General features: G+C 45.5%; 6 protein-coding genes across 7 annotated transcripts in view; 5 read left to right on the top strand and 1 right to left on the bottom strand.

Annotated features, from left to right (window-relative positions):
- LOC311318716 (sodium/potassium/calcium exchanger 3) overlaps positions 1-16125 on the top strand; it is a gene marked incomplete at both ends in the record, with an annotated part of 16275 nt that extends 150 nt beyond the window's left edge. The window contains 16 exons of the mRNA XM_084450132.1: positions 2572-2679; positions 7667-7743; positions 8006-8080; positions 8427-8511; positions 8954-9057; positions 9258-9332; positions 9521-9546; positions 9702-9755; positions 9845-9987; positions 10285-10451; positions 10683-10929; positions 11598-11764; positions 14024-14138; positions 15535-15647; positions 15741-15806; positions 16015-16125. Coding sequence (XP_084306258.1) covers positions 2572-2679; positions 7667-7743; positions 8006-8080; positions 8427-8511; positions 8954-9057; positions 9258-9332; positions 9521-9546; positions 9702-9755; positions 9845-9987; positions 10285-10451; positions 10683-10929; positions 11598-11764; positions 14024-14138; positions 15535-15647; positions 15741-15806; positions 16015-16125 — 1733 coding nt within the window. The remainder of the gene's footprint in view (positions 1-2571; positions 2680-7666; positions 7744-8005; positions 8081-8426; positions 8512-8953; positions 9058-9257; positions 9333-9520; positions 9547-9701; positions 9756-9844; positions 9988-10284; positions 10452-10682; positions 10930-11597; positions 11765-14023; positions 14139-15534; positions 15648-15740; positions 15807-16014) is intronic.
- Positions 16126-21185: 5060 nt separating this feature from the next.
- chrm1b (cholinergic receptor, muscarinic 1b) lies at positions 21186-22691 on the top strand (the record flags this gene model as incomplete). Its single annotated transcript, XM_084450254.1, has 1 exon — positions 21186-22691. The coding sequence occupies one exon, from the start codon at positions 21186-21188 to the stop codon at positions 22689-22691; it is 1506 nt and encodes a 501-aa protein (XP_084306380.1).
- A 587-nt stretch (positions 22692-23278) lies between these two features.
- LOC311318378 (zinc finger protein ubi-d4-like) lies at positions 23279-32947 on the bottom strand. Its single transcript, XM_084449699.1, has 11 exons — positions 32912-32947; positions 32083-32243; positions 31635-31742; positions 29710-29888; positions 29488-29580; positions 29259-29343; positions 27291-27428; positions 26955-27086; positions 25866-25978; positions 25576-25657; positions 23279-25313 (listed from the first exon to the last, which is right to left on the bottom strand). Exons 1-11 carry the CDS (start codon positions 32941-32943, stop codon positions 25231-25233), a joined length of 1206 nt encoding a protein of 401 aa, XP_084305825.1. The 5' UTR covers positions 32944-32947; the 3' UTR covers positions 23279-25230.
- Positions 32948-33836: 889 nt separating this feature from the next.
- ccdc61 (coiled-coil domain containing 61) lies at positions 33837-38541 on the top strand. Its single transcript, XM_084450482.1, has 13 exons — positions 33837-33996; positions 34418-34598; positions 34695-34777; positions 34852-35012; positions 35181-35333; positions 35434-35632; positions 35902-35984; positions 36112-36332; positions 36477-36555; positions 36691-36894; positions 36996-37029; positions 37112-37175; positions 38178-38541. The coding sequence occupies exons 2-13, from the start codon at positions 34451-34453 to the stop codon at positions 38270-38272; spliced, it is 1524 nt and encodes a 507-aa protein (XP_084306608.1). The 5' UTR covers positions 33837-33996; positions 34418-34450; the 3' UTR covers positions 38273-38541.
- A 4095-nt stretch (positions 38542-42636) lies between these two features.
- On the top strand, positions 42637-44991 carry LOC311318259 (succinate dehydrogenase [ubiquinone] cytochrome b small subunit B, mitochondrial-like). The gene is made up of 4 exons (XM_084449536.1): positions 42637-42974; positions 43438-43554; positions 43791-43941; positions 44121-44991. The coding sequence occupies exons 1-4, from the start codon at positions 42929-42931 to the stop codon at positions 44284-44286; spliced, it is 480 nt and encodes a 159-aa protein (XP_084305662.1). The 5' UTR covers positions 42637-42928; the 3' UTR covers positions 44287-44991.
- A 3590-nt stretch (positions 44992-48581) lies between these two features.
- LOC311318191 (carotenoid-cleaving dioxygenase, mitochondrial-like) lies at positions 48582-59137 on the top strand. Of its 2 annotated transcripts, none has more exons than XM_084449443.1 (12): positions 48582-48715; positions 50918-51045; positions 51316-51527; positions 52351-52466; positions 52682-52784; positions 53184-53312; positions 53427-53587; positions 54983-55150; positions 55430-55567; positions 56017-56199; positions 56418-56528; positions 58431-59137. In XM_084449443.1, exons 2-12 carry the CDS (start codon positions 50918-50920, stop codon positions 58545-58547), a joined length of 1566 nt encoding a protein of 521 aa, XP_084305569.1. In that variant the 5' UTR covers positions 48582-48715; the 3' UTR covers positions 58548-59137. The 2 variants fall into 2 exon arrangements, with proteins under 2 accessions (XP_084305569.1, XP_084305568.1); XM_084449442.1 differs by having other exon boundaries at positions 50918-51125.
- Positions 59138-70006: the final 10869 nt, after the last annotated feature.

The following is a 70006-nucleotide window of genomic DNA, read 5'->3' as shown; positions in this document are numbered from 1 at the left end:
TTGCTTCAAGTAGCCTAGCCTATATTTGTGTGTCTTTTGGGGGTAAATATTTGTTGAACATTAGGCATGTACCCAAGATGGAATTTGGGCACCGTCACATAGGCTATTAATTATTCACACCTGAGTAAAATAGCTTTATTCACGTTTTGAGACATGCCCTTTTGATATCACTGCTCATACATATTGTAATAATAATCATAATCATAATAATAATAATACAATTATCAATTATAATATGACATCAGAGCACAACTGTGTGTGTGTGGGGGGGGGGGGGTAACTGTATTTGATATGAGATAATCAATTAAGAATATGTATGACGTGACACACACTGGAGGATATCTTCATGTCCATCTCCATATCCCCATATTTTGAGCAGCTGTGGTCTGACACCTGCGTCACATTGTCCTAGACCTAGGTTACCCTCAGCACCTGCCTGCACCTGCCTGACATCCTCTCTGAACCTCTGATAAGAGACTAGAGACACCCTCTCCACTCTCCACCCCTCAACCCATTACTCTGGAGGAGAGATCAGTATCCATTATTATAGTAGAATAAAGACAAATGAAAAAAGGATGAATATTAACCATCAGCCAAGAAATGAGTCTAACAAATGAAAGATTGCCTTTTTATAAAGATTAGAGGATATTAATTTCCAGTATGAATACTGTATCGCCTGTGATAAGACAGCAGTAGACTGGTAAATGTCTTACCACGTGTTGAGTCAGTATCCAGTACTCCATTAGTCTTTCACTACCTCAGGATTCATCCCACCCATCCATCCCATCTCCTCTTCACTGCGGCATGTGTTTAAAGCAAGTGATCAGGTTCAATCCCTCGATCCGACAAATATGGGGGCTTGTCTGTGTGTGTGTTTTGACTTTACTATACGTTGTGGGGACACAATGTCCCCACAAGTATACTGTAGTTAAACAAGAACATGGGACTTCTGTGGGGACATTGGAATGTCCCCTCAAGTTTAGGGCTAATTTTAGGGTCAAAGCTTAGGGTTTAGGGCTTGGGTTACAATTGTGGTTAGGGTTAGGGGTCAAAGGTTATATTTAGGGTTAGGTTTAGGTTTTGGGGGATTTGGGTGAGGGGTAAATGGTTAGGCTTTAGGGCTAGGGTTAAGTTTAGGCAGTACCCACAACATATAGTAAAGTGTGTGCATGTGTGTGTGTGTGTGTGTGTGTGTGTGTGCATTTGCGTGTGCATTTGCGTGTGTGCTTGTGTTCGTGTGTGGGTCAGTGACGTAAAGGTCATTCAGTACAACGCTGACTACCCGCTCGAAAAATTGAATATTTTTTCATAATCACAAGTATATATATCCATGTGTAGACTGGCATAAATATAACCACCCAGAAAAAAAACCACATAATTTTATTTTGTAATAACACATTTTTTAAGAAACACTTGGCGTTACACTCAATGACATACGTCATTGACCTGTGTGTGTGTGTTGTATTGGTCTTCTTGTGCCAGATAGATGGTGTCTCAGATAGTCACTCGCTTGCTGATGGATGTTTGACTACAGCGTTCGAGCACCAGACAGCTCTCACTGAGGAGGACAGGGATGTTCCCAGGTGATCAGACAGGGATGTGGAGGGGAAGAAAACGGGATGTTCCCAAGATCTACTGTTCCCTACTTCTCCTCATCCTCTTCCCAAACCTCCTCTTTCTTCAACTTCTTCTACACCATCTCCCCCACCCACACCTCCACTTCAACACCTCCTCTTCCTCCTCCTTCTCCTCCTCCTCTTACTCTCAGAGAGACATGACCTAGGCCGGCGAAGCCTGGTCTTCCTCTTGGTAGGAGAGTGTTACGTGTCGACAGCGGCGGCGCCGCCATCTGTGACAGGGGTCCATTTGAAATTCATATTACCCAGGCTCCTCTTGACGCCTCTGCATGAAAGCCTCCGTGTCGGCGCTTCTCTCAGCCCAGGCTGACGACGCTCTCATGAAACAAGTCGATTGGATCATAAAATGAACATCAACAAAGGGGGATGGTGCCTGCTGGTGCTGTGTTTCACCAGGAGACTTGTGTAGAGCAGAGCAATGGCCACCCGCACTGGATGACCCCCCCCCCCACCCCCCCAGGGAAGAGAGATCTCAATGGGTGGTAGCCACTATCTCTCCCCTGTGATGCGATAAGACGTATCAGTGGACGTACAACGTTGGCGCTGTCCTTATTCAGCGGTGCAAAGCTGAAGGCCATAAAGAGATTGGCCATCAAGGGAGAGAGCTGTGGAACAGCGATTTACACTGTAAAGAGATTTCCCCCGGTGATATGAATGGCTCACGACAGCACGCTCATAAACGATCACATGATCTCCCCCTCTGACCCCTCTCTTGTTTTCCTACTGGCGTCGCCACGACAAGGTGTGTCCAAATATGTCCCCGTCCAAGGTCCAGTCTGCATTGTAGCAATTAACTTCTTAAACGCCGCGTTCTCCGACGTCATATTTTCCCCCTGATCCAGTCTCTTGACCACGTTTATCAATCCGAGCGCAATTTAAAAAAAAAAAAAAAGATGAGAGCGTTGAAATGCTGTTGGGTTGTGTGTTCAAACAGAGAGCGGATCCTCTGGGTCACAGCCAGGTGACCAGGCCGGGGTCGTGCTGCGTTCCAGGCGCAGGCTGCTGCAGGAGGACAACCAGACCCTGGATCAGCCCAGAGCAGGTGAGTCAGCCCCAGCAACCCCCCCCCCCCCCCCCCCCTAGCCTCTCACCTTCGCCTGCCCTCTGCTCCTCCCTGGCTCAGCTACGACCGGCCTCCCTTTTCTGTCCACGTCCTCTGGCGCCGCACGTCCCCACGCGGCGCTGTCATGAGGGAACAACGCCGGCGCCGTGATGCTGCACCACTAGTCGCCGCCGCCGACCCTCTGCGTCTGCCCCAGCGTTTCTGGAGGTTATTTGTGCCACCGTGCATGACCGACGTATTTTCTAAAGTATTCGGGAGACTCTGGGGGGGTTTGGTAGCATCTGAGTGAGTGAGTGGATGTTAGGGAGCGTGTGTGTGTTTATGCGAGTGTGTGCGTTCAGGAGTAGGCGGCGGAGGATGGGGGCTGAGTGCGCTGGCGAACCCCGCCTCTCCCCTGCGGGTGAACGGAAAGGTCGCATGGGCCGGGCCGCTCTGGCTGTCAGGAATCTGCGCTCTGTAAACCGCGCGTCTGAAACTTGGCCGGCCGGCCCGGGGGAAAGGTTCTGTCTAGAGTGGCTGGAGCGCCGTGCCAGACTTGCGCAATGGAAGAGTGGAGGAGAGAGATAAACAGCGGCTAAACGCGGCAGAGAGGTCTGCGGGGGGGCGGAGACAGACGGGCGGCCGGAGCGTCACGCCAAGGCAGGATGTCCCTGCGTCACATACATACACTACCTTTTCTTAGCAGCGGGAAGAGCTATGAAGTGTACCTGTGTGTGCACTGTGTACACGGGTACATGTACATCACAGCCGGACCCACTGAACGGCGGCCGTGGAGCGAGGCTGGTGGATTTGTGGCGGCAGGTAGCAGAAGATAAGCCTGATCCACAGTGAAAGCTCGGGGGCGCTTTTCTTGCTCCGCCCGGCTCCCTCGTCTCTGTCCCACAGTGTTGCATAATTTGTAGTGCGATCAAACGCCTTGCCTTAACGAATATCACCTTGGGGATATCACAAGAGTGGTTAAAGTAACCCCCCCCCGTCATCTCCCGTGTTCCCTCTCTCTCTTTCTCTCTCTCCCTCTCTCTCTCTCTCTCTCTCTCTCTCTCCTTCCCTCCACTGCTTAACAAGACGGAGACGGCGGTGTCTGCCCGCACTCCGCAAGCCTTTGAGGCCAGTGTTGCTAAGCAACTGAATGCTAAATTTTGAAACCCAGATAATTCTGTCTTTCAAGCATTCAAAGTGCAGAGCAGGAACGAATGACCACGTCGAGAGGGAAGGAGCTAAAAATAGACTCGGGGGGAGGGGGGGGGGGGGAGGGGGGGGGACAAGCCAATGCATTCTCATAAGTGTAAATTTATGATCACTCTGTTTGTTTTGCAGTCATTTTGTTTGTTTTGGCAACAGTTAGTCAAAGATTATTTTTCCATAGAGATATTTGTGTGGTTCGGTGAGAGCACTGTCAAGAAAAGGCTGGCAGAAGCCCCAATTATATTTACTTTTGAAAGTCCCATCGTTCTGTCAGGGGAGTAATTTATTACAGCTGTCACATAAAGCAAACGGCCATCACAGTGGCCCTGGGAGTTGCTGTGTGTTTGTCTGAAGTCTTTGGGAATTGTAGAAGCATATTCTTGGCTTTGAGTCGCTCTACTCCACGCTCTCTCTCTCTCTGGAAGCCATGTCTTGTATCTGTTATGGGGATCATAGGTCGGGAGCCAGGGGATGATATCAGGAGCTCGCTAATAAATCACAACGCTGTGTGTGGCTTATTTACTATGTAAACGTCCAAGCTGTTCTCATCAGCATCTCAGATAAGGTATGGGTATTTTTTTCCACCTGTCTTATCAACTTTCAAACTGTGCGTCTGGACATGGCTTGAACGCGTCTCATGGACACAGTTCAAGCCATGTCCTATAGACAACAAAAAAACAGCGTCTGTGAGATCTGTGTCTGAAAAGCCGACCCTGAGACTGAGGCCTTGAGATGATTGATGATGCCATATGATGAACGGTTCAACTTGATTGAACGGTTGAAGTGGATTGATAACTCTTACACCAGGTCCTCTATGATATTTTGGTAGCTGCTTAAGCAAGAGCTTTACTATTCATCTGACAGAAGAAGACAGATATCACTCCATTATTGATTTTCCATAACACATCGCATCCCACATTGTGATTCCTAATTAAAATTGCAAGCTCGTCGAGGTGGCCTCAATCTGTGGTAGCGGAGCTTTTTCTGCTAGTGTATGAAACTGCTTTACTCAGTGTTTCGCTCAATACCTTAGCTTGACTCCAGGACCCCCGCGGGCTTTACAATCAATAACATCTCTCCTCCCCTGGGTCTGTCATTCAGCCACTCACAGTCCCCTGCAGCACACTGGCTCACATGGATCTCTCCTCGCTCACAGTGTTAGTAGGTTCATTTAGATGGGGTTTCTCTAGTAAGCAGGATTTATATGACATTACACACACACACACACACACACACACGTGCGCGCCTGCACACAGACACATGCAGATTACACCACAAAGACATTTTCACCCCCCTCCAGATATTTGATTGGATCAGCGGATAATTTTAATAAGATCAAGGCAGAGAGGCGGAGTGTGAATAAAGAGTATCTTGTGTGTCAGAGATGTTACATGGCTGAAGAAATGGGGATCTCTGGGTAATAATAACAGGCACGCAGCAGAGCATAGCGCTGCTGTGACAGTGAGCGTCAGTCTGGGGAAAGCCTGTCGTGCCAGAGGAGCAACATGAAGGCTACAGGCCCTCTCCCTCCCCTGGGACAAGGAAGGGGGGGAGCTACTCACCAGCCTGGTGGACACACAAGTGCTCACCGCTGGGGGGCTCACACCGGAGCCGCTCTGATCAAGATATTTGCTCAGTTTCTGAGAGCTGATTACACGCTGTACAGATATGCTAATCAGCTCCAAATCTGGTGTTAGTCAGTCAGCACACAGCCCCCTCGCTCCGCGTACGATCCGTGGCGGAGAAACAGAGGGATGGGCATCCTCACAAAGAGAATTCCTGGCCAACACCCTCCTTTATCCTTCTCTCTCTCTCTCTCTCTCTCTCTCTCTCTCTCTCTCTCCCTCTCTCCCTCTCTCTCAGACCTCTCCTGAGGGTTGGCAGGGAAAAATAAATATTTTTAGACATTGCGCTCCGGAGCTGCCTGTCATTTCTCTCTCTCTCTTTTTTCATATTTCATAAACCCTGGGAACACGCCTCCCCCCCCTCCCCCCTTTCTCACCGTTCATCCCCCCTCCCCCTTTCTCACCGCTTTAGCCGTCGCCATTGGCTCCCCGCCGCCGCCCGTCAACAGGCCGCCGCCCCCGGGGAGAGGGTCTCCATGGCAACTGCTTTCACCGAAGCAACTCGTCAAAACGTTCATGGGAGCCCGCGTGTCGCAGCTCTGGATTTACATAGACAGTTTAGACTGGGGGCCTTTGTTTAAGGGGACTGGATGTCCCAGGGACCTGGGGAAGGTTCCAGATCTGGGCGGGGGTGGGAGGAAGGGGGGGGGGGGGTGTCAGAGCTGAGCTATATGATGCAAAAGGAAAAGAAGCAAAAGAAAAATAACACCACAGCGGTAACTGTAGCCCAGATGTCCTCCTCACACCGGCCTGTCTGAGATATGATGCAGATGTGGAGTCACCTTCCCTAGATAAGATTCACACCCCTTTTTCTCTCTGACAGCATGTTTGTGTGCTAAGCTGCAGTGTGTTAGTGTGAAACTCTTGCCCCACTGCAACAGCTGGGCCGAGCGGAAAATAAGCTCCTTCCTACTCCGTCCTCTTTGAGAATGCTCGACAACAAGAGACAGACAGACGGCCAGACAGACGGCCAGACAGACGGCCAGACAGACGGCCAGACAGACAGACAGACAGACAGACGGCCAGACAGACAGACGGGGACCAGCACCGATACTCTGTCAGTCATCTACTGGGGTTTTGGGAAGAGAGCCTCACACACACAAACTGAAACACACACTGAAACACACGCTCACAGAGCACCGAGGAACCCGACCGAGCACGCCGGCGTCCCGCTGCACTCCTGCAGGCCATATGGCCCCCCGCCCCCCCACCTCCCCGTTTCCCACTGCAGAGTCAGGGATCAAAATCTAATATCCCGGACCACATCACAGGCGTGCCCTTAATCCCCCGCCAGGACGTTAAGAATGGCATGACGTCACCGACTCGCAACGCACGGCGCACGTCACGTAGCAGGCATTCCACGGAACGCGTTCTACAGCGTAGCGTAGCTGCCGTGTGACATTGTGTAGCATTCCAGATTCCGGGTTCATGCGTCGTGATTGGCAGCGGAGTGCAGCGGCGGCTATTTTACGTCCGTCTGTGTCGGTGTACTAGCGCCGGTGTACTAGTGTCTGTACTAGCGCCGGTGTACTAGTGTCTGTACTAGCGCCGGTGTACTACCGCCCACAGCCCCACTACCGCCTCCCTGCAGCAGGTTCTATTAATAGCTTTGGACTCCCCAGTCGTTAAAGTTCCATTTATCCCCCGGCTTTTTGAGAGCGGATTCATGCCGACCTTCGCTCTCCCCGGGCCGCCTGTACACCCCGGGGGGGGGATCTCAGCTCTCATTATGGCGCTCATTCACACCTGAGGAGCGATAGCAAGCAGCAGCTGGTCCGTATCGCACACCTCCATGACCCGGCCCGGCCCAGGGGACCGGCGTCTGCCTGGGGGGGGGGGGGGGGGTAGAGGGGGCGCAGGTGTCAGGCAGCAGACAGGAGCCACTCAATCCAGGATCATAGCCTCCAGAACGTGTGTGTGGACAGACATCCACGGGCAGGTTAGAATCCGGTTAGAATCATGACACCTCCCGACTCCTCCAGGATCAGGGCTTAAATCGGAAAGAAGACACGTCATGTGTCTACTTCCTCCCCAATAGTCGTTTGCATTTCGCCTGAAATGATCTGGTGGAGAGGAGCAGAGCGCACAGGCTCACATTCCACATGCTTAAGACTTGATTATGAACTAGTTTGTTACAATCTACCCCCCTTCCACAGCCATTCATGAGTTTCCAGAAGACATCTTTACCAAGGAGGAGCGGCGAGGAGGGGCCGTGCTGCTACATGTGCTGTGTGTGAGTACACCCGCCCCGTGTGTGTTGTGTTTTTACTGCTGCCAAATTAACTGACCCGCTGGGGGACAAATAAAGGTTTACTACTACTACTATTACTACAGTACTAGTCAGCGATACCTTCTCCATGCCAGACATACAGTTTATTCTAATCACATCCCCAATCAACAGTTATAACACAGTTATAACACAGTTATAGTCTGTTTGTTCTCACATACTTTGCCTCTATTTCTATCTCCTGTCTGTCTCCCACTCCTCTTTCCAGGCTGTCTACATGTTCTACGCTCTTGCTATTGTCTGTGATGACTACTTTGTCCCTTCCCTTGAGAAAATATCTGAGGTGAGAAAAACAACACCTATCATATCTACACGCTGGCAGGAATCCTTTGCTGCTTTTTGGAACACTTAAATCTAGTTTTCCTCAGCTGTCAGCTGAACAATCCTTCTGTTACCGTTGTATGTGCACTTGAATTTGATGTGTTTTCTACTGGATGTGGTTATTTGTATGCAGGGGTGCCTCTAGACATTTTGGGCCCTATGAAAGAATATAATATTGGGCCCCCCAAACCTAGACCTTATGATAGTAATAATAATGACAATAATAATAACAATGATGATAATAATAATAATGTTATGTTATAATGTTATTATGCTAACCCGCCTCACCCCCTCCGTCTCTCCGCCAGAACCTACAGCTCAGCGAGGACGTTGCCGGGGCGACCTTTATGGCGGCGGGCAGCTCTGCACCAGAGCTCTTCACCTCTCTGATTGGTCAGTGACCAACCACAGCCGAGCTCTTGAACCCAAAACACGTGGTATGGCGTCTTAAGTTGGGATCCTAGAAGCTGCAGCGCAGCGACGGCCTGGAAAATAGACGCAAGGTCCATCCGTGTGTGACCGACCGTCGCCTTCAGAGCGGCAGTTGCATTTCGTGTGCTTTCGCCGGTTCAATGCAATGGGATTAAAATTTGTTCTCATTCATCTATCTGTACGTCGTGTGCTTTGGGCTTTAGAAATCAGAGCGGCAGTAAAACTGCTGATTCAGTGTCCCATCATTTACAGTAGTACAGTATGTACTGAATCTTCAGTCCCTCCTCATACCCATGCAATGCCATAAATATCCATCAGATGTCAGCATAGGCTAGAATAATGGTGTTCTATGGTGAGTTATGATCAGCACATTAATAATTACCCCCCCCCCCCTTTGTCTCAGGTGTGTTCATCACGAAAGGGGACGTGGGAGTCGGTACCATCATAGGTTCAGCTGTCTTCAACATCCTGGTCATCATCGGGGTGTGTGGGATCTTTGCTGGCCAGGTACAGAACTCTCTTGATTGGCTGTGAGTAACATGCCGTTTCTTTTCTATGGATGTGTTCATCTCTCGTCTTCTGTCCCTCCCTCTCTCTCTCCCTCTCTCTCTCTCTCCCCATCTCTCTCTCCCCCTCTCTCTCTCTCTCTCCCTCTCTCCCTCTCTCTCTCTCTCTCTCTCTCTCTCTCCCTCCATCCCTCCCTGCAGACGGTGGTCCTGACATGGTGGTCTCTCTTCAGAGACTCTCTGTACTACATCCTGTCTGTGCTGGCTCTCATACTGGTGAGTCATCCCGCTCCTGTCTGTGTCTCAGTCCCACCAACCAAACGCATGTAGTAAAGCGGCAAATATAGTACTCCCTCTAGATTAAGATTATAGTACCCCCTCTAGATTAAGATTATAGTACTCCTTCTAGATTAAGATGTTGTATCTATCGAGTTACGTTAACTGTGATAACTCTCTTTCTGTAGGTCATTTATGATGCCAAAGTTGTGTGGTGAGTCGACTTATAAAACATGCATGTCTGTTGTGCATATAGTTTTAGGGAAAGTTAAAGTTCTTGCAGTATATAAATTATGTATGTATGAATTAATTATTTTATTTATATGTTGCCAGATTCCTCAGATCTTCTGTGTGTTTCTGTGCTTGTAGGTGGGAGTCCCTACTCCTCATATCGATGTACGTGGTCTACATCCTGATCATGAAGTGAGTTCGCTGACTCCTCTCCCCTGTCGGTGTGTCGGGAGGCCTTTCTGTATCATATGTTATTAAAAGTAATTGGCATCGTTTTTCAGATTCAACTCACAGATTTTGGGGTGCGTGGAGCGTCGGCTCGCGGGCCCCGGTCAGTGTTGCCTGGCTCCTGAGGGCCACAGAGACGAGGAGGTGGGCGAGGATGGGCCCACCTGCAACACCTCCATGGTGCTGCTCAGGAAAGGTCTGTGTTCTGACCCCTGTCACTGCTGCGGTCTGCAAGATGGCGCTCACTGTGCATAGCGTAGCTGTCCGGTGAAAACCACTTATCTCCAAAATGGCAAGTTTTCAGAACGTTGAAAAGAACATTCCAATGTCTATGTTTTTGAACATAGTGGTTCAAATAAGTGGTTTTCACCCAGCGACTCTAGACTGCTTTGATGCATAGACTGTAATGTGTACACACACAGCGCTGTGTATGTATGTGTGTGTTGCCTCCACTATAGATAGATCGCTCAGCCCGTCCACTCCCTCTCTGCAGACCAAACCCAGAGTCAGGAGTCTCCTCCGGTGGTGATGGTGGACGAGCTGCTCATCCTGAACCCCCACCAGCTGTCCTTCTCCGAGGCCGGCCTGCGCATCATGATCACCCCCCACTTTTCCCCCCGGACTCGGCTCACTATGGCCGGACGCGTGCTGATCAGCGAGGTGACCGCACACCCTGACCATGATTAACACACCCTGACCATGATTAACACACTGGTCCTGTCGCACTCAAGTTCTACACAAAAATAAGAACAGATGTCTGATCTCTCTTTTTCACTCTTTCTCTCTTTCACTTTTTCTCTCTCTCTCTTTCTCTCTTTCTTTCTCTTTCACTCTCTCTCTCCCTCTCTCTCTCTCTCTCTCTCTTTCCATATCTCTCCCTCCCCCTCACAGAGACAGAGGTTGATCAGGAGTCCTAGGAGCCAGCTGGATGGAGAGGCCAGCCCAGGGATAGGGGGCACCCCTCTGAAGGGGCCCGGCTCAGGGGGCCTGGAGAACGGGGGGAGCGTGGAGCGGCAGCCCCTCGAAGGGGCCGGGGTGGGGGAGGGAGACGCGGGGGAGAAGCCCGGAGCGGAGGGCTGTCGTTCTGGGGAGGAGGAGGAAGATGACGACAGGCTGTTCAGGCCTTTTCTCTGGCCAGGTGAGGAAGGCCCTCCCTGCAGTCAAGTCGGTAAACCAGACTCATCCCGAAAATGTTTTGACGTTTTCACTATGAGTCTGGACTTTCAGCTGCCCAGAGCGATTTGAGTAGGCAGGAGTACTTGCTTTGACAGACAAACTCCTTCAGCCAATCAGCATAACAAACTTTTGTCAAATCCAGTTGGAAGGACGGCGAAATGTATTTTCCGCTGAGAAACTCCGCTAGTGAATACTCTTGTTTTTCTTAAATTTTTGCTATTGAGTCTATTTCTACAATAACTTCACTTATGGCTGTGTTTATTCTTCTAACATTAACGTTACCGCTCATTGCTTCGGGAGCTGCCATTACTGTTCTACTACTAGCGTACTCCTGTATTTTGCGTCATCATCTACGGGGACCAATCAGGGATTGGGGGCAGAACAGCAGTTAAAATGCAATCTCCTGATTGGTACCCCCGTCTGGTTTACCACCAGTCAGCCTGGCTCCTGCTGGTTTATACGTCATATTGCCAAACTGCAGCACGACGTGCTCCACTCTGTGTGTTAGTACTGGAACGGCGCTAGCTGTGTGGCGGGTGTGTGTGAGTGACAGTGTGACTCGTGTGTGTGTGTGTGTGTGTGTGTGTGTGTGTGTGTGTGTGTGTGTGCGTGCGTGCGTGCTTGTGCCAGGTGGGTACTGTGCCCGTGCCAGGTGGCTGATCTCCTGGCCCCTGAGCCTGCTGCTCTACTGCACCGTGCCCAACTGCCTGAGACCTCGCTGGAGCCGCTGGTTCATGGTCACCTTCGCCGCCTCCACACTCTGGATCGCCATTTTCTCCTACCTCATGGTGTGGATGGTAAGAACCATTACATTACATTACAGTCATTTAGCACAGCGGTTCTCCACAGGGGGGTCGCGGCCCACTAGGGGGCCCCAGAGAGCGAAAAACATTGCGATGGAAACAACTATTCAACGAAACACATTTTCGACCTCTCTACTGCTTCATGTGTATAAAATAATTGCATGATCTAATAAAAATAAACAAATCCATCAAAACGTCTTCCTCTGAACATAATGCTCGCGAGAAACTAACTATGCTTCACACAGCTGCATGTTCACGTTGCATTTGATTTGATTACATCTCACCAGCCTACGTGATGATTTTGTATGATTTTCACTCAAAATGGAAAGGTTTTTGACAAAACAAGTTGGGCCTACCGTACAACAACCATCAGATTCCAGTGCTACCGAAAGTATCGTCACAGACGATAGGCCTACAGAAGATGTAAGTGCTAATAAAAAGCAAAAACCAAACTCTTGGAAGAACTCATTAACATCTCATCTGATACCACCTGGAGAGCTCGTTTCAGTGAAGTGTCCCTAAAGACATTCTGGTGTGAATGTGGTGCTGGGTACCCTGCATCTCACGAGGCAGCAGTTAAAGTGTTGATACCATTCAGCACCACATATCTGTGTGAAGCTGGCTTTTCAGCCATGAAAACAAAATATAGGGCTAGGTTGAGCCTTGAGGATGACGCGCGTGTTACACTGTCACAGATCTCCCCACGTATTGACTATATTATTAGCAGGCAACAGCACATCTCACATTGAGTCTCACATTGAGCTTGACTCAACAGCAAGCACTTAAATGTTAGTTTTTTTCTGGGTGCAAGGTCTGTTGGGTGGGAGGGGTGGGGGATGGGATTTTAGGGGTGGGTAAGATGACAACGTGGGAGGGGTTGTAGAAGGGGAGGATAGGTGATTTTAGATAGGGGAACAGTGTTGTGGGGTTAAGGGTGGATGGAAAGTGGATAGTTGGATTAATTGTACAGCCTGTCTGTGTATAAGTTCATCATTGTACAAAAATGAGTAAAGGAATTTAATAATAATAATAATAATTATAATAATAATAAATGTTATTTTGAAACAAATTCATTTTTTCATCATTGTAGCAAAAAAGAACAGGGGATAAAGTCTTTATCATATGCAGGGGGGCCCTGGGATATTTTATTTGTCAGAGGGGGGCCTTGTCAGCAGAAAGGTTGAGTTTTATCCAAAGCAACTTACAATAATTGCATTTAACGTAGGAAGTCAGTGTACTACTACTCACCAGAACTCACAAGTGCATCTCCTTTCTAAAACAAGTGACTAAGAGCATAATCTAGTGCTAAATCCAACGTGCAAGAGTAGCAAAATATAAATACAATAGGTTCTTTAAGAGGGAGGATCGTGGTAGTGCTTCTTAAAGAGGTGAGTTTTGAGCCTGCGGCGAAAGAGGGGCAGCGACTCTGCTGTCCTGACGTTGGTGGGAAGTTCGTTCCACCACTGCGGAACCCCTTGCAGACGGACATGTTGCACGATAAACTCACTTGGGCTAGGCCGAGACCAACCAGACCTGCCTCTTCATAGTCTAGTGTAGCATCAAGCCCGGTCTCACGCAACAGCAAACAGTTTAGAGCGGTTTTACGTGGAAGATTCTAAAACTAGCGTCTCACGTGTGTACGTGAACCCCGAGTCCCGATGACAACTTAGCATTGCAATACCAAACCCATTCAATACAAATTATACTGTCTACAAGAACGTAATGCCATTTCATGTGAAGCTACCATATTTTACAGTGATATTTATCGGCATATAAAAAAGCATGCGTGTCTGTTGATGACCTGACTATAAACTGGTGTTCCATCTATGTCCAATGACAAGTATCATATCTATGGTCAATGTGTGCTTTGAATGCAGATGTGCTGTGATCAGTAGAGCAGATGTCAATATGACCTACCAAATAAGAACTTGCTGTGGCATTGTGATGTTTGCTGTGATGCTTGGTGTTTTATGGTGGGTATGGGTAAAGTGGTGGTCTAAACCGACAGTAGTCTCGTAGTGCTCTGGAAGTGCTGTCTTAAAGAGGCTGTTTAGGGCTGTGTTCTCAGTGCTCATGTGTTTGTGTGTGTGTGTGTGTGCCCGTGTGTGTGTGTTTGTGTTTGTGTGTGTGCCGTGTGTGTGTGTTTGTGTGTGTGTGTGTGTGCGTGTGTGTGTGTGCGTGTGTATGTGTGTGTGTGTGTGTGTGTGTGTGTGTGTGTGTGTGGGCGCACGTTTGTGTGTGTGTGCCCGCCAGGTCACCATCATCAGCTACACGCTAGACATCCCAGACTACATCATGGGCATCACATTCCTGGCAGCAGGCACCAGCGTGCCAGACTGTATGGCCAGCCTCATCGTAGCTCGGCAAGGTACAGTATCCTGTTAACACTAAGTCAGCTCTCTCTCTCATTCAACTCTCTCTCTCTCTCTCTCTTGCTCTCTCTCTCTCTCTTGCTCTCTCTATCTTGCTCTCTCTCTCCCTCCCTCTCTCTCTCTCTCTCTCTCTCTCTCTCTCAGTATCATATTAACACCATGTCAACTCTCTTTTCAACCCAAGAGTGGCTTAACTTAAAGGAGTAGTAAAGGGAAAATCATGTTTAGCCCTGTTTTAAGGTTACTTATGATCATATACAATGGTTCAGATCAAAAAGTTTACAAAACTAGCACTTTTGAGAAAGTATGATAATTGCTCTACCACCGTTTTGGTCATACAATGGATGTGGGTGGGCACTGTGAAAAATCATTCAAACAATTTCAAAGACAAACTCACTGAGGTGTTAGTTGGCGTTCTGACATATAATTCACCATAAAGTAAGATTCTAGTTCATCTGGAAAGGGTTTTTAAATTTATTTAGCATAGAACTATTTAGTCGCAGCACATACGTGTGTAAACTTCCGCTTGAACTTTGCTGTAGTTCCTCCACTATATTCAGGCTCGAAACGATAAGCGCTGCCGTCAAAGTCTAATTCCTCACGATCAAATTCATACTCTTCAAGATCAGCCATTTTGATAAGCGTTTTCGGAACTGTAGCCTAGGGCTTCCTTATCTGTGAGCGAAAGAGTAGCATGAGCAGTGAGCAAACTAGCTAGCCTAACTAACATAAACAATAACAATAGCTACCGTAAGTAGTTCCACTTCCTGAATCCCCTCTAGATCTACACATCTACAACGGTCGTGTCAATACAAGTCAGTGGATTTCATAAAATGATCAATAAAACCCTACAGGATTCATACTTTGCGGCAAATTTAATGTCAGAACACCAACGGACACCAATTACCCCCTCGGTGAGCTTCTTGTCTTTGAAATCGAGAGTTTAACATGTTTTTGAATGATTTTTCATGGTGCCCACCCACATCCATTGTATGACCTAAACGGTGGTAGAGCAATTATCAACTTTCTCAAAAGTGCTAGTTTTGTCAACGTGTTGATCTGAACCATTGTATATGATCATAGGTAACCTTAAAACAAGGCTAAACATGCATTTTCCCTTTACTACTCCTTTAACCCTGCATCTCTCTTTCTTCCTCGCTCTCTCTCCCTCTCTCTCACTCCCTCTCTCTCCCTCTCCCTCCCTCTCTCTGTCCCTCTCTCTCCCCCTCTCTCTCCCCCTCTCTCTCTCCCTCTCTCTCTCCCTCTCTCTCCCCCTCTCTCTCTCCCTCTCTCTCTCCCTCTCTCTCTCCCCCTCTCTCTCTCCCTCTCTCTCTCCCTCTCTCTCCCCCTCGCTCTCTCTCTCCTTCTTTCTCTCTCCCTCTCTCGATACAGGTATGGGCGACATGGCCGTTTCTAATTCCATCGGCAGTAATATCTTCGACATCCTGCTGGGGCTGGGTTTCCCCTGGGCTCTGCGCACTCTGGTGGTGGAGAATGGATCATCGGTGTGTGTGTGCTCTGCTCATAAACGACTACATGGCAGCCTAGCTGTCCTTCATTATGACATGACTAACCCTGACCCCGCTCTCTCTTAATAGGTCTACATTAATAACAAGGGCCTGGTGTACTCGGTCGTCCTGCTGCTGGCATCTGTCTTCCTTACGGTATGAATTACTGTCACATCGGACACCATCAGAGCGACAACGTACAATTCTACCTCTCATTCTCTCTCCCATCTTCCACCCACTTTTTCATCCTCTCCTCTCCCTCTGTCCATATACACATACCTGTACCACATACCTGTACCTGTGTCATCATCATCTCCCCTCTTCCCCTCCTTCCCTCTCCTCCGCTCTCCCTCCATCTCTCCAGGTGATGTGCGTTCATCTCAACCATTGGAAGCTTGACCGCCGTCTCGGCCTGGGCCTCATTTTTCTCTATGCCATCTTCCTCCTCTGCTCCATCCTCTTCGGACAGATGTGAGGCTTTTTGGGGTCAGAGGTCAACCCTGATTTGCCTTCCTATCAGATGCCACGTGGGGAATCGTCTCCCAGAGATCCTCTCTACTAAAAGCCAAAAAAGAGTCAGCTCTGCGCTGTGCCAGAGTAAAGGTACCACGAACAGAAAATGCTAGAGTGACATTACACACACACATACACACACACCTGCATGCAGGCACGCACGCACACACAAGCACACAATACATTCTTTTTTTGATCAATAATTCAAACTGTTCATCTGTGCAGTGCAGTGTTTCAGCAACATAGCAGCAGATATGAGCCATGGAGTGATAGAACTGTAGATGTATCTAGTTTCTGATGTTGACATTTAAATGCCGTTGTTTGTTTTGAATCTACATCCTAGCTGAAGTTACCTTGTTGTGTGGTAATACTGTATGTACATTGGTGCAGCTGACCAGACCTTTAGAGCAGTTGGCAAGGCTGTGTAGCATAAGGACGAAGGGACGTCATACAAGTGTTAGGAAACACTAGAGAAAATATTAGCCTACTTTGAACATGCAGATTATTAGGTGATTATATTTTGTGACTGAGTTTTTGAATAAGGATCAATGAATTAATTTTGCCTGACTCACTGCTTATGAACAAGTATTGTTACAAATTACGTAAATAGAATATATAATGAATAGATTAATTAATGATTTATCGCATTTCCAGAGTTATTACTATTAAATATATGTTTCTATGATTGTCACAATCTTTGATAACATGCGTACGGGTCTGTTGTAATAGTTCATTAAGTTTAGGTACGACCATGTTTGTAAAGATCTCTGCACATTACATTTATGAGTTTTCCAGTATTACTGTACAACTATTATTGAGTATTCAAAACAATACTTTTTACTGTTTCTAAATGTTTACTAAATATAGTTTTACAAAAAAAATGAATGTCAGAAGGAGACTAGATTTGTGATGTTTTTAATATTTATAAAAAATAGATAATGTACTTCCTATTTGTGAATATTCTATACTGTAACTTTAAAAATATGTATATTTTTGTCACTTGGCTCAATGATATTACAGCAGACTGACACTTGAGATCAGCACACCCCAGCTCAGTATACGGATTTGTAAGGCTGTATAAGGTTTGAATCTGATTGCATTCGGATCTACATGTATAAGGTTTGAGTCTAAATTGCATTTGTTGTTAATGTCACTTGCCACTTATGGTTCTAGGTTTTAGCACTAAAACCTTGATTGGTTATATTTATTTATTATTTTAGCTTCTTTCAGTGTTTGTGACTAGAGTAAGCAATGTTTTGCCCTGCAAAAAGGTTTATCTTGGGGAAATACATTTTTTATATTATTATTTATTGATTGATTCAATCCATAATTAAGCAGTATAGTAATAATGTGAATATTACCTTGAATATGTATAGTTATTTACATGTTAAATGTCACAAATTAATGATTTAAAGTTTCTGCCAAATTAGATGATTACAGGATGTTCTTGGTGATCTAGACTAATAATTTCTGTGCTCTCAGCTTCTCCTGTCTAATATCATTTCTAACATTGTTAAGAAGCTCACTTATGAAAATCTAAAATGGGAAACAGAAAATCAAGTCTGTAGCGTTAACATGGCAATAAAAAAATAATTGCGGAGCTGATAAAGCTATTTTGATGTAGAGGTATGAGGTTGAGAAATGAACAGTCCAGTTCTGGTGCCGTCTGCTGTCTCCATGTCACATGACTGTTAGTTCCTCTGCTTACATCCCCTGTAAAGGTGAGACCACCAAGTGATCCGCAAGACAAATCAGTCATACATCCTGCCCTGGTTAACAGAGCATGTTTTAGAGGCAATAAAGCCAAGATTTACAGTATACTGTAGTTCTGACATGATACAATTGTGTGAAGAATGTTCTTCTTTCCTCAGTGTTTTATTCTGTTATGGTTGGATTCCAGCAGATATTTTAGAGCTATGAGATTAGTTTCTTTAGAGATTATCTCTGATCATAGAGAACTTTTGTATGTTGTTGAGTGCAATAAATGAAATCCGTGCAATAACAATCCATTTCTCTTACTTCCCTCCATTCTTTTAATAAATACAGCACAGTAACTACTCAGATGTGAGTGAGGGCCAGGAGAGGATAGAGAACACGTGCACTGTGTTTCCTCATCAAATAGATTGACTTTAAAGACAAGACTGTGCCAATTCACTCAATGGGATGATACACAGACACTAGTCGCTCTCTCTCCCTCTCTCTCACTCTGTCCTCTCTCACTCCTCTCTTTCTCTCCCCCTTCCACTCTCTCTCCCCTCCTCTCTATCCCCCTCCCTCTCTCACTCTGTTTCCTCTCACTCCCTCTCTCTCCCCCTCCCTCTCTCTCTGCCTTTCTCTCTCTCTCCCCCTCCCCCTCTCTCACTCCCTCTCTCTCCCCCTCCCTCTCTTTCCCTCCGTCTCAGCCTTTCTCTCTCTCCCCCTCTCCCTCTCTCTCCCCCTCCCTCTCTTTCCCTCCCCCTCCCTCTCTCCCCCTCTCCCTCTCTCTCCCCCTCCCTCTCTTTCCCTCCCCCTCCCTCTCTCTCTGCCCCTCTCTCTCTCCCCCTCCCTCTCTCTCTGCCTTTCTCTCTCTCACTCCCTCTCTCTCCCCCTCCCTCACTTCCCCCCCTCTTCCCCCCCCTCTCTCTCTGCCTTTCTCTCTCTCTCCCTCTCCCACTCTGTCTCCTCTCACTCCCTCTCTCTCCCCCTCCTTCTCTCTCTATCTGCCCCTCCCTCTCTCTCACTCTGTCCCTCTCTCTCTCCTCTTTCCATCCACAGCTCTGTAGTTGCTGCTTTATAGTAACATAACCAGCATGTATCTCTCTCTTCTCTCCACCTCCCACCCACCCACCCACTCTCTCTGTGCTGTTTACTCATTAACCCCTCAGGAGCTGTTGTCAGCCTGTTAGCCTCAGAACAAACACATCTCTGTGATAACGAGCTGTATGGACAGGAGCCCTATACTACACTCTAAACAGCTACCTGATGTATACACTGGCACAACACACTCACTTGCCTCCAGCACTGATAATAAAACCTATTGAGTGAGCTGAACCTCAGATTTCTTTATCTTAATTTGGACGTAAGTGGCAGGGGGTATACAAAGGAAATGAAATCCTCTGTTATTAAAACAGACAGATGTTTTACAACATGTCTAGTGTAACGTGGCCTCATTCAAGTTGTATGCAATTTCCAGATTACTGGCTGTATTGCCTGAAGTATTTACATACAAAAATAATTTCATATACAAAACAGTGAAGTAGTCCTACTGTATTGATCTTTGATTGCTAGTGTCAAACTGGTGTGAATGCACTTAGGTCGACATGATTGCATGAAAGTGTAATGAGGTAGCCTATAATCAATGGAAGGACCGCCCATATTGTAGGAGATTTATCTAAAACAAAACAACAAAAACATTAGGCCTACAGGTACATGCTTTTCAGCAGTACATCAACTGCGAGTAATGAACCACACCATTGGTGTGAATTCAATTCAAGAACGAGAGAACAATTACTTCTAGCAAATGTTTGAACAATGATAGGTGTTGGGCCTACTGAAACTACAAAGATATGACGCCTATCCCCTACTATCCCTTCCCGTCCTTTATTTTAATTAAACCAATGTTGACCTTTATTTAAAAAGTTATGTTTATCTATCTGTAGTTTCAATTAAATGAGTAGCCTATGGTGCAGGAAATAAGTTGAGAGGGAAATTTGGGAGGATGTAGCAAACAGGCTTGAGTTTGTACAGTAGCCTGCCTGACATTGTTTACACTGTTATGGCAGGAGCCTGGATTCATTTGAGTCAGTCATCTTTTTTTTCTCTGCTCTCGTCGCCTCTCCTCACATACGTAGACGGGACTTGGCCATATAACTCAAATAGATGATTAAATCCCCACATGAAGACAACCGCGCTGACACTAACATCTGTGCTACAGGACGTATGTGATGTTAATGAGGAAATCGAGATGGTAAGAGCATTATTAACTTATAATAAAGTCGTTGAATTGTTTAATAAAGTGCTCGTAAATGTAGATATAGGCTGAATAACAATCAGGTCTTGAAGTAGGCTATAGCCTAGACTATAGATAGCCTATATAGATGCAAGAGTAGCGTTATCCCACCGCTGGCAGGTGCAAGGTGTATCACCATACTGTCAGTGTACAATCACACACTAATGAAATTCCATTGGCTTTTGCGACTAATGCCATTCTTGATTTCCACACATTATTGTTTTACCGTCATTGAGTAATGTCTGTGACCCATACAGTAGGCCTATATATATATATATATATACACACACACACACACACACACACACACACACACACACACAGCCAGGGGTGTAGTGGAGGGTAAACCCAAATAAACTCAGTTTATCCACCTCTTTAGAATAAGGCTGAGAGTTTACTCACCTATTTTCTGATCAACTGTGTTAATCAATGAGGAGAAACAAGGTGGGTAAACTGTACTCAACAGAGTTTATCCACCTCTGTATTTAAGACTACACCCCTGGTTACAGCCTGATCTTTTGCGTAAGAGAGTTGCAAAAATACAGTTGGCTACTGTACATCATGTTGTATGACCTGGGTTTACTGGTTTAACTTCACACTAAGTTTACTGAATAATTATATGAAGGCTGGTTACAGATCTGCAATTAGACAAGTGGACGATGCAACAGCTAAACGATTAGTGTATCTTCTGCACTGTGTTTACTGTATCTAATGCACTTATTAAGTTGCTTTGGATAGCGTTTGCTAAATGACTGTAATGTAAATGTAATGTATCTTGACACACTTAAGTAAAGTTACTTAAGTCAAGTTAATAAATAAATAAATAAATAAATTAATAAATAAATAATTCTGCTCACTTGTTCTGCAGCTGGTCCTGAGAAGGTAACTCCTATAGGAGTTATAACTGTTCAGTTATAACTGGAGGATCAGGAATCTCAAACGAAATAATCAGGACAAACAAATAACCGTTGGATTATTTTACTGGAAAACGGACTTTTGCTGCGTTGCCTCCTTTAAGCCTAGTTCTATGGAAGATGAACAACTGTGTCCCCCAAACCACTAATCGGACAACAGACCCCTTAGGGGGCCATGAAATCTGGGAGGTTGTGGTGATAGTTGTCATCACAGGGCCTCTCTCTCTGGTCACCATCGTTGGCAATCTACTTGTCGTGATCTCCTTCCGGGTCAACATCCACCTGCGCACCATCAGTAACTACTTCCTGCTGAGCTTGGCGGTGGCCGACCTCATCCTGGGCGCCGTCTCCATGAACCTCTATGCCGTCTACATCATCATGGGCCGCTGGACCCTGGGGAGCCTGGCCTGCGACATCTGGCTGGCGGTGGACTACGTGGCCAGCAACGCGTCTGTCATGAACCTGCTGGTCATCAGCTTCGACCGCTTCTACTCGGTCACGCGGCCGCTCACCTACCGTGCCAAGCGGACGGCCCGGCGTGCAGCGGTTGCCATCGGCCTGGCTTGGGCCGTGTCCTTCGTCCTGTGGGGGCCTGCCATCCTCTTCTGGCCGCACGTGGCGGGCAGGGCCTCGGGGGACCGTGACGACTGCTCCATCCCGTTCCTGGACGAGGCGGCCCTCACGTTCGGCACAGCCATCGCCGCCTTCTATCTCCCCGTCACCATCATGGTCGTGCTCTACTGGAAAATCTACTGGGAGATCGAGAACCGCTCCCAGAGTCTGGAGGGCCTGCTGGGGTCTGTGAGAACCGGCAGCCAGGGACACATCATCTACTCCAACAGCGCCAAGAGCATCAGCAGCTCCAGAGAGGTGCCTGCTGTGAGGGATCCGTGCGGCGACGAGTCGAGTGACCGCTTCCCCGAGAGAGAGGAGGCCAAGGCGAACAGGGGGAGGAGCATCATGGCACTCTCACTCACTCCTACCGCGGGGAGCTACAAGGAAGGTAGCAGGACTGCGGACGAGGAGGAGGAGGAGGAGGGGGCTACCGTTTCCCTGTCCTCGGAGGAGGAAGAACCAGAGCAGAAGCAGCAGCGGCCCAGCAGCACGCCGTCAGGCCCCCCCGTATCCACGGCCCCTCTCGATGACACCCCAGGCGGGGGGGCCGGAGGAGCCCGCCAAGCTTCGTCCTCAGAGGTGGAGGAGGCCCCAGCTAGCCCACGACGAGGCTGGCGTTCCTCCCTCAGGGGCTCCACCTCCTCCGAATCCAGGCGCCACAAACTGCCCAAAGCCAGACGACGAAGGAACATGATCATCAGGGAGAAGAAGGCGGCCAGGACCCTGAGCGCCATCCTGCTGGCGTTCATCCTCACCTGGACGCCCTACAACATCATGGTCCTGGCTTCCATCTCCTACTGCGTGCCAGCGAAGCTCTGGCAGCTGGGGTACTGGCTGTGCTACATCAACAGCACAGTCAACCCCGTCTGCTACGCCCTCTGCAACGAGAACTTCAGAGTTACCTTCAAAACCCTCCTGCTCTGCCGCCTGGGCCACCGGGATTGGGCCAGGACTCGCCATGGCACCCAGGCCTCCTTCAGGAGGCGGGACACCGGCAGCACCAGCGTCTGAAACGTGTTCTGGACTCAACTTTACTGACTCTGTGGCTCAGTCAGGCCCCGGCCCCACAGACAGACAGTCCAGGTGTATGCCAGGACATGGAGAGAGACATGGAGAGACAGTCCAGGTGTATACCAGGACATGGAGAGAGACAGTCCAGGTGTATACCAGGACATGGAGAGAGACAGTCCAGGTGTATACCAGGACATGGAGACAGTCCAGGTGTATACCAGGACATGGAGAGACAGTCCAGGTGTATGCCAGGACATGGAGAGAGACAGTGCTGCACAATGCTGAGAAACGTCTGTCTAACTCTGACTGGTTGCCTATGGTATAGTATTCCACTCTCAGTGAAACGCAGAGGTTTATGGGCACCCTTATTGAAACTATGAAGAATAGGGCCATGTGCCAATTCAAGGCTTCACATTCACAATAATTACATCACTGATATGAATGTCTACGATATATAGATAGATAAGATAGATAGATAAGATATAGATAAGATAGATAAAATAGATAGATTAGATAGATAGATATAGATAGAAATAAAAAAGGCCACACAATATATTCAGTGCCAAATATTTTATTTTCCTGGAAAAAATGACAAAACCTTGTACCATAAAGGAAACATTCCATCACAATCAAAAACAAATCCCAGAAATGTTTAACATCAACTGAGTAAATATCATTTATGAATATGAAAAAAGTGAATTTACCAGAACAGCAATATTCCAATGGCCACTGTTTCTAAACAAGCATTTAACATTGCAATGAGAAAGAAAACCAAGTTACACTTGTGTAATGCTTTAGTATCGGTTAGTTGGCTATTGATATATCAGGTAATATAGCTAAATTATATCACTTTCCAATACCTTGACCAAACAAAAGCGGAGTACACCATTATGCATGTGTGAGAGCACACACATTTACATGCATTTGCTTCGCAGATTGTTTTGCTTGTCCTTGTGTCTTTACCATCTCCTCTCCTTGAAACACTGTCACTATTTCAGGTAAAATAACCTGATAGAGCCATCAACCAGATCTGCCAAGAGTAGCACCTCGTTTTTGGAGACAATGCATAATTATGTGAAAGCAGAAATAGAAAATGGGTAAAATAGGTGTTCCCTTTCCATGAAACCAGACACGATTAAATCAAGGAGGTTCTATAAAACACTATAGAGCCGTTCACCATCCCTCTGTATATCTCTATGCAGTAAAACATTCACCTCATAAGACCATCCTGATCTATCAAGCTCACAGATCAGGATGGTCTCACAAGGCTAGTAAAACATGTCTGTCAAATAAAGTTTTTTTTTTCTTTCTAACCAAGAAAAATGTCAAAGTGTATGAACTGCAGGTGCACAGTAGTCTAGTGTGTGGACAGCTGTTGAGAGCCCACTCAGAAGGCCCTGTCCTCTCACTCATCTACCTATACAAACTCTTGTGTTGCTCCTCACTGCCATCCTGTGGCTATAACTGGGAGGGAGCACGATCATGAACTCCCCAACATGGGTTAGCAAATGATAAATCCTAAAAATAAATTGTGTGTGAAACTTGGGAGCGATTGCTGGTCTGTGGGCCAGAGGTAAGACCTCTTGGCCACACTGCAGCTGTCCAGGACCAGTGTAGCCTACCAACAGTTTGATAGACAGCAACTCTTTTTGGTTAAAGGGTGGCTGTGGGTCCAGGCCAGGATCAGACATCATAAACATACACATAAATTCACTCAGTCACATCACATCAACCACTCTCTTATCCCACAGCAGCCAAAGAATAGATAATAAAATGGGTACTGAGTAATGGACATTTCTTACGTAGATCAGTGCAATAGATAAAGAGCTTGGCCATCATTTAGGATTGAGGCCAATATGTTGCCATATTATTATTATTATTATTTAGAGCTTTTTTATAGTGACGTCTATTGCTGATATTAAAACAATGCTGTCTGATCCTCTGTCCATTTGCAGAGTGTCACGAGTCACTTGGCAACAGCTACAGAGGAGACGAGAGACAATCACTTGGCAGCGAATGAAAGCTGCGATAGCCAGAGTCCTTTTCTCTGACCGATGGAGATAACTAGTGTAAGAGACCAATCTCTATCATTTCATCTTATAAATAGTTCACACCTTTATATGCTATACAAATATATAAATATAAAAAACATTTCATACTACGATCAAGCATTGGCATGCTAGTTGATTCCAACTATCTCGGTTGCAACAACCGATATACTGCAGGATAAAAGCAGAATTTAGTTCAGGATTGTTTGAGTTGGCTACACTGACTAATAGTTGAAGAGAAAAGCCTGTGGGTCATTTGAACTGCGAACTGTGTAACAGTCATATAAGAACCAAACCGAGGCGTATTGCACGGGGAGTCGGTAAGGTAATCCTTCCCTTCCCACAAGTCTTAGGGTTAGTGAACCACTGCTGGCCACTGAGGCGGGCACATCTTTACTAAGGGAGAACCGTACTGCAGGTGGATGTTCGTGTGTGTGTGTGTGTGTGTGCGTGTGTGTGCGTGCATGTGTGTGTGCGTGCGTGTGCGTCCATCATGAAGGAGGGGCATTCTGGTTCTGATATATGGATGCCTTGTCTTTCAAAAGGTCCAAACAGAGGTGACAGCTCCAGCTCCCTGAGGAAAGACAGAGGTGGATGTTAGCGTGGTCCGTACCACACACCCGTTCTCCCTGGGTTCCACCTCTGACTACTGCTTTGGTTTAGGTCACCGGGGCTATGCTGCCTGGCAAAATATACTTAGCTGAAATTGAAGGAAAATAAATTCCACGCAATGACAATGGAATAAAACAAGAGCCACCGTCTTTTCAATGGAATATCATGGCAAATCATGGAAGTGACAAGCTATGCCGTTAGGCTTAACGTCTGGAGTGTCTTACCTTCAGGGGGCTCAGCCATAGGGGGGCTGAGACAGTACATGTGGTAGCCCCTGTCACAGTCATCACAGAACAGAAGCTGGTCCTGTCGGGGAAAGGCGACAAGCTCAGTATACAAGGCAGTGTGCAGAAAGACTATTTCAGCCATTAACCCATCATCTCTTTAGACGTCCACGTGTCACTCATTCTACTGTGATGCACCGTCCGCGCAGAACATTTTGTGTGTAAAAAGCTCACAGCATTATCATGGCACTGTTGTCAACAGCTGGTGTTTCTGTCACCGTTCCACTCACGTCGTTCTCAGAGGTGCCACACATATTGCAGCACTTGCACTCGATGCACTGCCAGCGGTAGGTCTTCACTGCAGCCATCATGACAGGAGTGAACTGCAGACAGGAGGGGTGGCCTTGGTTGGAACAGGAGAGAGAAACAAAACACAGAGAAAGATGGTAAATGGACTGCACTTTATCACGCCTCTCTACCTTCCACTTCCACATACAGCGCTTCACAATGGCCTCTCATTCACTCATTCAAGCATACATTCACACACCAATTATGGCGGCTGCTATGCAAGGCGCTAGCCTGCTTGTTGGGAGCAATTTGGAGTTCAGCGTCTTGCTCAAGGACACTTGGACATGTGTGGCAGGAGGAGCCTGGATTCGAACCGCCGACCCTGCGATTGTTGGATGACCCGCTCTACATCCTGAGCCACAGCCTCCCCATAGAGTATAGGTCTCAGACTGAGCACATCTTAGTTCTTATTAGTGACCTCTGTGGGGATTTAGTTTTTTTTTGTGTGTGCATGGCTGTAAGCCAGCGCACCTAGGATAGTTTGTCCGGTTATCCCTACCTCCCTCCGGTCAATGTTGACCTGCATTTCTCTGTTGGCACCACAAGAGGCAGTAGTCCACTGCACACGTAGAGTAGTGGTGAGAGCATTGGACTCCCACCCGGGAGATCCGGTGGGGATGACTTTATGGGACTATACCCCAAACCTCCACACGTTCATCCTTTCACTCTAATCTTTTTATCCCTTACCTTTGTCCAGAAACAGAAGTTTAACCAATTGCAGCAAAATAGCTAACGTTACAGGAATCATCAGTGTAACTGCTTTAGCCACTGACCGCTACCATTAACGTTATGGAAGCTGCTACTAGTTGTTGAGCTAACTGGCTATCCCGCTCTTATTGTTCTGGATTAGCATTGAAAGCATTGGAACTGATGTGTCCAGGCGACAAGACCTATCTCAATTTATCAGAAATTATTTCATGTAATTTCAAATCACAGCTATTTCAGTGGCATGACTAGCCCTAGTCCTACCAGTCCTGAACAGAAACAAGCCAGCCATGCACATAAGCCAGGCTTGACCTGGCCTGGTTTACCTGAGCGTCCACAGTCGGAGCAGGACACCAGCTCCTCTGACTGGCCGGTCTTGTGGTTGGTTTTGGAGTCACCCAGACAGAAGTCACAGTAGTTATTGGGCAGCGCCAGACCATCCGGACCTTTCTTAGGGACTAGGAGATGGAGAGAAGGGATGAAAGTCATGAGTAGGGTAGCAACATTTCAGGAATATTCACAAACTTAATTAATTCCCATACATTTCCATTAATTCCCATGGAAAGTTTGTGAATATTCCAGAATTTTGCAACCCAAGTCATGAGAACTGCAGCTGTTCCGGTGTCACGTCAGAGTTGATTTCAGTGGTGGGGGGGCCTTACTTTTGGGCTCGTCGGGCTGTGGTGGTGGGGGCTCGTGGACCTCCGGCTCCTCCTTGTCTTCACCCTCTTCCTCAGCCAGGTGCGAGTGGGCGTAGTGGTAGCTCAGGCCCGGGCGGTTCTTGTAGCGTTTCCCACAGACTGCCAGAGAAACGGCGAAAAAATAAAAGAAAAACGGTATGAAAACAAAAACACAGGTGGAGCTCAGCGCCGCCTCAATATCAGCAAAGAATACATAATTTCAGCTGAGATCGCATCAGTGTTTCATAACCATAAGGAACCTGCATTCAATAGGTGTGTGTGTGTGGGGGGGGGACTGTAGAAGCCTGACACTTCGGGAGATGTGGTTAAGTCTAGAGGAATATCCAGAAAAAGGCCCACAAATGGGTTGTGGATTCACAATAATGTTTTATCAGGCCTCACAGGGGGGTGTGTGTGTGTGTGGGGGGGGGGGGGGCGTCCATCATAGGACCAGACAGGCCTCAGGGGTGTGTGTGTGGGGTCTATCATAGGATGAGACAAAGCGCCGGCAGACAGAACACTTCCTCTCTCCCTCCCACTCTCTCTTTCTTCCTTACCCAGACAGAAACTATACACCCTCGCTCTTGTATCGTCACAAGCTCACATCCTGTTTCTTCAGCTTGTAGTAAACGACTAGGCCTGTCTTAAGGCCACAAAGCAGCAGCCAAGAAGAAAAGGCACTGCTGCACCTCCAGATCTCACAGATAAGACACCGGAGTAGTTCGGCCACTAGTCGGCGCCACAAAGCCCAGACTGGGCTGGGTGGTTCAAAACAAAAGCAGACACTGCTTCTCGGACTGATGTGAGCACTCTGTTTTTGTTCCTTTGTCCTGTCATGTTTAATCTGTTTCTTGTTCTGTTTGTCCAGTCATGTTTAATCATGTTCTTAGTTTTTATTTTTTTTTATTTTTTACTTGTTTTAACTTTGTATTTCTTGTTTTCCCCTACCCCTTTCCCCTCAAAAGGCTGTGCTTTTTGCCAGGTAGTCATTGTGAATAAGAAACTGTTCTTAATGTCTTACCTGGTAAAATAAAGGTTTAATAAAAAATAAAAAAGGTGCTATTTGATGATGAGACTGTGACACAAAGAGAAAACATGCTGGAATGGCTGCAACACCGAACAAAGATACATCCTGAGCGGACTACCATTTTTCAATGCGTCTTTAAATGACACTTTCAACTCGGTTTTTCTCCTTTGACAGTTAATCTTACATGTATTAATTAACTGAAAGGTAAGAGCCAGAACAATTATTTGGGGAAATAAGGTGGAACTAACAAAATGAATTGTATGAGCTCTAACCTCAAAGCATAGGAAGTATGTTAACACACACATACACACAGACAAATCTAAACAGGCAGTGAACAGACATGAGGCAAATGGAGAGGCAGATTAGAGAAAAAAACGGAATGAGAGAGAAATATACCTCGTTCAGAAGGTTTTGAAATATGCTTTTGTTTGAAAGTGTCTGAAAGAGAGAAAAGAGAAGAAAGAGCATACACAGAGACTCAGAGAGGTATGCTCACAGGCTGACAGAAAACCAGACACAAAACAACTATGCCCCATCTGGCAGTTCCAGCAATCAAGACAGTTCTAAGAGTGAAAAGTAGCAATGAGAAACATTTGAAAGCAGCACCCAAGTAGCTAAAGAAATGTGCCCTGTCAATAAATTTAATTTCACCTTTTAGTGGTGTGGCATTAAACATATAGTGCTTCCTCAGTATCTACTTTTACTCACAGTCGCATACCAAACTTTTTGTGTCTCAGTTCCCAATCAGCTAGACAGATAGAGCAACCTGACAAAGAGAACAAAGGGGGCAGCAGAAAGGTCTTTGCAGTAGGAAGGTCTTTGGTCAGAATCGAGTTTGGCTGACTCAGCTGAAGTCCCCAAGCTCCCAGATTGTTTCCCCATGAGCCCATTCTCTGGCTCTCCTCAACCCCCCTGAGACTCACTGTCACAGGCATAAGGCTTGTCCCTGTCCTCCTGTGCCGCTGCAGCCGCGTCCAACTTCTTGCGACTGCTGCTCACTCCTCTTCCCTGGAGATAGACATATCACGCTCAACTCTTTGACTGGCCCGTCTCCATCACAAGCACCACTGTGTTTTAAGATAAAATGCCCCGGCTGTGACGGGAACCCAAACGTTTCCCTCGTGTCACCGAGCTTCCAACACCGACTCTCACCTTGCCCTTTCCTTTGCCTCTTCTCTTGGGAGTGTCCTCCTCATAGTCTTCATCGTCTAGGTCGTCCAGATAGTCGTCTGGCTCCAGGATTCTCTGTGTGTGGAGAGATGAGGGATGTTTGTGGCGACAGTGTACGAGCGACACCTCTACATCATACCCCTCAGTCCTGCAAATAAGCAAGTGCTGGTGTGGATGGATGACAGGTGCGGACGGCTACAGCACCTTTCTGATGCGGGCCGCGGGGGTGAGGCTGGCGGGGTATTCAGAGAGGGTGGGCTCCTCCTCGGGCCCTCGGAGCTCCGGTGGACCCCGTTTGTCCAGAGGTTCACCCTTCAGCAGGGCCTCTAGACTGCTGCCATCCGATGACCCTAGGATATCCTTCTTCAATCCCAGATCCAGCTCTGCATATTCATACACAAACAATGAGGTCAGCAACCAGAAAAGACACATACAGTACTCTAAGGGCCTGATCTACTAAGATCCCAAATAAAGTGATAAACTGCACGTCCTTCAGATTGCACGTTTAGTTGGAATGCATTTCGCAGGTGATCTACCAAGGATAATTGTGTGAATGACAACAGGTGCAAAAGTGTGAAGACAGCCCTATTTAAATGAGGGGTTTTGAGTGTTGTATCCCACAATTGCACCATGGAAGAGGAGCAAAAATGCAAAAGCAGTAGGCTATTTAACTTTGCAACACGCCAGAGGTGCGCTCAATGATGTTCCTCGTGCGGATATGGGCCGCATTGTATCTGCGCTCCCCGGGAGTATTTGGGTACAGAACTGGAGTCATCTGCAAGGGCTGTAGGGGATACGCACTATCACCTAAAAAGGAATATGAGATATGAACTGAGATGATGTTTGGTTCTGTTTAAGGATGGGCAAAGTTAACTGATTAAACGTTAACCAAACCCAAAATGAAACACTTATCAGGAGAACATTGGCCTATGATGAGGCTGGATTCCCCCCTCCCTCCCTTGGCTCACACACACCCATTCATTTATCCTGACCCACACTTGGGAGAAAAAACATAGCATACAGGCCTATTTGACAGCCTATAAAAGTTAAACAGGCCTACAGGTATGTGAATGTGAAGCCTGACTGATGAACAAAACGTTTTGCAAAACTAAATAATAGTTAAGCCTACTGCAGCGCAAACATAAAAATAATTAAATTATTCCCTCTAGCATGAGACCTTAGCTCGGCGGTAACATTATAGAACCACACGACACACTGGAAATAACCCAGATCTCCGGTGTGGAAAAATTATTACCTTAAAATGAATAAATACAAAAATAGCACATAGTAGACTTTGTAACCTTATAGACTCAAATATTTTCCAAATTGAGTTACCTATAAGCCAGCCATCTCCAAAGTCGCCATCTTGCAACTTGGAGAAGAGAGCACATCACAATGAAGGAATTAGTACCTGCCCTTCAAAAGGTACTAAAAAGCACACGCAAATACAATCACTGAAACTGCTTTCAGGGTTGATAAGTCACTGAGCGTGTGCTACAATTATGTATTTGCATTTTCGCCTCACATATTTTGCACGCTAGGGTAGGCAGGCCCCTTATTACATATTCATTTCGGCCAAAAGTACTAATTGGATAGAGCGTGCAAATTTGTGCACGCAATCCTCCATGCACACCGTTCATAGATCACCTCCTCCATGCACACCGTTCATAGATCACCTCCTCCATGCACACCGTTCATAGATCACCTGGCACATTTATTTGCGGGTATTAAGGGCTTTGCACATGTTTTTATACGTGCAAACCTTTAGCAGATCAGGCCCTAAGAATAAAAGACTACTACCTGACTTCAGAGGTGGGAAGACCAGACTACTACCTGACTTGAGAGGGGGAAGACCAGACTACTACCTGACTTGAGAGGGGGAAAGACCAGACTACTACCTGACTTGAGAGGGGGGAAGACCAGACTACTACCTGACTTGAGAGGGGGGAAGACCAGACTACTACCTGACTTGAGAGGGGGGAAGACCAGACTACTACCTGACTTGAGAGGGGGGAAGACCAGACTACTACCTGACTTGAGAGGGGGGAAGACCAGACTACTACCTGACTTGAGAGGGGGGAAGACCAGACTACTACCTGACTTGAGAGGTGGGAAGACCAGACTACTACCTGACTTGAGAGGTGGGAAGACAAGTCTGGGGTCCTCTGGCGGGTGGGCTCTTCTTTTCTTCCGCCACCTGCGGGACGGGTACGTATACAGCTGTCCGGGAGCCATGCCTAGGACAGGGCATGGAACACCATCATACTATGTAAAACGTAACATTACGCACCAGGTCGTAGCAGAATGAGAGACGCTAGCCCAGATTAGATGGGCGGGGATTATCTATGCCTGATCACGAAAGTCATTACTGATTGGTGTCACAGGGATTCCTGCAAAACCAATGAATTGCCAGGATTTGAGCACCAGATTTTTGCATGAAGTGTCCCAGACCCATAGAGAGATCTGCAGTATGCTTTAACATAATTAGCATAGTTTACATAGTGTATCAGTGAAAGAACTCTCATGGGTCTGGTGTTGAGACTACTCAGCCTGTGGGGAGAATGGTGTGTTTCTAACCTGGTCCCCTGTGTCTTTTCTCCATCCAGATGTAGCAGTTGCTTTGCGCCACGCCCGTCTGAGAGTCGAGGAAGGGCATTCGGACACTCCTCTCTGCACACAGCCGGGCGTTGTAGTTATGGCACTGCTCCATTGCATCTCTGTAATACTGCTCTCCCAGCCTGTATCAGAGCCCAGAGATCAGTCAACACCGGTCTACAGAATACATGGCATGAGGGATTCATACGAACAACACAAGACATAATCACACCCGATAAGTAGCCATATGAGGTTTAACAACCTCTTTATGTCATTAGAATTTACCTCTTTATTGATTGGTTGGAAAGAGGCTTAAAATCATAAAAGTCTTAGTAGCAGCCTGATTAAAACATTCGGTCTGGTGTTGAAAATATATTTGCACCACTGCATGGCTCACACAACTCTGGTATAACGTTTTAACCATGACCAAGGACAATACCTTTTTTGCTTCAGCGGCATACCTATATACCCATTAATGGTCAATTAGAATAAAACCAAATGGCTTTTGAAAAGTATGATTCATCTCCGGCTAATGGCATCTAATGTAAATTTGAGTTTTAAGCATACAAGCTAGCTACCTAGCTAGCAATCCAATCTACCTAACTTGATTGCTTGTTTCATGTTGATGATGTCGCTATCTATGCTAGCTAGCCAACTAGCTGCCGCAAGGTTGACAACTTTCGGTTACTTAAGGGAAATAATTTCAGCTATTAACAGTTCCAGATATGTTCACTGAAAGAAAGTCTACACTTACAAATACAAACGTAGCTGCAGTTGTATACTTTATCTATAGCAAAACAAGACCACTTACAGTTTAACAACATTTTCAACAACCGCCGCCATCTTGGTTTTGCCTCCCTGTAAATTTGCGCCTGCGCAGAAACATGTGTCCGAGAGCGCCACTTGGAGAGATGCCTCAAAGACAACTTTAAAGTCTGCAAAAAATATGACTTCTTTTCGGACAACATTTGTAACAAAATTAGTCAACAGCAGGATATAGTATAGTAGATATATAGTATACAATATAAGTTTACAATGCAGAGTGTACTGGTACACGAGTCTGTATGTTGCCTTCAAACATAGAAGTAAATAAAATTACATAAATGATCGCACCTCCAGCAGATGGCGTTGCTAACACTAATACATCCATGATAATAACGCTAGCGAAACATTACAAATAATATAAATAATCCTCTTTGATATCTTCAATTGATACACCATACCATTATAATTATGCTGATGACGACCATGATGATGATGATGATGATGATGATTGACTATTATTATACATTATTATTATAATGTATATAATTAGTATTATAAATATTATTATAATTTAGGCTACACAACTACACTGTGTGCACTAAATTGGTCAAATTATTTGTTGTATTTACATAAACATAATTTTTATACATTTAAAAATGTAGTGCAATTATTGATGAAAACGCAGGAAAGGCTATCATGCAAGCTAATGGCACTTTTTAAAAATCTGTTAATACATCCATGTTTTTATACCCAGCAGTTGCCAGTGCTACATCACTTTCACCCAGAGCCCTCTGCTTTCACCTCGTCTCAAGGAGGTTTGTTTGATTGACAGGAGTAGGACACAATTACATTTCTTTCTGACGTTTTTCGACCAATAGATGCAATTGACATCTCAAAGGGGGCGGTAGTTTTAAATTCCCGGTGACTGAACCGCTGCGTTCAACAGTGGCGGCGGCTTACAAACTGGCAGGTAGCTAGCGATGCCTAGCTAAAAACTAGCTAGCTTGCAAACCAGAAAGCTTCTTAACAAACCAGTTAGCTAGCCAGCAAGTTGTGTTCTTTCACCCAAGGAGATTTTATAATAATATTTTTCGTAAGCGTCTAATATTTTGGATCGTTTTTCAGTGACGGGTATGTTGTATATTAGCTAGACTATTTTTTTATAGCCGATAAAGCCTTCTGTCTCAAATTTGTAATTTAATGTGGCTACCTAACGTTAGATAACTTATAAAGGTGATGTAAACGCTAGCTAGATATAGCTAATGTCTTCGTTTGCACGTTTATACCACAGTTGTGGTGGTAGCTAGCTTGCTATGCTAGCTAACTTAGCTAGCTATACGGTATTATCCGTAAGATTGAAAAGTTGTTGGATTGGTGGGTAGCTTACTATCTTACTCAACCTACTGTAGCTAACTTGCTAGCTAGCCAGCTATCTATATAGGCTTGCTCTAAAGGGTTAGCTAGTTACAGTAGGTTGTGAGATGTATCTCTCATCATTAGACTAGCTATCATTGCAGTTTGCCAACTGGGGTAACGTTGTCGTGATTTGCAGTGACGCTGCTAGCGTGTAGGAGATCAGACCACTATGGAGATGGGCTCGGTGGTGCTGGAGGATATTGTGTTCCGAGGAGTCGAGTTTTCCGTGAAGATGGAACTCGAGGAGAGACTATTGATAGTCGAAATCTCGGACTCAATGACTGCTGATCAGTGGAGGGGAGAGTTTGACCCAGCATGTAAGTAAGCACACAGAAGATATTAGTGTACTGTATGTACAAATAGAACACAAATATCAATATATCATTATCATTCATTATTCCATAATTTGCCAGATATTGAGGACCTCACCCGCAAAACGGGAAACTACAAGCAGTTTCCCATCTTCTGCAGCATGTTGGAATCTGCCATCAGAAAGGTCAGTGCAATCCAGAAAAGTAATCTTAGTAGGCTCCTATAAGACCCTGTTCCTGACATCAGTTTTTTCCTCAGACTAGTGAGTCAGTGACCCTCGACCTTCTGACCTATGCTGACCTGGAGCTTCTCCGGAACCGGAAGGCTGGGGTCGTTGGTCGTCCTCGAGGCCAGCAGCAGTCTACTGCTCTCAGTGCAAAAAGATATCTCATCCTCATCTACACAGTTGAATTTGACAGGTGTGTGTCTCTGCTGTATTTACTGACACTGTTGACACGGTAGCATATACCGACAATAAGATTGACACATTCACTCGAGTGTTAATTCCCTCAGCATAGGCTCTGAAAAGTAGGTGAGTCACTGAGAGAGAGACAGATGTTATTGACTGTGTTAACCTCTCTCTGTAGAATCCACTACCCCCTACCGCTGCCCTACCAGGGCAAGCCTGACCCAGCAGCCCTTCAGAAAGAGATTCGGGCGCTGAGGACTGAGCTCAACGCTCTCACCACTCACGGAGGTCACAAACCAGCAGAACCAGAGATAAAGCGTCTACGGGCAGAGTCAGTCCTGTTCAGCTATCTACATGCATCTGGAATGGTCTTCAAGCCTTACTGGTGAGGAATATATGAGCCTCACTGACTGTATCTTGGTTATTTTCAGACTGACCCTTGTGAAAGAGGAGAAGGAAGCCCTTGCCAAGGCTCTGGAGCGACTGCAGATGGTGGCCACCCCTGGAGGAGGCGCACGTGGGCTCAGGGATGCAGTGAGGGGCTTGGAGGAGCAACTTCTCAGGGAGAGGGCCAAGAGCCAGCGCTCAGCTAGTAAAAGAGGCCAGGAGCAGTGCCTCCTACTGGAGCAGGTTGGGTCTGGCATCTTTTTTAACAACAATTTTAAGGTGCAAAGTAGGACATCATTTTTCATTTTCCATTATCCCTAAGGATATGTTTTTTGGGGTATCTGAGTCACTTTAAATATTAACGTGACTTTGATTATCATGAAGTAATCTAGAAATATCTCACTTCATTCTGATTGTGAGACTTGATATGTCTGTATTGTAAAATAAGTAAGATCCTGTGGTACACAGTGCTTAATACATCTGCTGATTCGGACACTTCCTGTTTCTCCTAGCTGGAGGAACTACGGGCAACAGAGCGTGCCCTCCGGATTCGTGTCAAGAGTTTGACAAACGAGCTTGCGTTGCTACGCAGAGGGTTAGACAATCTACGCATGTATATCTTTCCTTTTTCTTCTCTCTTCCAGTCATTCACTGACGCACACACTTACTACTCCGAATCACACTATCCCTGTATCTAACGTGCAGACATCATGTGTCATCAGCAGGGTGACTCCGGTCAGCTATGGGCGCAGTGGCTCACGGGGAGATGGGGAAATCCGACGCTCCCTTTCACGTGAGCGGAGTTTGGGACGTGTTGTCAGGGCTCGTTCGGGGTCCAGGGATCGGATAGAAGACCGGGGTCGAAGGTCAGAGGACCGAGAGAGAAGGGCAGACTCCTCAGGGCCACTCCCTCGCATCCCCAGACCCTCACCTTCTCCTACAGGTAGGAACTGTAATAATACAACAATTCAGCTCTGCTCATAGTAATCATGGATTGGAAACAGGGTGTCGCACAGACTGATCTGAGAGTGCATTGAGTACCTAGTCTTTGAACACCTGGCAACTAATGCTACCATTTACGGTTCAGGGTCAAGGGGACCACGTTTTGACCCCACCGCATATATACAGGACAGACAACGCAGACAGAGGGAAGCAGAGCTCAAAAAGTGAGTCATTTTTATTTATTTAATTGTTTGTTTGTTTATTTTTCTACCTGGCTCACTTTCTGCAAGCTGTGCTTTAAGAGACATATGTGTTTTGTTCTTGCTGTTTGTGATTAGCTGCTGGTCTCTTTCCTACAGTCAGAGAAAGGTCCGGCGGGATATGTTGGCATCGCCTGTTCTGGAAAGGGGGCGGTCTCGCTCCAGAGAGGCTTATCCCCAGTTGACCAGGGCTGGCAGTACAGGAAGAGGGAGGAGCTTGTCTGTGGAGAGTAGGAGGAGCAGACAATCTTCTGAAAACTCATTGGTTGACATGGATGAGTTGGCGCAGCCCTTGACATCCAGGTGAACAAATTCATGATATCTTTGCATGTGTGTAAATATATCATTATGTTCCATGTTCTATTGCTTTGTCTCAATCATCAATTATTGTTTTATGTGTTCAGGGGGAGGAAGCAGACTTACAATGGCCCTACAGTGGTAAGTGAGGTGTTAAAGGTGTTATAACCCCAGTTTATAACCTTTCCCATGGCAATGTTTAATGACTGGTTTCTTTTTGTAGCCCAGAGGAAGACAGCCTAGGAAGCCCCTATGCAGCACTCCAACATACAGGAAGTCCGAAAAAGGTAACCAGCTGCTATCCAATTAAAAGCACTGGCACAAATCCAGCTGCATTTGAACATTATTTTGTACATTGTCATTATTACATCGGGAGCGTATAGTCGGGACGGGACTAAATGAAAAACTAATTTAACAAAATTTTTATCGTTTGTGTAATAAAAACCCCAGTGAAGTGAGAGTTAAAGATACACCGAAAGGGACGTTGGAGAACATCTTGCTTCCGTACTTTGACGTATTTCCGCCTGAAATGGGCTGCAAGGGCGGGACATATGTTTACATGAATTTCATTGGAACGTTATCGAGCGGGCGGGGATATTCAACACTTGAGGCTGCAGAGTAGTTGACGTTTTGATTGACAGGGTGGATGTCATGAGATTATTGGCCTAAAATCTAAGGTACCTGGTGTCGTAATTGCACGTGACCTACCGTTTTCCAGGAAGTAAGAAATTATATACTTTGATATAAGATTACAACAAAAGTAGAATTTTGTAAATTTTTTGGCCATACATCATTGAATAGGTGAACACTATGACCAATTATCTGAACCAAAATGGGACAGAATGCTTTTTTAATTTCTGTGCGACTTTAATGTGGAAGAAAGTCCAAGTAAAATCGCACCTTGTGTGCCAGATATGCTACTGGCAGCTCACTGGAGTGCAAGACTCGTTAGCGATACTTGAAAGGTCCGATAGGATTCTCATTGGTATCCATGAACATAATAGCTTGTTCCCAGAAGTTGAGAGAGCTTCTGGGTACTCAGAATAGTAGCCCAGTGGTTAGAGCATCCGACTAGTGACCGGAAGGTGAATCATTGCCTACTGTTGTGCCATTGAGCACAGTACCAGGTACTAACTCAAAACACTAGCTCAAAACATTGCACATCACTTTGGATAAAATAGTCTAAATGACCTGATCACCTAAAGAGAATAACTTGTGAGCTGAAAAATCCTGTGAAGGAGGCTTTGAATGAGACCTGGTACCAGTTTGTGGTGTTCTCCTCTCTCCAGAGAGCTCCATGGATGGAGGGGCTGACCTGTCTGAGATTGACGCCAGGCTTCAGGCTCTACAGGACTACATGAGGGATCTGGACACGGGACACTGAAAGCATCAACCCATTAGGCTCAGGCCAGAGACATGCCAATCCTCATCTATGTGCAGACTGTGACCACTACACTGTGACAAAGAAAGAGTCCCAACCTATGGCACATTTAACTTTTGCAATCCATTTTTGTAGCATGATTTTATGTGTATGTTGTCTTTTTTTAAATGGTGAGATTCCCCTTATACACAGTGGCTTGTGAATGCAAGGCATATTGTTACTCATCTGAGTCTGTAAATAATATATCTTTAATTATCTTCGGGTTTTCGGTTTTCTTGCCTTTTTACTGTTGTTGTTTTGTTGTTTTTTTGGGGGGGGCACTGTGTCTCTATCTTTACCAATGGACCCATGTTTTACAACAACTGGAAACTGGATTGGAATACAGTTTTATCAAATCCATCATCTCAACTATGATGTTTTAATGAATGTGTGGAAAGAAGCTGAGCTTGCCAGATCAAGCTGTTCTACTAAGCTACAAAGAAGTATCTACTGTAACACTAACACATCTACTCATGTCAACATTACTGTTCAATGTGAGAAACTCTACTCTAGACCATGACAGACCCATGCCATTATAGTTATCATAATGGTCCAGAAAATGGTACTTTTGTAATAATGGTGGAGAGTTTTAGGAAAGGCAGTGCAAAGGGACCAGCTCTGATAACGTATGTTGCGTTATCTCTGTTTACTGGGTTTCCCCCCTGGGCTTTTCCTATGGTTCAGATGCCACCACAGCTGTATGAGTTTCATTAATTAACAGCTATGACCTTCACACGAATCCTCCTCTCAGATGAACATGTGGCAGGAACAGCTGCTCTGCAATAGGCTGCCAAGTCATGTAGTGGACTGACCATTTTTAAAATAATTTATATTTTTTCTTAAAACAATTGATCGTTCAAATATTCCCCAGGCTACTGGCATACCAGATTGATTAAAAATAACTACTGTGACATGCAGTAGGCAAGTGTACTGTACATTTTTTACAGAAGTTTTTATTTCTTACCTCAAAAGTACAGTAGTGACTATCACAAACAATTCCTATAACTGATTGAATGTACTGTATACCGTAACTGTATCAGTGCAAAACCCTTGGTTCATCCTGGACAACACACATGCTTTTTCTGAAAAGGACAAATTCGCTCATTGCAAGCCCAGCAGTTTTGGAGAGGGTGAGACAGCATGAAAGTGGCATTTCGGCAAATGCATTCGACATTTGCGCTCGTGTTGGTTCTCTTGGTGCCTATTAGCTGTCGGAGCGCCTGACGGGTACCTGCGTCCATGCAGCAGGCCACATCCACAATTTCAATCCGGGAGGGATCCCATACGCAGTCCTCCTCACGGCCAGACTTGATAGAAGTCATCCCGCATTTAGGAGGCACCCAGGCAGAGTCAAAGCCCGCTTGGTGCCATGTTTTTTGAAGTGGATGGTTATCACAGTCAATTTTCTTGACCTTGCCCACCCTCACCCTTAACTTGAACACCACTGAATCCTTCTTGTCAGTAGTCTGCGGGTAGCACTTGGCCTTGTTTTTATTGCGACTCACATAGACACCAGCTCCCAGCAGCCCGCCCACGGATTGTCGAAACCCGTGTGAGATTATGCTCTTGGCATGTATCAGGTGCGTACCGTGATACATGGTGTAGGTGCGCTCCGCTGTCGGCTCTTCACCGGCACGCAGAGGCCTCTTTTCCTCGATCGCTTTCCAACCAGAGAAATCGATGTCCATCTCAAGAAACTGCAAACGAGCCGATGTCTGTTGAAGATGAACAACAGTTCATAATGTTCAATAATGAACAACAGCCCCCATTTGAGAAACACATACGGCCTATTTCTCGGAAACGAAATTATACTCCGATGGCTATATTGAGTAGCCTCGGGCTATTTGATCTTAACTGGCCCATAATTAAAATAGCCTACATTTTCTGATCCTAGGCTAGGCCTATATACCCCTAGGCATCATACACAATTAAAGAAGGCTATAGGGTTTATCTAAACACTAACCTGTTGATGAAATTAACAGTAGCTACGAGGTTGATGATGACCAGGAAAATGTATCTTTAACTTTCACTTTCGATTACTCGGGCATTTCTTTGGGTTTTGTTAAGGTTTTAAAGGGATATTACACTCGTTGGTATACAATATAGGCATAGGAAGACTGTCGGTAAAGGGGCGCACCAGTATCCCAGGGGCACCGTGGGTGCCTTTTTTTTCTTCTTTTTTTTAAAGTAGGCTACTGCATGCATTAGGCGGCGGTGGTGCAGACGACACTCGTGAGAGTTCTAACAGGGGAATTAGGCTATATTTATATTGATGGTGGAATGGCTTTGTGACTAAAGAATAGACGATTTAACCATTGTAGACTTAAAATCTGTCTTAAAGGAGTAGTAAAGTGAAAATGCATGTTTAGCCCTGTTTTAAGGTTACTTATGATCATATACAATGTTTCAGATCAAAACATTGACAAAACTAGCACTTTTGAGAAAGTCTGATAATTGCTCTACCACCGTTTTGGTCATACAATGGATGTGGGTGGGCACCTTGAAAAATAATTCAAAAACATGTTAAACTCTCGATTTCAAAGACATGTTAAACTCTCGATTTCAAAGACAAGAAGCTCTGGCCTCTAGCCTCCAGTGGGCTGATGTATGTTGGCCGGGTCTATGTACATTGTGGGCATCGCTGGAGCTCCGCCTGTCACTAATAGGAGCGCTAGCGCCCCCTATGGGGCGGAGCTCCATGATGTAGAATGAAGGTTACGAATCGTAACCCCAGTTCTACGAGTGGAGCGGAGCCCCATAGTACTCCAGAACGGCCCCGAACGCCACCGCTGGCACTCCCCCGCCAGTGGGGGCTGCAGCAGTCCAAGGTGGGCCGCACATGAAAGGGAGGCAAACCGCAGACACTGTCATCACACACCGACTTACTTGAAGTGGGGGCAAGACCAATGTCAGAACAGTGTAAACATTCTCCTAAGCATGGAGACGTAAGGCGGGAAGCAGCCCGAGAGCTGCTGTGAAAAGAAACTTCCATGTCTGTAGACAGTGGGGCCGCGTCAATGTAAGCACATGAGGAGGCCGCCGACACAGCCTGTGTAGCGGTACCCCTTGTATTGTAAAGGAGCTCATATGAGGCAGACTACTCAAACAGCGGTGCAAATTAGGACGCTGCCGACATATTGGTTGATTGGTGCATTACGAGCGGCTTGGCCCCACCGGCATCCCGTGGCTCATCGTCTGGAGGGCTCGGAACTAGACTCAGAAGAGCCCGTACATGGGGAGGCGCCATGAGTGGCAGGCAACTCCCCACTGTCCTCCAAGTCGCTACCATCCCCAGAGTCGTCGTTGGCAGACTCGGACTCGTCGGAGGGGAGAGGACTGGGGACGGTGCTCCGTGCGCGCCAGAAGTCGAGGTGGGCACGCCTGAATTCAGAAGGCAGCAGCACTCATTGGGAGCACAGCGGGTTGGGAAAAACTCCCTCTTCAGCGTGGCTCTTCCTCAGGCACGCCACACACCGGTCGTGGCGGTCATCCGGGTCCAGGGAACCACAGCCGCAGTCTTCGACCCGCGGAGTATCTTCCAGGAGAGGAGGGGCGGGGACGTCCATCGGGGATCCAGCGGCGCCGGAGTCCCTCGGAGGTAGGTCACCACCGCCGTTCTTCTCTTCTCTTAGTACTTCTCTTCATCTTCATAAGGTCTTCAGGTGCTTGATAGCTCATCTGAAAACGGGAGAGGAGATTGCTGGGGTGTAGCCACCTTTATAGTAAGGTGGGGGGGTTTGTGATTGGTTAAGGTGATAAGGAGTACATTTTTATCTTCAGATTGGTTGTAGGCATGCCAACACGGGTTACCAATAGGAGTGCTAGCACCCCCTATGGGGCGGAGCTCCACGATGTAGAACTAGACCACCGAGGATCTGGAAAATGTGCGGTGTCATAGTGTTTTTGTTTTGATGTTCTGGGACCATTGCCTCTTGTGGTAGCAACATAGAACTGCAGGTTCTGGGACCACTGCCTCTTGTGGTAGCAACATAGAACTGCAGGTTCTGGGACCACTGCCTCTTGTGGTAGCAACATAGAACTGCAGGTCAACAACACGACGGGGGAAGCCAGGGAAGGAAGGAGGGAGTGACAACCGGACAATTGCTATCATTGGTGCGCTGGCTGGCTTACAGCCACGCACAAAAACACAACATTTTATAATCCATCAAAATGGGCTACAACAAAGATAGTTTGGTGACCTCTTGCCCGTAAAAGTAGATTAACCTACAAAGATTCACTTGGCTTGAAAAATATCCGAGTATTATTGATTTTACCATAGGCTATAGGGCCTCGCCAATAGGCCTACCCTAGATGGTAGTAAAAGGCGATCTGCATTTCTGTCTGAAAGCAAACTTTGATTTGACATGATTGGACGGATGAAAATCAAGGAGTTAGGAAAAGAGAAAATATCTTCATAGTTGTGCGTCAGGGAGGGTGGAATCTGAAAGACAGATCGGCGATTTATCCAAGGAAGGAAGAAAGGACTCGAGGAGGATGGCATTTTACTGAATTGGAACGGGGCCTCAGTCAGCTGCTACAGTGCTAGTACTAGGCTAGTGCTAACGAATTCGCTGTCTAAAATACGACCTTGCTGAAGCTAGCTAACGTTACTGTACCATCATGGCTTGTTTATTGAGGATGAACAATCTCTGTCAAAGCATCAAACGTAAGTTTGAAATTGAGCGTGCCAATTTCAAACTTAGTATTAGTAGTATTATTATCTATTATGTTAGCTAGCTATATGGCTATTCCGTCTATAGCCAGTGTCAGCTAACTCGAGTAGCTAGGGAAGCCGGCGTGACGTTAACTTAACGTTAGTTTGCTTGTATCGTTTGTAACTCAGGCTATTTCACCTCACACAATTACTCCATTTTACTTATTTTGCCACAGTACTTGTACCCAAGCTTATGAAAAACAGTTGGTATAACGTTGGCTAACTCATATGTCGATATGTAGCTAGCGTTTTGATCTCAGAATGTGCAACTGTAATGTTCCAACGAGAGAACATTTATTTTTTATTTGAAAAAAGTAGACTTAAATTATTTTCATATTATCATTGATAGATAGCGTGTGTGATAGGCCTTTGTCTTATGCTGGACTGTTTAAGTCAATTAACTTGTCCTCCGCAGCTCTCTGTCTGAACAGCTCCGTCCTGTCCAGAGGACTATTTGCCCACAGGAAGGGCCGGGATGGAGATCCTTTAAGGCTGGCAACAGTGCAAACGCACGCTGCCCTTTCTCACTCAGGTAAAAAGTGGCTAGTGGCTCTGTGTATTGGTTTGGATTGATTTGGAGAGAAAGTGTGTGTGTGTGTGTGTGTGTGTGTGTGTGTGTGTGTGTGTGTTTGTGTGTGTGTGTGTGTGTGTGTGTGTGAAAGAGAGAGAGAGAGACAGGCAGGCAGGCAGAGAGAGAGAGAGACAGAGAAACAGACTACAACCTTCCCTTACCTAATATCTAGGCTCTGATATCTATCTACTTTATAGCTGCACCAGGCTCCAAGGTTGCATCCATGCACTGGACTGGTGAAAGAGTTCTGAGCATCATTCTGTTGGGCATAGCACCTGCGGCCTACATGTACCCTGGCCCAGTGCTGGATTACTCTCTGGCAGCAGCTGTCACTCTCCACGGCCACTGGTAGGTCGGCTCTACTCAGTCTTTGTGTTAGAAGAAGATTGAACAGAGGATATATGTTGCCATCGGGTTATAGGTAGTAGCAGTCTGAATGTGTTCCACTGTATACGTCTCAAAAGATGCAAAGGGTTTGGTTCAATTAACATCATATTTTTCCATATGATATGCTCTGTGTTCCACAGGGGTATTGGCCAGGTCCTGACGGACTATGTTCACGGTGACCTGAAGATCAAGCTGGCCAATGCTGCTCTGTCTGCCACATCAATGGTGACCTTTGCTGGTCTGTGCTACTTCAACTACCACGACGTGGGCATCTGTAAAGCAGTGGCTATGCTGTGGGGACTATAGACTGATTGAAGGATGATTGATCATAACTGAAAGCTCATTTGGACCAAATATAGCCTAACCAGATTAAACAATGCCGGGTTCAGATATAGCAGCTGAAGCAAAATGCTAATAATTTTAGAGCATCCGTCTCATTTTAAGTCTTTCCATAAAATATGAAATGCTGAATCTATTTCAGGCGGCAGGCGGACAAAGCTTTCTCAGTCTCACCTACTGTACAGCACAAACAAGCACATTAGCCAAAATATAACAATGTACACGCTTTGAATTTCTAAATTCATTAAAAACAATAGAATTTCACAATGAAACAATAGAATTTCACAATGAAACAATAGAATTTCACAATAAAACACCAGCCTACTCCACCTGCCCTCTTTTGGTCTCAGGGCATGAAACCGTCTTTGTCGTATCTGAATCCTGACACTTTACCTGCAGTTGACATTATAATGTAACTACATAACTATGCAGTAACATTTGAATGAATGTCAACTAGACAAGTGTAAACAAGTGTTTTGTATGTCAGCCTTGTTTCAGAGTAAGCCTTAGGCTAATTGCAGTTACATGAACAACATGGGCAATTACCTTAAGCCTCCCTGTCACATTAGGTGTGTATACTATTATATAGTGATCCATTTTATTTGTCTTTGGATAAGGGTTGCATGTTTAACCCTAAAGACCATACTGCCTATGTGAAACTTCTTTTGTCATGTTTATCACTTTGTCTCCCTCACTTAAACCTCACCTCTGTCAAATAAAAATCACAACAACAAACAAATCTTTTATGACTTTTGAGTACATTTTTTATTTAATATACATATATACTGTACAATACTATAATGAACATTGAACTGCTAGTATTTAGGAGTTGGTCATTTCTCCACGTGAGAATTGTGAAGTGTGGCGTGTGAGCGTGAGAATAGGCTGAAATGCGTGTGTCTAGACTTGGCAGCCCTGCTTCCATCACCATCTGGTCAAGGCCTGATTAATGCACGGGCTCACGGGGCTGAAGCCCTGGGCCCAGAGCTCCAGGGGGGCCCATCGATGGGTCTTGCGCAAGCGGCAAGGGGGGTCCAATAAAAATCACTAAATTGTTTTGGCTTGATTTGTTTCTCCCAATTAAATTTTAGGCTGGCCGAAATGTGGTTGACGAGTTTGTACACAATTAAAGGCAATATTTCTACTCTCTGTATCTATCTACAATCAGCCATGTCACTAAGTCACAATCAAAAATGTAAAAAAGTCAAAGAAAAGGAAGCTAGAGAAGCTGCACTTCTTACAAAGATCCCCAAATTAATGGGGTCTTTCACAAAAGCCAGCGATCCTACCCCACCTCAGCAGCAGCAAACAGGAGAAGGTTCAGCAATACCCTCGGACCCACAGCTGCCAGGTCTTGGTAATTTATAAAGTAAATTAGCTATATAGGCTATGTAAAGAAAATTAGGATTTGTGTAGTGTAATGGGTGTTAGTACTATAATGATTTGATAAATTGCCAAGCAGATCCTGGTTGCTAACGTTACCTAGCTAGACTAGGTACCGTTAGATTGCGAAACGAAAATGTCCTCCAGTCACTCCAAAGCATAAGTGAAGACGATAGTCAAAACCTGTCAGTGCGCAACGAGGCTTCTGCACTCTGTCAGATAATGAAGCGGTTGGAGACTGCACTCATATGCGAGTTCTCAAAATGTAAGCACACATCTTCAGGAAGTTGCTCTGGACCTGTCAGCTGCTATGAGCTTAGTCAAATCGCTTAGAGACTATGTTGCCGAGCGGCGCTGCACAAGGCAGGCTGATGAACCGCCGGGGCCTGATGGTCAACAAAATATGTCTGCAAAAGAAACGTTTTCCGTGAATGTGTACACAGTAATAGTAGATAGACTTGTAGCAGAATTAGACAGAAGATATCAAGCATAACAGGAAATTGATCAGCGTTTTGGATTTCTCAACAATATCCAACGCCTCCCAGAAAACCAAATTTGTTCTAAAGCAATCAGCCTACAAATTAAGTACCGAGATGACCTGCAAGATTACTTTGCCGAGGAAATCGTCCATTTTAAGGAATTTATAAAAAATGAGCCAAAACAATATGTAAGGGAACACTTGCAGCAGATAAGGAAAAATAATATTACACATTTTCCCAAATGTTGACATTGCTTTAAGAATCTATCTAACTTTGCCTGTGAGCAACGCCTCTGGAGCGTTCATTTTCTAAACTCAAAATGATCAAGAACAAAGTGAGATCCACCATGGGAGAAAATAGACTGCCATTTGACTCGCATGTCTCTCGAAAGTGACTTGTTGAGGGAACTGGAGTTCAATGACGTCATCGCAGACAGCACGAAAATCAAGAAGGAAGAGCATCTAAGCATGTCAGCTAAGCTGTTTTTAAATAATCACTGCTTTGGTCCTGCTCTGATCTCCTCTCTTTTCCACCAACTGCTCTTAATGTGAATGTCTATTGATGATGTGACATAGTTGTGTTATAGGTATAAGTATTTCAGTTCTATGTGATGCAGTGGTGTTATTGAGTGTTACAAAATATGTAGCACAGTTGCAGTGTTGAGAGCTGTTTACAGTGGTGTTTGTGCGTTGTGACTGTGAGAGTAGGCTCTTCTCCTCTCACCAACTGCTCTTGATGTGAATGTGTATTGATGACATGTACGATAGGTGTGTTATGTGGTCAAGCACAGAATGTGTATTTGTGTACTATGTGATGCAGTGGTGTTATCTTGAGTGTGTGCATTGTGAGGGTAGGCCTAGTTGTTGCCTGCGCTGTGCTTTCCTTCCCCAATTAGCCTACACATCTTTCATTTAGGCTACCTGAAATTACAGCTTACCTCCACGTGGGTTCCTTCTTATTGTGCGTGATCATATCCCTCCTGACAAATCTTGTATCTGATCTGGACCACACAATACTCAATACATCAACGTACCTGTGACATGTCTGTGTGTGTGTGGTGTATATTGTAGACATGACAGACATGCTTGCGCTTTACTACCATGTTAATGAAATTGCATGTTGGCGGTGGTGGGGTGGGGGGTAGTGGGGTTGGGGGGGGGCCTTAACCTGGTCAAAGCCCTGGGCCCTACATCATGTTAATCCAGCCCTGCATCTTGTACTCCGCCGCTACTGCCAAGGACAGGGCCAAACGTGTCATCCTATTCTCCGTCTGTAGGCTACACTCGCGGCTCACATTCTCTACTCTACGATCGGCTTGTCGGTGCTTGGAATATTGTGTGCAATATGGCTGAATATTTATCAGATTTTGATGATATAGAAGATGACTTAGAATATGATGGACACCGATGTAGCGTAGAGATCAGAATGTGAGCCGCGAGTGTAGCCTACAGACGGAGAATAGCCAGTCTGCGCGCTGTGCGCATGCTTGCTGGAGCAAGTGGGGAAGCTATTTCATTTCTAAAGACGTTTCTAAAGATCATATTACAGAGGCATGTGAAAAACCTCAACAAGCCCTCGCTCTATAAGCACAACTAGCGATTCATAAAGACAGATTGATGAAAACAACCGTTTCGCGGCAGAAAATAGATTTTTTTTTAGAAGCTGCATTCTCAGTGCCCCGTTCACCGCCATTACATGGATACTTGGCTCGTGCTGGATTTTAAATTTCTTCTACAGGCCTCCGAATTACACCAAAGTTATCTCGGTGAGTCACACGTCTTATAATATGCCGTAAATAAGGTCCAGGTTGTCAAAAACGAACATTCTCCTTTAATCTCTTCGTGCCACTCCCCTCAGGCTGGAGGCTGCGGTCCATCAGCACCACGACCACGACCACACGCCACAGAGGCAGCTTCTTCCACGAACCCCGCCACCGTTGAGACACACTTACATGACCACTGAATGTACTGTAGGCTTGATGCACCGCACTCATATCACGCCTCACACACAATAATACTGTACACAATCACATAGGTACTGTACACATTACACTCTGCTCACTCACTGAATATACACTGACTGCACTACTTTTTGTATAGCCTATATTGTTCCTTTTCTTAGCTTATCCTTTTTGCATTAGCATTTTGTAGGCTACTTGGTCTTTGCACTGTCCTGTCTTTGCACTATCCTGTCTCGTCCCTGCACCCTGTCCAACGTTGTCTCCATGTTATGCAGCACCACGACCAAAAGCAAATTCCTATGACGTTTGAAAAACTATAAAACAATTCTGATTCTGAAAAAAAACGTATTATGTAAGTTATAGAGGCGCGCCCCCCCCCCCCCCCCCCCCCCGCCACCATAAAGCACGCGCTTCCCTGTTGAAGAGAGTTCAGTGTACACGTAGCTACGTAGCGCTCCTAGTCTGCAGGGAAGAGCTGCAGCTAACAGCAGCAGGGAATTGCTTACATACGACATCGATTGTATTGCATTTGCTAGTGTTTAAATCATGTCACCCGTGAATCCTGAGAGCTCAGGTAAGCTGTTTCTCTCTGTTTTTCTGTGGTGCTACATCTTGTTCTAGTTTTTCTTGCTGTGAACGTTTCCCAAGACGTGAAAAATCAGAACACTTGTTATGAGACAAAACGGAAACATTGAACTATGGGTATTTGGGTGGGCAAATTATAGTTGTGTTGTTTTGACTTGCTAGACATCTCTAGTTCGTAGTTTGGCATGATAACCATTGCAGACTGGTAGCTTAATGGGAGGGGGTCACTGTAGGTCGCTGGAGTGCTCGGGAATAAAAATGCATCACCTTCTGACAGAAATAGGCTACATTTTTATTTGGCCCTCACCGAGTGATTGGAAAAAAGATTGCCCCTTCCCCACCAAATAGGCAATATTCAATTTGGTGTTTAGAAGAAAACAACTTGAACGTAAAGTTAAAATCGAGTCATCGACACCGTTCCGAGTTGCTCTACCTCTACCGCGTCATCACCAGCAGAGCGCACTGATAGGGCAGCTAGATACACCGGGTCATACAAAATAGCTTTCTGAATTCCGAAAAAGCCGAAGAAACAATTTTATATTCTGATCGATTCAAATTTGCGTGACCCTCCCCAGGACTAAAAACAACAACAGCAACAAAACAGTAACCCTCCCTCGAACTAAAATTTAAAACGTTCGACCCTCCCATGTTTTCCTCCAGTGACCCCCTCCCATTTCGAACGGTCCCTGTGCTAGTTATCATGCGTTGAATGTGGACACCGTACAGTGCATTTTCGGTATTATGGGGCTTCGTGACGACTCAGGGTGCCGATATCTCCCTTCTCCTCCATCCAGCCTGCAGGCATGGTCCCCTCCTCCCCGATTTAGCCCCAGGGCCCTGGTTCTATACCTGGCCCTCGATCCAGCCTGGAGCTGATGTGTTCTCCCCCTTCTCCTAAATCCAGCCTGGAGCCCTGTTTTTTTCAGCCCATGAGGTAGACTATCATCTCACACTGGGCAGCAGCAGGGGTTGGAGTGTGATGCGGTGACAGACACTCAAAAGTGTCTGACTATGCATTTGTTATTTTCTATCACATGAACTATTATGAAATATACATTATTGATTTAAGAGAATAGTACCTAATGTAAAATATCAGATGGAAGCATTTTATGTACACTCAAAAGCATATTATGCATATGTGACTTGACTTGCGAGGGTGGGCCAGTGATGTTATCAGGGAGGCCGTGTCCCCCCAGCCACCGCTTGGAGCTGCCAACACTGCAAATGTTGTCTCAATCATCAGTATGGCACCCAAATGAGGAAAATTTGCAACATCAGAGAATGCCAACTATACGCGTATGGCATTTATGGTGAAAATAGTGAATGCATTATATTGTTAAGCTACTCCTCTGCCAAAGTTATTATACCAATAAATAAGGTGGATATTCTGTATACAGGAATAAGAAAATGGCAACTAGAATTTGCCCACCCATTTGATACCCATATGTGGCCTGACTCATGGGCTATAATGTGTTGCAACTGCAACAGATATAGGCTACTATAGATTATAGAAGTCCCCGTCCCCCGTCCCCCCCCGCCAGTTTTGCAACTGACCTGCAAACTGTTTATTCAAGAGGAACTGGTGTTGATAGAAAGCCAGCTGGTGACCAGCCACTTTCACTTCATCTCCAGCTGTATTTGATGTCAGGCTTTGGCTTCTCCTGTACACTGTGCTATGTGCCGCTGGAATACTCTTGACTCTTGAGCAAGGGCATCATGGAAAGAGGGGATCATTCAGGGGGCCCCATCCTCAGGGGGGCCCATGCAAGCAGAACATTCCTGAACATTTGACTTTCCCCGCCCAAGTAGAGCTATGTGTAATTTACATTTCAATCAGTAGAATCTGTGGTGAGAAATACACACATGTAACTGGCAAATCTACATCTGGGCCTCCCTACCTCGTATGAGAAATGGTTGAGTTTTTAAAAATGAAAAAACAGTGACAACAAATGGCTCGAGGGTAGGAACTGCTTATGGAAAGGTGCAGTGTTTTAGGGTAAATTTGTCTGTCAAAGTTGGTTTGTTTAGCTCACATAATTATGTAAATCATGACTTAAGCTAATAGGGTAATTATTAGTAATTTAATTATACTTATAATTAAAATTATATATAATTACATTTGAGCAAACTTTTAAAAGCTAATGATTACATTTAAAATGCATTGTTGATTGTAATGGGATTATTTCTACAGATGCCACTAAGCCCTCTGATGGAGCCAATCCCAAGAAACCCAGCTGCCTCCCAGAGGCTAAGGGCCTTCAGACCATTGCCCCCCTGGTGCGCTCTGTGGATGAGACCCCTGATCCAATCACCACAGAGGTGCGTGGAACCATTCCTTCCTGGATCCAGGGCAGCCTCCTCAGGAACGGCCCTGGGAAGTTTGAGTTTGGAAACCAACAGTGAGTCATCTTATTAATACAAATTTATAAGGAAAAATGATCAAACAGGGAAATGTGATGCCTGCGGCAGCACTGTGCAATTAAGAAAAAAAACAAATTGTGTTTTTCTTTGTCATATGTACAGAAACGGGTGCCATGTACAATGAAATGTGTAGCATGAATCCGTTTCCTTGTACCCTCTCTACCACAGCTACAATCACTGGTTTGATGGGATGGCCCTGCTGCACCAGTTCAAGATCAAGGATGGTCAGGTGACCTACAAAAGCCGTTTCTTGCAAAGCGATGCCTTCAAGAAGAACAGTGAGAAGGACCGCATCATGATGTCAGAGTTTGGTACCCTGGCCATGCCCGACCCGTGTAAAAACTTATTCCAGCGATTTCTCTCTCGCTTCAAGATGATCCGTGAGTCACTGGGGGGAGGGCGGGGCTGGGGGGCTGGTGGATGGGTAGAGGTTGGTGTAAACAAGCCAATGCATCATACTGGCATTAGGTCGGATTACCTGTTTTTCCTAAATTTGTTCTCAGAAGGGTTCCCAACTGGGAGAATGTTCTAGAGATTACCGCCCTACGTTCTATATAGTTGTCATGAGACTGTATAGTACATTGATTTGATTCTAGCTTTCACTCTATCTGGTATGTGGCTGAATCCCAAGAGTTCCACTTTGAGCTGAACCTTTAAAACCTCAGGCTGCTCCAAATGACAAACCCGAGGCTGGGTTAAGTGGATAATGTGTCAGCAGGGTCAGTATGGTTGATGTGAGGAACAGCCGGGTCATGCTGATTCCACTCTCGTTTCCACAGTGGAGCCACAGTCGTCAGATTCCAGAGAAAACAAAGGGATCTGACTGAGGTCTTTAGACCTACTCAAGTCTAAATGAGAGAAAAGTAAAGGAGTTCTCTTTTCCTATCACCACAAAAAGAAACAAATTCAGCCTGAACTAAAGCAATGTTTACAGTACTATATTTCAGTATTTGTATAGGTAGCTATTCGGACTGGCCTAATTTGGCTCTTTCTCAGAGATTGGGGTAGGTCTAAAGAATAGCCCAAAAAACAAATTCTGCACAAAGTAAAAGTCCACAACAATCCATTTAATTAATGGGAATCATATGGGATATGGAAAAACACTTGTGTTTTATTCTAACTTGGGTAGAGGTACCTCAATATCACCACACACTAATTAATTTTTTATAAAATGGAAATATAGCATTAACGTTTCTTTTGCAGAGCCAACGGACAACGCAAATGTCAACTTTGTCAAGTACAAGGGTGACTACTATGTCAGCACTGAAACCAACTTTATTCACAGAGTGGACCCAGATAGCCTAGAGTCCATGGAAAAGGTACTGTATCATCAAAAGTGACACATATAATGCTGCCTAATATTGTACAAATATGTTTTGTTCTTGTCATTTTGTCAATTTGTTCTTTTTATTTTGTTCTTTTTATCCACCCTGCAATCCTCCAGGTCTCCTAACCAAGTTACATATAAATTGGTGGGCCTCTCCTCAGCAGGCGTTACTGTAGAGTGTATCTGAAACTGTACCATTCTCTCTAGGTGGACTGGAGCAAGTTCATCGCTGTGAACGGGGCGACTGCCCACCCTCACTACGACCCCGATGGGACAGTATACAACATGGGAAACTCATACGGCAGCAAAGGTCAAACAGAAAGTTTGTCACTGAACCTCAAGGCGTTCCCTGAAATGTTTTTAGTTAGAGACATGACCACTCGCTGCAATATAAGGCTTTAAGACTATAAATTATGACAGAAAGGCTTTAAGACTTCAAATTGTTTCTCATTTGTCTTTGCTGCAGTGGAGATGAATTTCACTTTCTCAAACATTATAGTGTCATGACAACCGCATACCACCAATGGATGTTCACTTATGAACACACAAACACACAAGATATATATGGATTCCCATGGAAACATCTTTATATTCTATTCTTCATCATTTTTTATAATAGTTTCAAAATAAACAGACATGATTTGCTATGGATGTCTGTGATATAATGTAACATGTGGGGGAGTGGTTAACAGCGTTTCTGTCGTTCTAGGTGCCCTGTACAACATCATCTGTGTCCCCCCTGAGAAGACAGACGCCAAAGACACACTCCAGGGGGCCAAAGTGCTGTGTTCTATCGCTCCTTCAGACAAGTCTCATCCCTCCTACTACCACAGCTTTGGTAAACCAAGGACCTTAAAATATCCTCCTTCACGGAGACCCTGCAGCCCTCACCATTTCAGCATTGAGGGACCATGGCCGTGTGTATGATTGTGTTCTGTCCTTCCTCTTGCAGCCATGTCGCAGAACTATGTGGTGTTTATTGAGCAGCCAATAAAGATGGACCTACTGAAGATCGTAACCTGTAGGCTGAGGGGGAAGGCTCTGAGTGAGGGCATCTACTGGGACCCCAAACTGGAGACCGAATTCCACCTTGTTGAGAAAAGCACAGGGAAGGTGAGTTGTCATCTGTTTGGATCTTATAAATGCAGGTTAGTATCAGTTAGTAGCAACCAAATTCCTGAATAATCATTTGATAACTGGCACGGTGCTGGTGTGAACACTACCGAAGGTAATTTCTGCCAACCGGCATCACTGTTCAATGCATCCCCTGCCTGGCTTGACACTATGGACCAGTCAGCTTGGAGGGAGCTATGGCTCTTTGGACTCTTTCTTTATTCACCACGAGTGACACACACAGTACCTGTAGAACGCGTGTGAGCGGCAAACACAGCACACAAAACACACATGCTTTTCTTCAGGTGTCGCCGGTGGAAATCGTTCCTTACATTTGACCCATCCCTGCTGTCCTACTCCTGGGGCAGCCGGGAGCAGTGCGCAGCCTTGTCATTGGTGCCCAGGGACCAAGACCAAGTGCTCAGTCCTAGTCCTAGTCCGGGACATGATTGAAGAGGGATCTGTTCTTCTGCATGTTATTTTTATGCCTCCACCAGGCAATGGCCTGGTCGGAGGCATTATGGTTTCGGGTTGTCTGTACGTCCGTCCATCCGTACGGCCGTCCTTCCGATGTTTGTTAATGCAATATCTCGGGAACGCATTGATGAAATTTCTTCCCCTTTGGTACAAATGTTCACTGGCACTCAAGGATGAACTGCTTAGATCGTGGGGATCAAAGGTCAAAGTTCAAGGTCACTGTGACCTCACAAAATGTGTTTTTGGCCTGATGAACACAATATCTCAAAGGCTTAACGGAATTTGTTAATATTTTGGTAAAATGTCCAGTTGGACTCAAGGATTAACTGATTACATTGTGGGGGTCAAAGGTCAAGGGTCACTGACCTCACAAAAGGTGTTTTTGTCCTGCTGAACACGATATCTCAAGAACGGCTTGACAGAATTTGTACATATTTGGCCAAATGTCCAGTTGGACTTAATTAGATTAATTGGATTCGATTTTGGTATTCAAATGTCAAAGGTCAAGGTCACCGTGACATCACAAAAGGCACTTTTGAACGCTAATGCTAGCTCGCTAAAGCTAATCCTAATGATAATGCTAATGCTAGCTAGCTAACGCTCATACTAACACTAATGCTAGATTTAGCTAGCTAGCATTAGTGTTAGCATTAGCGTTAGCTAGCTAGCTAGCATTAGCGTTAGGGTTAGGTTAGCAGTTAAGTCAGGGTTAGGGTTAGTTAGGTTAACTGCAACTGGCATTGTTGGGCAGACGCATTTAGCCGCTATGCGTTTTTTCTAGTTATTTTTATATTGGGGACAGGGTTCTTTATCTCACCTTTGTTCTTGTGTGATTATTTGTTTGTCCTTGTGAACTGCTGCTCTAATGATGCAATTTCCTTCTGACATCAACATACGCTCTCTCCCTATATACTCTAGGTTAGCTCAGTGAAGTTCCACACCAAGGCCTTCGCCATGTTCCATCAGATTAATGCCTTTGAGGAGGATGGCTTCCTGATGCTAGACATGTGCTGCTCGGATGACGGCCAGAACATCAATAACTACCTAATTCAGAACCTGCGCAAGTCAGGGGAGGCCCTGGATGAGGTCTGCATGCAGTTAGTACATCTATGAACATGCTTGCAAAGACAAAGTACAAATAAACACAAACAAATATGCAAGGACACACACACACACACATATATATATATATACATTTGTCACGTGAAAACATGTCACACTTAATCTCACACACTAAATCTCATTCCCATGCATTGCAACACTCCCTTCCGCACATACATGAATGCATTAACCTGCATGTACAGTACTGTATTAGACAATACAGTACTATACAGTACTGTAGTATATATGCCCTCTCGTCCTCAGGTGTACAACAGCTCGTGCAGGGCGTTCCCCCGGCGTTTTGTGCTGCCTCTCAATGTGACTGACGACACACCAACAGATGTGAACCTCAACACGCGGCCCTCCAGTCTGGCAACTGCTGTGAAAACCAGCAAAGAGAAGGTACAGCAGGGTGGAAAAGTGTGATCATTGTGAAATTGATACGGTGATGCTTTTCTCCTTCTAGTAGTCTTTTCACCATATGCCCAGTACAAAAAAAAGAAAACAAAAGAGCATAAGAGAACAATCACACAAAGAAGAACAAAAGAAGTGTTGGAGATGCAGTCCTATACAGCGATAAATATACCGGAACCTAAACACTCCTGAGCCATGGCCTGGCATAGAACTGCTCTCACAACAGTTGTTCACAATACAAAACAGCATGAGCAGCTACTCATTTCAGGTCTGACCCATATTAATTTTGCGCAGGTCTGAACTACATCCAATTCCAGCCAACCCATTTGTGCAATAAGGCTATGTGAGTGATCAACGTGCTCGCGGTCACCGTAGCTTATGTTTGAACACTGCAAACTACAAGCGGCCCGTCACGTCCGCCATCTCTGTGCCATCAGGTGTTCTGCCAACACGAGGATCTCCATGGAGACGATCTGTACGAGTACGGCGGTCTGGAGTTCCCTCAGATCAACTACGGCCGGTGTAACGCCCGCCCCTACCGCTTCTTCTACGGCTGTGGTTTCAGACACGTGGTGGGGGACTCGCTCCTCAAGATGGACCTGGAGGACAAGACAGTCAAGGTGCCTGCACTCGCCTCTGGAGGTGGCTGAGGCTGGTTCTGCACACTGATACGTTTAGTGAAGATGCTGCTTCAGTCATTGTATGTCAGCTCTTTTCTAAAAAACAACAACAACAAATATTGAAGTTGGCCTTCATGTGACAGGTGGACAGGAGTCAGTGACAACTTCCTTTTGTGTCGTGTGTGTGTGTGTGTGCGCGTGCGTGTGTGTGACCTCAGATGTGGTACCAGAAAGGCTTCTACCCGTCAGAGCCCGTATTCGTCCCGTCCCCTGAGGCAGTGGAGGAGGACGATGGCGTGATCCTCTCCGTGGTTCTCACCCCAACAGAGGTAAACCAAGGCTGGGGACCAGGCCACGCTTTTCATGGGAGACAGCTTTTATTCTAGTTTTTATTTATTTTAATTTTGCTGCGATAGTGCACTTTAATTAACGTTTCTATAAAAGTGACTGCTGTACAAGGCAATTTTTAAACCATAGTCGCTGGGCCGGTTATTAGTACAGATGGGGGAACCTGGGAATAGTAACCTGACCCGCGGGATCTCAACGCACCGTCTGCGTCATTCCGCACCACCGCTCTCATGCCCATAGAGGGAGAAGTAATACTACTCATTGACCCATTGCTGTAGCCTCATCGGGCACATTAGATGAGCTTACCTTGTTCTCAAACTCCTTGTTCTCCATCTGGTTGTAATTTAATTATTACGAACATAGCCTATCTATAGTATTTGTCTCTGTAACTGACGTCGGGTCTATATCTGTTAACTCATATGGAACAATGTATCGGGACTAGTAGAGGTTTAATACCGTAGGCTAGCTAACTAGCTAACTAGCAGAGTGTCTCATATGGAACATGGCATCAGGACGAGTAAGCTAGCTAACGGAGCTGACTAGAGATGTGTTCGAAATGGTTCACTCACTCCCTATTCCCTATGTAGTGTTACTCGTATAGTGAACTACATAGGGAATGATTAAATGTTTTTCGAACACTACATGGAACGTCATTGCGTCAGATATTCATGGATGCAAGCAAGCAGATGCGCCCAGTATCATGTAAACAACCCGATCACTGATGGCAGCAGGTTGAAATATCAGGTAGTAATCAGTTTCCATGTTTAGTTGAATGATAAATCCCATATGGAATTCTAATGATGTGCAAGTGTGGTTTTGTCAACTTTAGTGCTGTCTGCTAATAGCGGAAGCTGCACAATAAGACCATGATATAGCCAGTTAGCTCACAACAGCAGCTTCCATAATATTAATGGTAGCTATCGGTGGCTAAAAACCAGTTAGCTAACGTTACAACGTAACTGTAGCTATTTTTATGCTATTGGTTCAACTTCTGTTTCTCAGGCAGGAACGGAGACGAACTCGCATTAGCAGCAAAACAGCTACAGGAACAATCATAATGTTAGCTAACTGCTTAAGACACTGATAGCTACCGTCTTCTTCACTTCTCCTTTGGTAAAACATGACATCGTTGTATTGTGGAGTGCCTAGGTGGAAACAGGAAGAGAAAACCGCCATGGGACCTTAAATCTGAAAAAATATGGGATGGTAGTGAACGGCGTGAGGAAAATAATTTCTTGATCATTATTGAATTGTGGCTTGACCATCACATGATGTTTGCACAATTCAAACGGGATCAAGAAATTATTTGTTTATCGCAGTTGACTACCGTACATTTTTTCCAAATTAAGGTCCCATCCATAGGATGGCTTTTCCTGCTTCCGCTTAGGCACTCTATTGTAGGCTAGACATGCAATGTACACAAACACCATCCACATAACACAGGGGTCAGACGTCATGGGTCAGCTAGCTAGCTAACTACTGTACCAGTTAGCTAACAACTACGTGGACACAGGCTGATCTACTGTACGAAATTGGACCCAGGAGTGTTCTCATATGGAACGAGGCTAGCACAGTTGTTTCAAGACAACTCTGTACATACAGAGCAACACATGACAAGCAATACTATGCAATACATGACTCACTGATGGACAGCAAATGACAGGTGACATACAGTAGGTGGAAACAAAGGGTAGACTTTAGTGAGAGAAGAATGAGGAATGTAAGAAAAACAACCTGACCTTCACACAAAGACAAGGCTAATTTCTCATGTCAGTGAGTGGGTAGTGATTCTATCAAACACAGTACTTAAGTCTCACAGTAGTGCTTCACAGACATGGCGTTGACAGGGATAAACAAAGAGTATGTGTTTGCCCCCCCTCCAGGATAAGGGAACGTTTCTTCTGGTTCTGGATGCAAAGACATTTGAGGAACTGGGGAGAGCTGAGGTGCCGGTGAACATTCCCTACGGTTTCCACGGAACTTTCAACACTGCGGCCTGAATCTGCAGCGCCTGACACGACCCACAGTGCCGACATCCTCACCTGACCTTACTGTATGTGGACAATTGAAGCCTACAGACGAACAACCATACAAGTGCCATTTTTGTGATCTCAGTGTCTTCAGACTTTTACATTAAAAGAGGGTTAAATGCAATAGCACTACATAGATGTGTTTAATTAAGTGATGTATATCACTCACACAAAATATTATTGGGATGGTCTCTACATCTGTTACTGATCAAGTACTCCCCCAAAAATCAAAACACACATATATGGTTAATTTTCTACATAGGCTTCCATTTTTTCATTATGCCCAATGTATGTCCCTGTACAGTACAGGGTGCATTCACTCAATGTACGATGGAGAAGAACTGAGACCACTTACGATGTTATGTAATTAACAAGTACACTATTATTGATTATTTCCATGAAACATGTATAATGTGTTATACACAGTTGACTAATCATTATTTCATTATGAATGTTTGAGCAAATCCAATTTTAATGGTTGACTAACATGAATGTCTGTTACATAATCATGCTGTACAAGTTATACCCTATGCTATTAAACTTTTAGCACAATAAAAAAAATATTTTATATTTTGTATTATTTGGTTATTTTGGTTATAAATACTGCAGATTGTAAAAGAAAAATAAAGATTGATCATTTTATACTTTTACAAACAAGCCATGTTTTTGTGCAGTTATCAAGCATACATACATTTACAAAAAATGCTCCTGAAATCCAGTGGGACATATCAACCAAAGGTACTAAATACATTGACAAAAAAAAGTATTGTGACTGCTTCACAGTTGGTCTCAACACAAACGGGAGTTTGTTTGGACTTTGTAAGTTTTGTGTATTCTAGAGCTGACCCATATTCATCTATTTGAATAAGGACCATGTGCCACATGGACACAGCTAAGCATTTCATTGTACATGGTACCAGTATCTATTAACACTTATGCAAAGCTTATTTATCTAGAGGGCATAAGAGACAAATGGTAACTCCCATCTCTTTCTTGCAACTATGCCCTCATTAAAGTATGACAAAATAAAGTTAATCACATTACAAGTTCACAAAATAAAACCATAGACATTGATACATCTTTGAGCAAAAACAACAACCACTATTCAGCCCACTGGATGGCAGCACTCCCTCAAATTCTATTTGAAACTGGTCTGTATCAAATCAAAGAAAAGGTTAACTTTAGTGTTTCAATTTATAGACAGCTGGACATGGAAATGAATGCCTTTTCATTTGAGTATCTGATTTGAGTATCTGAGCAATACAAATAAAGGACAAGGAACCATATATGATTTCAAGGGGTTGTACTTATGAGCACACCATAGCAGACACAACAGACTTCTACAATGTTAAGTATGTACCATACACAGCCAAAGCCATAACGGCATACTGTTCTGTTCCTCAGGCAGTAGCCTACAGTACAACCCCTCCTGCATACCAGCCTGACACGGCTCCCGGATAGGGACTCCTGGACCAGCACATGGATGTCATTGTCAGGTTTATGGCCTCTCCAAGTCAGGAGAACCAAGGGGGTGGATCTTCACCTTGTAACTTGTAACCCACATTCCTCCAATTGGTCTAAGGGACCTGAAAACACATGTATGGAATTAAGGTATGGAATTCTCTGAATTCTAAGAGAGTTCATCGTTCTCTGAGTTCCATAACAAAGTCTGAAGTATTAACACCATCAAGTGAGTCTATATAGACAACTGAGAGACTTTTTTGGTATTTGCCTTTGTAACTCTGCAGCTGCATGGACGAAGAGGTCTGTATTAGAAGGGGTTTCTGATGAACCTCGGGACCTCAGCCCTCCTCATCTGTGTCCCGTCATTGTGTTCTGAGTTCCAGTCAACTGTCTTCTATTTTTGGTCATCACTTTTGTCGGCAGATCCAGTTTCCTACCAACATGACTGCTTTTATTCTCCACTGGAAATATCTCAGAACATAAAAGTGTGTGTGGGCGTGTGTGTTTTTGTGTGTTTATTTGTGTGTGCTTGTGAAACAGAGAGAGAGAGAGAGAGAGAAGACAGAGAAAAGGAGAGCCAAAAAGAGAAACAGAAAAAGAGTTTGTCTGTCTATTGTCTGTAAAGCTTTTCTTTTTGGGGGGTTTTGAGTTGGGTCATCCATTAGTGCTGCTGACTGCAGCACTAATGAATGGCAAATAAAGCTGATTCTGATTCCTTCTGTGGCTTGTGAAGTGACAATATGAAAGCTCTGTTAAACACTCAGGATGTCCAGGCAGTGTAATCAGAGTAATGCATTCATCAGCCACTAGAGGTCAGTGTAGGAAGGTAGTTTACAGGGCTGGAGTCTGAAATGTGGTTAAAGCCATGTCTTCATGTCTTGCACCTGTTAGAAAAGATCAGTAAGTGACAAAGTCTGACGAAGACAGAAGATAAAACACCTTAGAACTATAAAACAAATACACTGTATGTAATCCACAAATATATGGAGAAGCATATTTTACTTAATTAAGGTGATCTAAATAAATGTAGGAATGAGGTGCTCTAATTAAATGTACATTATGGGGTTACAAAGAATAATGCAAAGGTTTTTAAAATAAAAGAAAGAAAAATAGATAAAAAGTCTGTTGTCAAATCTAAATAAAATCAAACTTAGTTATTTTGTCCAAATTCTTACACTAGGTGCTTTGACAAGGAAAATAAAAAAATAAAAGCATTAATACAATAGATGGCATGCTAGTAAAGAGTAATATTACACGAATAATACAATATAATAAAGTAAAATATAAAGTAATCATATTACTATATATATATATATATATATATATATACGTAATATATATATACGTAAAATATATATTGTGATGTGTATACATACATTTGGGGGGCAGGAGGACTGAGAGACTAATGCAGCTTGATGAAAGTAGTAAAATAACATGAAATAAATATAACTAATAAAAAATAGATAAAATTGGTTAAATAAATAAAGTTAAAATTAATTAAAAGAATAATGAAATGCCCTTAGATCCCCTGTCAAGCACTGATTAGATGAAACTGGCGACTATTTGCTGCTGTGTGAACACTTACCTTTAATATGTGTGTACAGTATGTGTGTGTAAACCCAAACTGGTGTGTATGTTTGTGCTTGTGTGTGTATTCGTGCCCAGCTGCCCTGCAAATCCTCACCAAACACCTGCACTGGGTGCCCCCCACCGCTGTCCTGCCACCACATCAAACGCGCCCCGCCACAGAGCGGAAGCACAGGTCCACACAGAGGAGAACAAAAGAGAGAGAGAAAAAGGATTGAGCGCCTTCTCTCCTTTTCTCATATCTAGTTTAAGCTCCAGGACCCGGCCACTTAAGAATGAAAGCTCTAAATCTAGCTATTAACGCTTACTGCATCTTTTCTTGCTGATTTACTGAATTCAGTCTGGGGCATTCAAAGTTTTTGGAGAGCTTTCCAGTTCACGTGCTTAGACTGCAGAACACGGGCTGCAAAACGTACTCAACCAAATCTATCTCTAGAAAAAGTAAATGAAAAGTTGATAAATAGCATGCTGACAATTGTATAGTAGGACCTGACCTTACTGGGATAGGCTATATACCACCTTGTGACCTTTCACCTTTACTTTGACCCTTGAAAGGATTCTGTCTCTAATAGGGAGTGCTGTTGAGGCTGCAGTTGAGTAGTTGAGGTTGAGTAGGAAGAGATTATCTTGTCTATGTGTCTGGGAGAGAGATGACTGAACATGATTCTCTCCAGTGCCTGAAGTGATGATCCATCATCAAATTGAAAAAAACAAAAAAACAGTTGAATGACTAAAACATATTGACACCATTTATGAAACAATTATAGACAGGCATCTGTGTAGCTACAAACTAATAATTGCATAAAATCTAGGCCTAAATAGAGAGTAATGGCTGTGATAATGAATTGAAAGTCTAGATCAGATAGAGTTGAGCTATATCAGAGATATGCTGGTGCAGGCTGATGCAGGGCGAGTCAGGCCCGACTCCGGGCAAGCTGGCTCTGTGGCGAGGGATGGACAGCGCTCAGCGCAGCCCAGGGGGATGTGGGTTCACAAAGAATGTTGCCAAAACCCAAAGAACATTTGAGTGTCACTGGAAATATGAACTTTTCTAAATAAGTCATATGAATAATGCACCAAGTATTTTGACCCTATATGCATCTGTTCTTACTCAGGCGAATTAACCTCAAACAGTACTATGGTGCGATGACACACACAAAAAACGAAACTACCCAGAAACACATGACCTCCTAATTCTCTCAATTTTATGTCTGTGTGTCTTTGTTCCCTAAATTCTCATGACTATGCTCATGTGAGGATCCCAATCCAGACTCCATATAGGCTATTGGTCTGTGTGTGTGTGTGTGTGTGTGTGTGTGTGTGTGAGAGCATGTGTGTGTGTGTGTGTGAGCATGTGTGTGTGTGTGTGTGTGTCATAATTGTAGACACATTCTCCTATTCCACACCCTAGTAGACTACATGAAAAGACCACTGATTCTCTGACACATTTTCAAACTGTACAGTAGGCTACTTCACTTTGCAAGCACACACACGCATATGCAGACACTCCCACACACTCAATCCACTACCACAGGCTTTTCAATACATCTACTCTCAGATTCACTTTAACCCATAAAACATGTCTGACATATTAATCAGGTCTGCATGTGCGGGCTGCTGTACTGTCCTACTGCTGCGAGGGGAGGGCTCTCATTGGGCCATCTAACGCGTCCTGGCTAGCCAATGAGAGCAAGCTGTACCTCTCCTCTCCTAGCAACAAGACTCCTTTTCTCTCTAAGCGGTGCAGTGAGCAAACCGACACCCATCATATTACAACATGAATAATGGCAACTTAACAGTTTTGTAGCAGGAGGGGAGGGGCGGGATGGGGGGTGGGGGGGTGAGGCAGGGAAGCAATGAGTTTCTCTTTTTCCTTCCTCCCCACTAGATGGTCTCTTTCCCGCTTTCTCACTCGTCCTCCCTCTCCCCATCTTGGCTGCCGCTCTGTCTCCGAGTGCATTCGGTCCACTCCTGTTTCAGCGTCTTAAAGGAGCAGGCCCGCATATTTAAATCGGGGCCGCACGGGGGAATTGTGGGTAATGGTGTGCACTCGTTGACCTCCCCGGCGCTGCTACGGCGGGGCCCCTCTCAGGAGGGAGCAGGAATGCTCCGGCGGAGGGCTATCACTTCCCTGAGATATGGCCAGCCCTGTGGAGCTGGAGGCCTGGCTCTCTCTACACTCAGGCTCCATTTGCAGCTCAGCTGACTTCACATTCAGCGCTGTTAACACTGGATCTTGCAACATGCCACAATAGAAACCCAAAGAAATATGAACACAAATAACAAATTGAATAGGTTCAAAATATGCATATTGTATGCTTAAGACAGAAATGTTTGTTTCTTGTGACAAGGCCCAGAGAATGGTTATAGTCCATCTCTGCCCACAGAAAAATCCTTGAGATTGTCCTATTGCAATTCTACATTCAGTATGATAATCTTGTTCCGCACAAATCATTCCTCTTAGTTTTAGATGTATTCACCCGAACAGTCATTTGAATACATTCTGGATGATTAAAGCTATGAAAGAAATCCCTTTGTAGGCTATAAAAAATATTTTCATGGTGAATTGATAAAATTCTAATAGGCTAATTTGAATTGTTGTTTGAGAGCTGATCTTAGCACCAACCTGTAAAAACACAGAGTGGTTCGCTGTCCTCCTCACAGTTGAGCCCTGGTATCCACAGCCTTCTCTCTGCCCAGTTCGGCTGTTTAACAGAACCTGTTGCCAGGCTACGGCCGACCACTTAAATCATAGTAAACTGTCTCCCTGTCCCCCAGCCCTGAGCCCTGCCTGTCTCACTGTGGGAAGTTGGGAGTTGGGGTTGGGGGTGGGGGGTTGTTCAAACACATAGCCCTGTCATGTGTTCCCATGCCTTGGCTGGTAGATCAACAAGCAGCACCAATATGGATCTCTGTTAGTGTGACTTGTCAGCAAGTTGATTCCCCTCTCTACGAGCCTGTGTGTGAAGCAATGTTGTGTTTCATGTGCTGTATGTTCTAGGCTACTGTGAGCTGCCAAATGTGCCACAGATCCAAAGGCAAGCTACTGCTCTCATCCTATACACGGGTAGGGCAAAATGTCTGTTTTTCTATCGAGTTCCCCCTTGTTGCTTGTTGTTCAACGTCCGCTTCACTGGTTGGTGGTGCTGGCTCGCTGTGCCTGGTGGTGTGTATCCTATCTGTACTGTGTGAAAGGAGCCAGTGTAACATGTGGTGAAAGCCAGGTGTTTCCTGTGCTCTGTGCCTCAGTGTCAGTGACAATGCCCTGACTGGGACAAAGACTGCATTGAGTGGCCAGCCTAGGGCCTGGGACTGGGGTATAGTCTTACACACACTTTGTCTACCAAAGCCTCATACAGTAGATATCAGAAACCACACTGCTGTACTTCCCCCTGTCTGAAACTGGTTGATAAACTCTGTTTATAACCGATATGGAACTTAGGGGCTCCTAAACTGGTATATATATTGGGTGAGGCAGAGGTCGAAGGTCGTGTGTAGAGGGAGTTTTGTGTGTGTGTGTGGGGGTAATTAACTGTCCACATAACCTGCTGTCCCAGACAGCATCATCCCCCTCTAGACTGTGTCTTGTCTGACTTGAGGGAACAACCCCCCCGCTTCTCATCTCCTCCGCTGTCAACGAGCAGAGACAAGGAAGAGGCTTTCTCTCTTTGAAGTGTGCTCCCTCCTGCCCCCCCCCACCCCCCTCCATCCAGCAGATCAGACCGTTACAGTAGAGCCCCCCTCGGCTCTCCACCGCTCAACCTTAGCTGACCCCCGCGCTCCCCGGCCCCGCCCCCCCCTCCTCCGGAGGAATTCTGCCGGTGGGGTTTTTAATATTCCACGGCCCTGTGCGCCCTCAGATTTGGCGGTGCGGCGTTAACGCGAGCCGACACCGCAGATTAGCCGCAGACATCAGGAATGCCGCGGCCCTTTTGTGCCACGTGGACTTTGGCCAAAAAGAGCCTTCGGTCGGAAGGGCCACTGGGAGAAGAGCTGGGAAAAAACAGAGGCCCTCCTTGACCAGGAAGAGGAGATGGGCCGAGGCTATTTTAGTCAGGTAGATGGGAGGCCAGGTAGGACACCCAGGCTCCCCCACTCCTGCCAGCGGGCCCAACAGGTCACTTACTGCGTCATAACCAGTTGCTGACTATGCAGAACAACGTCAGCAATGCCATTAGCGGTCTCGCTAGAAAACGCACTTTAGTCACCGTTTCTCTCAGGTATCGTTTCACTGGCCGTGGTGGCATGAAACTGTAGGTTGAGTAGGGCCCTTCTAATCCCTGAGGTCTCCGGGCTCACAGAGGTGTGGAGCGGCAGGCTGTGTGAACCTCTTCACTGAGGGGAGGGAATCCCCGTTGGGTATTGAATTATGGGCTCAGACACCTGGCATTTTGTTGGCGGTCAGGGTTGCCGTGGTAACCCTGATCGCCAACAGGGTTGCCCTTGGTCAAGGTTGCCCTTGGACCCTCAGTCGAAGGATTGTCGGCCACCGTCGGTGCACATGACTGAGCTGTGTGTGTGTGTGCGCCCGTGCGTGTGTGTGTGGCGTGGGGATGGGGGGCATCACACTCACAAAGAGATTTCATCATTCGGTTTTCCTATGGGAGCTAAAGTTGAATGCGGTGCGCTGGTTTCTGCACTCACTCGTCTACCCGTGGGGGAAACGGAGCTGACGTCGGGAGGGTCGTACGTCGTCTCACGCCCCCCCACTGACCAGGCAGTCCGCGGGCATGCGGCGTCTGGCAGGCCCTCAACTGGGCGAGGAGGAAGGAGGGATCAGGGATGGATATGGAAAAACAGGAGGGGATTAAGAAGGGAGGAACTGATGAAAAGGTACAGTAAAGCAGGGAAGGGACAGAGAGACGGCCGAGGGGAAAAAAAGAGGTGCGCTCTGAAGTGTTAAAGAGGTGTGAGGGAGGCGGGGTGCGGGGTAACGCAGCGAGGGGGGGTGGGGGGAGCAGAGGTTTTTTTTGGAGTGTAATGAAAAGAGAAGGCAGTCGAGTTAAACTGGATGAAAGGAGGAGGAGGACAGAGAGGAAAAAAGGGGAAGAGGGGGGCCCTCCGAGCCGAGGGGCCGGAGAGAGGAGGTGGGAGAGACGGAGGAGTGAGAGACGGGGTGAGAGGAAGAAATCGAGAGGAAAAAAAAAGAGAAAAGAGAAATTATTCTGCGCAGAGAGAAAACCAGACAGGACTGGACGGCAAAGAGTGGCGTGGAGTCCTCTGTTACTGCAGTGCAGCGATACGCTTCATAGCGACACATGAGACTGGCTTAAAGGCTTTATAAAAGAGAGCTGGCGTGTTTAAAGGTACACAGCAGCACAATAATTTTGTGAGGGAAAAAGGTTTATATATTATGATATGGTTATAATGTGTTGAGTTTCTCTGTTGAGTTTCGTGGTCCAATATCCCTCCCATCTACTTGTTCATGCTACTTAAACGTCACAAGTCCCACAGCGGCACGTCTGGGGCACAATAGTTTATGTAGTTCTGTCCAATTTGACATGAATGGCCTCTTATGTGAGAGTGATCATGCCCTTGGCTTCCGGGAGAACTCCCTGGCCTCTTAGCACAGTGTGGTTTTATCATCATCATCATCACCAGCGCCGCACCAGTAATAACTCACATAAATCGCAGCTCCCATCAGTATACACTTGGCAGAAGTCTGGTTCCCTCTCTCTCTCCCTATCTCCTTTTCTCTCTAACTACTATGCTTGATTAAAAGGATATAAATAAATAATTACATGCCTTGATCTTAAGATAGTAGCTACCTTCAGAGAATGCAAAATGTAAAACATTCAGATTTCTTTAAATTTTTTAAGCAGCATGCATATAGGGGTTTATTGTGTAAAATATGTTTGATTTTGTTTGTGCCAGGGTGTTAAACTGCAGGCTGAGAAAATACTAAACCTGCTCTCTCTTGGTTTCTTTTCCTCCAAAGTTCACGCGCATACACACACACACACACACACACACACACACACGCACACACACACACATACACACACACACACACAACCAAAGTCATTCACTAGCCCTGCAGCAGGGGTGGTACTCTACAGCTCTCTGGTCTCGCCTGTCTGCTGGTCTAAAGGATTAAGGGGCTCTGAGGGGACACACCACTTTCTCTCTGAAACACAGGGCTTTGAAGAGACCCCCCCCCTTTACTGTGCATGAATAGTGTGTGTGAATGTGTGTGTGTGCATGTGTGTGTCTGTGTTCCTTGAAGAATTGTGAGAATGGAGCACAGTGTGTCCTTGAACTTGACTAAAACTAAAGCGGTCCAATTTATCTTTTTTGTTGTTGCCAATATCTGTTCTTAATAACTTTTGATTGACTTAAATAAATAAGTTATGGTTAGACGGCCATGTTTTTGTTTTTGTTTTGTTTTTTACAGAAATAAATTTGGGTTTAGAAGAGGAGTAAGTGAATCCTGTACAAGAAACTGTGTGTGACATTTCGGAAAAGACAAATGCAGAATATAAGAATGAGTTGTGTTCTTTATAGCCTCTGGTCTCCCCTGCCCCAGACGCAGCTAGAGGCTATAGGGGCTATAGGGGGTCTCAGACCTGGGCTCAGGTACAGACTGTTCTAGACTGCTGACACAGACAGACACACACAAACACACACACACACACACACACACACACTTGGGGACAAACTGTTCAGAAAACCTGCCTCCCCGTATCTCTCTCTGCCCTCCCCGCTGGACATAATGAGACTCTTGAAAGAGGAGGAAGAGGGAGAGGAAGGAGAGGGAGGGAAGGAGCCGCTGGAAGAAAGGGAACATATTTAACACTTCAATGGACCTGCCCTTCCCTTTTCAACACACACACACACACACACACACAAACACACACACAGGAACACACACACAGGAACGCACACACACACAAACACACACACAGACGCATACATATGTATATATACTGTACTGTTTATAATTATATAGCAACCTTGTGGATCAGTTCATATTCACAATTCATGTTTCAAGTTTGTCCATTGCATCAGACAAGTCTTATTACAGTTCTAAAGCTTCGGTACTAAAAGAAGAACAGGATCTACATTCTTTTCAAAGAGGAACCCTGGTGACAGTACTAAGATGGGTATCAAACAAATACTGTCCAGGGGGAGTTTTAATATAGCTGTATAGCATGCCATGATACCATTATCATGGTACTTCATTGAAGTGCTGTGGTGCACTGAATTCATATCTGGTGGAGCTATTTCTGGTCCAGGATCCAACAGTTACAATACCTATTTTTAGGTAAAACTGGCACGCACATGCACACACACACACACATCCAAATAGTACTTGCATGGAACAGAAGAGCCAAGTGCCAGAAAATGATGTCACCTTCCTTAAAGGTAAAAACATGTCACATTAAGTCAAAACAACGAATGACTCATAACCGAACTGAATTGAACGTACAGTAATGCACTTCTCAGAACTCCCCTAAAATAGTTAGGATAGGGATGAGTGTGGAACTCAGACAACCACAAATGCAGGGGGGGGTTGGGCTGACTTCCTACCAGGATGAAAGTGGAACAGGAACAACATGATGGAGTGCGTAGAGGCAGACAGTGACAGTCAACTGATGGAAGCAAAGCACAGTGAGGAGCCAGGCTTTACTGTAGTGAGGATAAGAGGGGAGCACCACTGTGAGACCTATCACTGACTGCTGTGCGTGTCCCAGTCTGACGGCAATCTGAACCAGGGCACATAGCTGACTGGGCATGCCTCGCACACAAATGCAAAGTATGCATGCACACACACACTCGCACACACATGGCATGCACCCGCACACACCAAACACAAATAGAAGCTGCCTGATCCTGCTGCTACGACACACATACGGCCTAATCCTGCGATAGGATTATAAGCAACAAAGATGAGGAGTAATACCACAAACAGGCCTCTCCCCCACTGGCTGGTGGTGCTCTCTCACTCTCCTCCACCTCTCCTGCAGGAAGAGCGAAGAGCTGGCCTACCGTCACAACCGGGACTGGACCCATGCCAGGGGTTCGCTGGGGGTGACATGGGGCTGGGGTGTCTGACTTACTGTAGCCTGGCTTCGCCAGATCCAATTCACCAAAAAATGCGAAGGGTAGTTCTGGAAATTCTGCATTTGTTTTCGATTTCCAAGGGGTGTTCTCAATGGTCAGACTAAAACGCTTTTGGCCGCAATTGGATAGACCTACGACAATCAGAGCAACGAAACGTGGGTAAGGCATTGTATCAAGTTGGTACAGTCATTGTATAAACCCGCCCCATACTAGATAAACGGTTGTGATTGGCCCAACCAATATCTGGTCGGGTGGAAATCAATTTGAACAGTAGGGTGACCAGACTAATCTACGGAGTGAAATATAATATATGA

Source organism: Borostomias antarcticus (assembly GCF_949987555.1).
Source record: "Borostomias antarcticus genome assembly, chromosome: 15".
Lineage (NCBI taxonomy): Eukaryota > Metazoa > Chordata > Actinopteri > Stomiiformes > Stomiidae > Borostomias > Borostomias antarcticus.
This window is presented reverse-complemented; position numbering and strand designations above follow the sequence as displayed.

What these genes read in the sequence shown, in the direction of transcription:
- LOC311318378 (XM_084449699.1), bottom strand. Translation starts at nt 32,943, where the DNA reads ATGGCGGCGGTTGTTGAAAATGTTGTTAAACT. An exon ending in ACAGCCCGACGAGCCCAAAA is followed by an intron (nt 27,087 to 27,290) that starts GTAAGGCCCCCC and finishes TCCATCTCCTAG; the next exon opens with TCCCTAAGAAAGGTCCGGAT. An exon ending in TATGGCTGAGCCCCCTGAAG is followed by an intron (nt 25,314 to 25,575) that starts GTAAGACACTCC and finishes GTCTTTCCTCAG; the next exon opens with GGAGCTGGAGCTGTCACCTC.
- ccdc61 (XM_084450482.1), top strand. Translation starts at nt 34,451, where the DNA reads ATGGAGATGGGCTCGGTGGTGCTGGAGGATATTGTGTTCCGAGGAGTC. An exon ending in GGGAGAGTTTGACCCAGCAT is followed by an intron (nt 34,599 to 34,694) that starts GTAAGTAAGCAC and finishes ATAATTTGCCAG; the next exon opens with ATATTGAGGACCTCACCCGC. An exon ending in CTTACAATGGCCCTACAGTG is followed by an intron (nt 37,030 to 37,111) that starts GTAAGTGAGGTG and finishes TTCTTTTTGTAG; the next exon opens with CCCAGAGGAAGACAGCCTAG.
- LOC311318259 (XM_084449536.1), top strand. Translation starts at nt 42,929, where the DNA reads ATGGCTTGTTTATTGAGGATGAACAATCTCTGTCAAAGCATCAAAC. An exon ending in TCTCTGTCAAAGCATCAAAC is followed by an intron (nt 42,975 to 43,437) that starts GTAAGTTTGAAA and finishes TGTCCTCCGCAG; the next exon opens with CTCTCTGTCTGAACAGCTCC. An exon ending in GTCACTCTCCACGGCCACTG is followed by an intron (nt 43,942 to 44,120) that starts GTAGGTCGGCTC and finishes TGTGTTCCACAG; the next exon opens with GGGTATTGGCCAGGTCCTGA.
- LOC311318191 (XM_084449442.1), top strand. Translation starts at nt 48,688, where the DNA reads ATGTCACCCGTGAATCCTGAGAGCTCAG. An exon ending in CTCTCGCTTCAAGATGATCC is followed by an intron (nt 51,528 to 52,350) that starts GTGAGTCACTGG and finishes TTTCTTTTGCAG; the next exon opens with AGCCAACGGACAACGCAAAT. An exon ending in TTGAGAAAAGCACAGGGAAG is followed by an intron (nt 53,588 to 54,982) that starts GTGAGTTGTCAT and finishes TATATACTCTAG; the next exon opens with GTTAGCTCAGTGAAGTTCCA.